The following is a 70,491-nucleotide window of genomic DNA, read 5'->3' as shown; positions in this document are numbered from 1 at the left end:
AAGGGAGGGAAGGGAAGGAAGAAGAAGGGAAGGGAAGAAAAGAAAAGGAAAGAGAAGGAAAGGAAGAAGGGAAGGGAAGGAAGAAGAAGGGAAGGGAAGGGAAGGAAAGGAAAGGAAAGGAAAGGAAAGGAAAGGAAAGGAAAGGAAAGGAAAGGAAAGGAAGCAAATGGACGAGGAGTGTTGGATATATAAATTCTGTGAATAGATAAGTAACAGGGAAAGGAGAAAGAGAATATAGGGTGGGACCTCTACTCCACCTTGTAGGGTGCCTGAATAAACGGAGGAGACGTCTGCGGGTTCGGAGGTCTCGTTCATCACAAGCACAACGTCCTTAGCGAAGACCCTCGTGTCCTTCCAGAGATGCAGCCTAAAGATCCTGAAATAGGGTTTATTACCACACACCATTCAACAGTTGCTTTTCTGATTCATGCTCAATCTGGACCAGGCCACGAACCTTTGAAATGCATGGAATTCCAACCACAAGGATCGCCGGGCTCCTCGGCTCACTTCCCGATGCGCCTTCTCCAAAGCCCCTCGGTCGTAGGAAAGTTTCTCCTGGGATTTGACAAACGCTCGCATGGGGCTGGCTTCACTTGCTTTGGCAGGGAGAGAAGCAGAAGGTTGGAAGGGACCTACCTACTTTCCCTCCCTCTTCTTTTTCCTTCCTTCCTTTCCTCCCTCCCTCTAGGTTCCTTCCTTCCTTTAGTTCCCTTCCTTCCTTCCTTCCTTCCGTTCCCTTCCTTCCTTCCTCTAGTTTCCTTCCTTCCTTTCCTTCCTTCCTCCAGTTTGTTTGTTTCCCTCCCTCCTTCCCTCCCTCCCTCCTTCCTTCCTCTAGTTCCCTTCCTTACCTTCCTTCTAGTTTCTGTCCTTCTTTCCTTCCTTCCTTCCTTCCTTCCTCTAATTCCCTTCCTTTCTTCCCTTCCTTCCTCTAGTTTGTTTGTTTCCCTCCTTCCTTCCTTCCCTCCCTCCTTCCTTCCTCTAGTTCCCTTCCTTACCTTCCTTCTAGTTTCCTTCCTTCCTTCTAGTTTCTGTCCTTCTTTCCTTCCTTCTTTCCTTCCTTCCTTCCTCTAATTCTTCCTTTCTTCCCTTCCTTCCTCTGTTTGTTTCCCTCCTTCCTTCCTTCCTTCCCTCCCTCCCTCCTTTCTTCCTCTAGTTCCCTTCCTTACCTTCCTTCTAGTTTCCTTCCTTCTTTCCTTCCTTCCTTCCTTCCTTCCTTCCTCCCGTTCCCTTCCTTCCTTGCTTCCTCTAGTTTCCTTCCTTCCTTCTTTCCCTTCCTTCTTTCCTCTAGTTTCCTTCCTTCCTTCTAGTTCCCTTCCTTCCTTCCTCTAGTTCTCTTCCTTTCTTCCCTTCCTTCCTCAAGTTTCCTTCCTTCCTTCCTTCCTCTAGTTCCCTTCCTTCCCTGCCTTCTAGTTTCCTTCCTTCCTTCCTTCTTCTAGTTCCTTTCCTTCCTCCCTCTAATTTCCTTCCTCCTCTAGTTCCTTTCTTTCCTCCCTCTAATTTCCTTCCTCCTCTAGTTCCTTTCTTTCCTCCCTCCCTCTCTCCCTCCCCTTTCTCTCTTCCTCCTTCCCTTCCTTTCCCTTTTCCGTCCTTTCCTTCTTTCCTCCCTCCAATTTATAGAGTCACCCACTTTGCATACTTCATATACAGCCGTTCATCCATTTCATATGAAGCCCCTTTGATCTCATGACTAAGGCACGAGGGCTAGAAAGTGGGAGACTGTGAGTTCTAGTCCCACTCAGCCACGAAAGCCAAATGGATGATTTTAGTCAGAATGTGTAAGAATTAATCATACACTCAGCAATGCAGGAAGAATGAAAATGAGGATCTCCTCCTGGAAGGTAGTTTTGAAATTCCTCATTTTGACCTTGAAAATCCTGCAACACGCTCCGCTCCGTTTTACAGCCCCTGACCTTCCAAGATCTTAATCTAAACTTTAAAAGAAATCCTTAGAAACAAATAATTTTTTGTCAACAAGAACAAAAAGGCCTCAGGCAGCTCCTTAGCACGAATCAGCCTGTGACTTGGTCTCGGGCACCAAATATGGAGAGCAAATTTTGCAGAGATTCAAGGAAGGTTTCTCCTTGCCAAATATATATATTTGGATAAATTGGAGGGAGGAAAGAAGGAAAGGACGGAAAAGGGAAAGGAAGGGAAGGAGGGAGAGAGAAAGGGGAGGGAGAGAGGGAGGGAGGAAAGAAAGAAAGGAACTAGAGGAGGAAAGAAATATATATATGAAAATTCCTACCTGTGCACGTCGTTTGGGAAAGAAGAAGATTCCAGAAAGGTAAATTTAAGTACCAGAAAGAAACCATGGACTCCAAAGTTCTTTGTTCCTTCCTTGCAAATGAGATTTGACGGAATCAGAGCTGCGTTGCTAAAGGCGAAATAAACCAGAATGCAGGCAGGATCTTGCTCAGGCTTGTTTGACCCCTGAATCGTTGGAAGCCGATGAGCCAAGTTGCAGTCAATCCCTGCCCATCTAGGAAATGATATTGCGATCTCCCTAAAAAATGCATTTTTCACAAAACCTAAACAATTTGTTTCAGGATGCAGACAGAGGAAGACTCAGGGAGATGTCAAAACATTCTGTGGGACAATAAAACTACCCTATAAATCAAGAGTGTCCAATCATGGCATCCTTAAGACCTCTGGACTTCAATTCCCAGAATTCCCCAGCCAGCGAACAGGTCTTAAAGTTGCTAAGGTTGGACACCCCAGGTATAAATCATTGCCTATTATCAAAGATTTGCAACACATGAAAGTTTGTTGACTTAAAATTTATGCACCAATAATCTGTTTTTCTATTATTATTTTTTCCCCATGCCCCTTGAGCTAGATAAAGCCTGTTTATTGACAATTATTTAAGTCTACATTAGTGGCCAAAATTGTGGAGACCTTTTGGGAAAAGTGTATTTTCTAAAACTAGCTAATAACACCACTTTTTTTTGGAGTAGTAGTACATATAAAATTATATATGAATGGAAAGATAATTTAATCAAGAATGTAATGCAATCGCTTTTATGAAGGATTTGCTATTAGAATAGCAGTTACCGTATAAAGAAGAAAAGTGAAACACATAAAAAAACAAGATAGACAAAAATGATCACCATAAAGAAAACGTGATATACAAAAATGATCCCCATGTCAGTTAGTACTTAGTTGGGTAACCTTTAGCATGAATGACGGCCTTACAACGTCTTCCCATGGAGTGAACCAAGTCTTTGAGTTCTGCAGCTGTTAGCATGCAAAACCAAGATTGAATGATTGCTTCTATTAACTGGGGTTTATTGCTGGGTCGCTTCTGACTAACAAGTTTCTTTAGTTGGCTCCATAGATTTTCAATTGGGTTAAGAAGGTCTTGGCTATTCCCAGGACATTCCAGCAGTGGAATAGGATTTTATTGAAACTCCAATATATATATATTATATATATATTATATAACTCCATATATAGCAGATTTTAGCTGAGGTTTTAAAGGACCTTGCAGAGTGCTCTGTAAGGATTTTTAGAAGATTTTAAGCTGGGATTTTAATCAGGATTTTAAATATTTTAACCAACTTATTTACAATGACGCGGGAAAGCACCAGAGATTTTAATTTTTTGTGTATATATATATCTATCTATCTTTGGTTATTCGGGTTTTCTCCCGCGTAAAATTGGAGGTTTCTTGGCAACGTTTTGATGAAGTCTCGTTGCCAAGAAACCTCCAATTTTATGCGGGAGAAAACCTATATATATATATACACATACATACATATATATACACATATACATATACATACACACACACACACACACACACACACACACACACACACACACACATATATATATGGTGTTATTAGCCATCAAACCTCAAAAATTCCACAATTTTGGCCACTACTGTATTTACTCATCCTTCCATCCACCTTGCTGAGTTTGAGAGACTCTGTTCTATGCCATTAAATTAAAGGACCATGTTAGTATTATATGTACAGTATTTTTTAATTATTTTGTGCAGAATGTTCTGAATCCTCCTTGGTCCACACAAACGTCCCTGGAGTTCAGATTTGGCCGGCCAGCCCTCTCTTATTGCTAAGTCGTCCTTGCTTAGTGGAGCACCTGGTGGTGCCCTTTCCTTAGTAATGCTGGATAGAACCCTCGATGAGGGTTCCAGACTGGGGAAAAGTTTTCCACTTTCAGATATGGGTATTCCTCAATGTCTTCCTTACTAAGATAGATAAGGAGAAAATCTGGCTGTCCATCTTAATGCAGAATCCCATTGCTGTTGGTTTACAAGTATAATCCGAATTGGGACCAGTTACAGGTAGTCCTCGATTTACAACCATCTGTTTAGTGACCGCTCGAAGAGACAATGGCCCTGGAAGAAAATGATTTATGACCGTTTATCACACTTATGATCGTTGTAGCATCCCCACAGTCACGGGATCAAAATTCTGACCCTTGGCAACATGTTCGTATTTATGACGGTTTGCAGTGTCCCAGGGTCATGTGTTCCCCTTTTGCGACCTCCCGACGAGCAAAGTCAATGGGGAAGCCGGATTGCCTTAACAACCATATAACTCACTTAACAACTGCAACAGTTACTTGACAAGAAAGGTCATAAAACAGGGCAAAACTCGCTTAATAACTTTCGCCTCAATTGTGATCGTAAATCGAGGATTACCCATATTGTACCTTGGATTGGGTGAGAGAGATTGTCCTTGGGTGACAACACTCGTTCAGTGACTGTGATGACAGTGCTGACGAAAGGGGACTTAAAAACGGTCCTCAAAGTTGCGGCCGTCAGTGTCCCCATGATCAAGGAATTGAAATTCGGGCATGTCATAGTATATTCATGAACTGGAATAGGGCATAGCAACAGGTCAGCCAATGAGGGCTGTTTGGAAACTGAAACATAGTATTTGTTTGTATGGGGCCATAAGAGACAGTTTGAAGTCTGGACTAGCTGAAATATATATAAGAGTTGGTTTGGCCTCTAATGTACAATATATTAGCCTCTGTATCAGAGGTGGGTTTCAGCAGGTTCTGACCAGTTCTGGAGAACCCGTAGCGGAAATTTTGAGTAGTTCGGAGAACCGGTAGTAAAAATTCTGAACGGCCCTGCCCCCATCTATTCTCTGCCTAAATCCCAGCTGATTGGGAGGAAATGGGGATTTTGCAGTAACCTTCCCCTGGAGTAGGGAGGGAATGGAGATTTTACAGTATCCTTCCCCTGCCACGCCCACCAAGCCACGCCCACAGAACCGGTAGTAAAAAAAATTGAAACCCACCACTGCTCTGTATCTCTCTACTCTGTAATGACTTGCTTCTGTGAGTATTGCTTCTGCGTTCCTGATATTGTATGCTGAATTCTTCTGTTTGGTATTGTATATAAAGAAGTTTCTTACGTAATTTGAATCCTGGTGAAGTTCATTTAATTGTGTCTGATCATGTGTGCTGCAACAAACTCTTGACAGGGCATTTGGCAATTGGCTCAAAATTACAATGGTTGTAGCGTCCTGTAGTTGTGTGATCGTCCTCTAGTTATGCGATCGTCCTGTAATTATGTGATCCTGCAGTTTTGCAACCTGCCCCTCTGTCTTCCTGCAAGCAGTCAATGGGGAAGACAGCAGGAAATCGAGTGTTCTTCCCACTGGTTCTTCACCCACCTGCCCATCAGGCAGGGGTGAAATGCTTCCGGTTCGAACCGGATTGCCTGATCTGGTAGTGATGGAGGCAGGTGGTTCGGAGAACCGGTAGCAAAAATCCCTGCCCCCCACCCCATTGCCCAGCTGAGCCACGCAATCATCAGAGGCTTTTTTTTTTATTTTTAAAAGCATTTTTTCTATAACCTCTTTGGCCGAAAACAGGGTTTGACTGGTGCAAGTGGGGCCGTGCATGCATGCAGACGTGGGGCACACCGGCTGGCCACTCATGCTGCCTAGTGGCGATTAGGCCGCAGCCCGGTAGTGGGCCGTGGCCCACAGGTTGGGGGCCCCTGCATTAGAAGACCAGTTTTAAGTCCCCTGCACTCAATGCTGTCATTAACAGTACTGATCATAACGCAAGGACTAACTGTGGGTCACTCAATCACCATTGCCCTCTCCTAGGTTATGTCTAAGGAGCCTTCATCCAGGGGTGGGATTCAAAAATTTTAGCAACTGGTTCTTTGCCTGATTGCTGGGTGGGCATGGCCTTCTCGGCCTCCTGCACCACAGTGGGAGGCCTGTTTTTTGCCCTCCCCAGGCTCTTGAGGCTTTTCCTGAACCTCCGGGAGGGTGAAAAATGCCTCCCCTGGGCTCCGGAGGCCCTCTGGAGGCCAGAAATGGGCCCGTTTCCAGATTTCCAGAACTTCTGGGAGGCCTGTTTCCCCCCCTCCCAGAGCCTCCACGCGGGCGCTGCACTTACCTGGCATCCAAAATGGGCCGCATGGAGACTCCTGGAAGGGGAGGAATGGGGTGGGCCATCCAGTCTTTGCAGCTACATAAAATTAGCATCCGGTTCGCTCAAATCAGTCCGAACCGGCTGAATCCCACCCCTGCCTTCATCCTTTCAGAAAGCAAGGGGAGGCAGAGCATTTTGGGTATATAATGGTAAGGGAGGGTGGACTAAATTGGTAGCTCAATGGCAGTAAGTAATTTCAGTTAGTGCAGGGTTTTTCTCATGTCCCGTTGTCCTCCATCCAGCAGGCATAGCCTTAAAATCAAGTATTTTCCAACTTTTGGAGTGCTTTTTTAGATCGGTTTTTGGACTGCTTTCAAACCACGGCATAGGTAGTCCTCACTCAACGACCGCAATTGGGATCGGCACCTCCGTTGATGAGTGGTCATTAAGTGACTGTCCCGGACATCAAATAGAAAACACGGCAGGTTGTTAACCACAACTTCACATAAGGGCGAATTGTATTTTATTGCCAATTTTATTGCCAATTTCTCTGATACTGTGACGCTGCCACGGTCATTAAGTCTGAGGACTGGATTATAAAGCTATCTTTTCCAACAGTGTAGTCATCACTAAACAGGGCAGTTATTAACTGAGGACTACGGGTATTACGATCTTGTAAATTGTCCGCTTCTTCATTTCAAATTGTATTTATTTATTTCCCGATTCCAGCAAGCAGCTTCGGCCCAGCCCCTTCGAATCTATAGATTCGCTCTAAATCCCATATATGCTTCTGTGGTGAAACCGAAAAGTACATTGTGGATAACATTATGGATAGGACATTCTAGAAAATAAAAGATGTTTTTGGAAAAATATTGCGATTGTAAAACCACGTTGCCGAAGTTGGAAAAACTAATACCGTGAATAAAATAAAAACGAATGCACACAGACCCTAAGAATGACAAGGGAGTTGAAAACAGTGGGTCCTCCATCCTCAACTTACGACCACAATTGAGCCCAAAATTTCTGCTGCTAAGTGAAACGGTTCTCAAGTGGATTTTGCCCCATTTTACGACCTTTCCTGCCCCAGTTGTTTAAGTGAACCATTGCATTTTATGACTTTCTTGCCGCAGTTGAGTGAATCACTGCAGTTGTTAAGTGAGTCACACGGTTGTTAAGTGAATCTGGCTCCCCCCATTGACTTTGCTTGTGAGAAGGTTGTAAGAGGGGATCATGTGATCCCCGAGTCACTGCAATCATCATAAATATGAGTCAGTGGCCAAGCGTCTGAATTTTGGTCACAGTCATAAGTGTGAAAAATAGTCCCTTTTTTTCAGTGTCGTCGTAATTTCGGTCACTAAACAAACTGTTATAAGTTTGAGGACTACCTGTTGCCCTTTCCAACTGTCCATGTTCTCCTTTGCCTGCTCAGATATATTCGGTACCCGTTAAGTGCAGTGTTTCTCAACCTTGGCAACTTGAAGATGAGTGGACTTCAACTCCCAGAATTCCCCAGCCAGCATAGCTGGCTGGGGAATTCTGGGAGTTGAAGTCCACTCATCTTCAAGTTGCCAAGGTTGAGAAACACTGCGTTAGTGGCTCCAATCTCTCACAACATGACAAATTTAAGCCGATACTGTTGTGGCAGACTGCCAGTCTTGGGGTAGGAGATGAACTGGGCCCTGTTGGGCCACACCATGCCGTATGAACATAGATGCAGGTAGTCCTCGACTTATGACATCAATCGGTAGCTGAAGTTTTGTTCCCAAGCAAGGCAGTTGTTAAGTGAGTCACGTCCAATTTTACCTTTTTTGTCAGTCATTGAGTGAATTTACTGCAGTTGTTAAGTGAATCATGCCATCGTTAAGTGAATCCAATATATTCCCCCCCACCCAGTGACTTTGCTGATCGGAAGCTGACTGGGAAGGTCGCAAATGGCGATCACGTGACCCCGGGATGCTGCAGCTCTCATAAACACACACCGGTTACAAGGTAGTCCTTGACTTATGACAATTGAGCCCAACATCTCTGTTGTTAAGCCAAACTTTTGGGAAGTGAATTTTGGCCCATGATACGACCTTTCTTGCCGCGGTTGTTAAGTGAACCACTGCAGTTGATTTAAGTCAGCAACTCAGTTGTTTAAGTGGATCTGGCTTTCCCATTGACTTTGTCAGGTCACCGAAGGTGATCACACAGCAACGGTCGTAAGTACGAACCAGTTGCCAAACATTTGAAATTTTGAATCGCATGATCATGGGGATACTGCAACGGTCATAGAGTGTGAAAATCAGTCCTAAGTCACTTTTTCCGGTGCTGTTGTAACTTTGAACGGTCACTAAACGAACTGTTGTTAAGTCGAGGACTACCTGTAATTTTGAACCTTTGCTAAAGGATGATTATAAGTTGTGGATTACCTGTATGCCTTAAGGACTACCTGACTCCTTAAAAGCCAAATTTATTATCTGTGTGACCAAGGCAATACAGGTAGTCCTCAACTTACGACCACAATCCAGCCCAAAATTTCTGCTGTTGAATGAGACATTTAAGTGAGTTTTGCCCCATTTTACGACCTTTCTGGCCACGGTTGTTAAGTGCAATCACTGCAATGGATAAATTAGTAACCTGATTATTGAGTGAAGCTGACTTCCCCACTGATTTTCCTTGTGAGGTCACAAAGGGGGAATCATGTGACCCCGGGACACAGCAACGGTCGTAAGTATGAACCAGTTGCCAAGCGTCTGAATTTTGATCACATGATCATGGGGGTGCTACAAAGGTCGTTTGTGTTAAAAAACGGTCGTAAAAGTCACATTTTTCAGGGCTGCTGTAACTTTGAACAGTCACTGTTGTAAGTCGAGGACTACCTGTACCAACTTGCACACCAACTCCATGGCTGCAATCTTGACTGGGACTTCAAGTGCTGTAGCCTCAGTCTGAAAGAAAGCCAGCTCTCCTAAACATTAGAGAACTGACTTGCTTAAGGCAAGAAAAACCAAAGCCAACTACATAGCTGCAGGCTAGGTGGAACCTCCTTGGGCGTCCTCCTGGATTCACGGCTGTCTTTAGAAGAGCACTTGACGGCCGTGACCGGGAGGATTTTTCATCAGGTTCGCCTGATTCGCCAGTTGCGTCCCTTTCTGGATCGGGATTCGTTATGCACGGTCACTCATGCCCTTGTCACCTCCCGTCTGGACTATTGTAACGCTCTCTACATGGGGCTCCCCTTGAGGAGCACCCGGAGGCTCCAACTGGCGCAGAGTGCGGCCGCGCGGGTGGTAAAGGGAGCGACATGGCGTTCCCATGTAACACCCCTCCTGCGCGAGCTGCACTGGCTCCCGGTGGTCTTCCGGGTGCGCTTCAAGGTTTTGGTCACCACCTTTAGAGCGCTCCATGGCTTAGGACCTGGTTATTTACGGGACCGCCTACTACCACCAGTAGCCTCCCACCGGCCGGTACACTCTCATAGAGAGGGGCTCCTTCGGGTGCCGTCAGCCAAACAATGCCGACTGGCGGCCCCCAGGGGGAGAGCCTTCTCTGTGGGGGCACCTACTATCTGGAACGAGCTCCCCCCGGAGATACGGAGGATCCCAGATCTGCGCACCTTCCGCCGCGCCTTAAAGACCTTACTATTTCACCAGGCCGGCCTGGCCTAATTTTCCCCCTCTTTTATAAAAGATTTTTAAAATTTTAAATATCTTTTAGTATTTATATATTCAATTTTAAATTGGTTTTAAAAGTTTGGGGTTTTAAATTTGTCGGGGCCAAAATTATTTAATTTGATTTTATTCTATTTTTTAAATTTTGTATTGTATGTGTTTTTATTGTTTGGCTGTGCACCGCCCTGAGTCCTTCGGGAGTAGGGCGGTATAGAAATCTAATAAAATGAAAAAAACAACAAAAAAACCCTGGTTTAATGTCAGTAACTATGAGAGGGTTCTTGGGAGTCCTGGTGGACAATCCCTTAACTATGAGCCAGCTATGTGCAGCAGCTGCCAAAAAAGCCAACACAATCCTTAGGCTGCAGAAACAAAGAGGGATAGAATCAAGATCATGTGAAGTATTAGTACCACTTTATAAGGCCTTAAGAAGGCCATACTTGGAATACAGCATCCAGTTTTGGTCACCACGATGTAAAAAAGATGTGGAGACTCTAGAACCGTGATGGCGAACCTATGGCACGCGTGCCACAGGTGGCACACGGAGCCATATCGGTGGGCACGCGAGCTCAGTTCCGGCGTGCATGCACACGCTAGCCAGCTGATTTTCAGGCCTTCTGGGCCCACTGGAAGTAGGAAAATGGGCCGTTTCCGGCCTCCGGAGGGCCTCCAGGGGGGTGGGGAAGGCTATTTTCGCCCTCCACAGGCTCCTAGAAAGGCTCTGGAGCCTGGGGAGAGCAAAAAATGGGCCCACCGTGCCATCGTGGGCACGCACGCGCCAAAAGCGGGGGGAGTGCAGGGGGGTCACACACATATGCGTGTGTGGGGGGTGGGACGCATAGAATTATGGGTGTGGGCACACACATGCGCAACCCCCCTGCACTCCCCCCGCTTTTGGCACATGATGGCAAAAAAGTTAGCCATCGCTGCTCTAGAAAGAGTGCAGAGAAGAGCAACGAAGATGATTAGAGGACTGGAGGATAAAACATACGAAGAACGGTTGCAGGAACTGGGTATGTCTAGTCTGATGAAAAGAAGGACCAGGGGAGACATGATAGCAGCATGTTCCAATATCTGAGGGGCTGCCCCAAAGAAGAGGGAGTCAAGCTATTCTCCAAAGCCCCTGAGGGCAGGACAAGAAGCAATGGGTGGAAACTAATCAAGGAGAGAAGCAACCTGGAATTAAGGAGAAATTAACTTCCTAAGAGTGAGAAGAATTAACCAGTGGAACAGCTTGCCACCAGAAGTTGCGGGTGCTCCCAACGGTGAGATTTTAAAGAAGAGACTGGACAGTCAGTTGTCTGAAATGGTACTATAGATCTCCTACTTGAGCGGGGGGTGGGGAGTGGGGTTGGACTAGAAGACCTCCAAGGTCCCTTCCAACTCTATGTTCTATATTCTAATTCTGTTATATTCTTACATCCCAAAGGGGGAAAAAAAACCTGAACCAATTGTGATTCAATGAAATACAGGTAGTCTTTGACTTACAAGTTTGTTTAGTGACTGTTTGAAGTTACACTGAAAAAAAGTTAACAACTGTTTCCCACATTTATGACTGTTGTGGCACCCCCATCATCACGTGATCAAAATTCGGATGCTCGGCAACTGACTCATATTTATGACGGTTGCAGTGTCCCGGGCTCATATGATTCCCTTTTTGCGACCTTCTGACAAAGTCAAAGAGGAAGTCAGATTCACTTAACAACCGTGTTACTAATTTAACAACTGCAGCGATTCAGTTAACAACCCTGGCAAGAAAGGTTCTAAAATGGGGGACAAACTCGCTGAACAAATGTCTCACTGAAAAAAATTCACTCACTGAGCTTGGGCTCAAGGGTGGTCGCAAGTTGAGGACTGCCTGCAACGAATTTCCTGTTCAAAGTGCCAAAGATACCAACTGGGAAAAAAGTGCTCAGCGCCATGTCAGCGATGGCAAAATTATTTATTTATTTATTTATTTGTTTGTTTGTTTGTTTGTTCCTATTTCTATACCGCCCTTCTCCAAATAGGACTCAGGGCGGTGAACAGCCAAAGTAAAAAACAGAACATACAAAATTTAAAAGCAGTTTAAAATAATTAAATATTTTGGCCGTAAATTAAAACAACCCAATTTAAAATCAATTTAAAATTTAACTCAAGCCAGCCCAGCTAGGTGAAATAAATGAGTTTTCAGGGCCCGACGAAAAGTCCGGAGGTCTGGTATCGTGCGTATCTCTAGGGGGAGGTCGTTCCAGAGGGCGGGTGCCACCACAGAGAAGGCTCTCCCCCTGGGGGTCGCCAGCCGACATTGTCTGGCGGATGGCACCCTGAGGAGGCCCACTCTGTGCGAGCGTACTGGCCGGTGGGAGGCTATTGGTGGAAGAAGGCGGTCCCGTAAGTACCCCGGCCCTAAGCCATGGAGCGCTTTAAAGGTGGTCACCAACACCTTGAAGCGCACCCGGAAGACCACCGGGAGCCAGTGCAGCTCGCGCAGGAGAGGTGTCACATGGGAGTGCCTCGTCGCCCCCATAATCCCCCGCGCGGCCGCGTTCTGGACCAGCTGGAGCCTCTGGGTGCACCCCAGGGGGAGCCCCATGTAGAGAGCGTTGCAGTAGTCCAGGCGGGAAGTGACGAGTGCCTGAGTGACATTATGGCATGCATGTCAAAGATGACACACCCAGAATAACAAAATAACAGCGCTGGAGGAACCTTCGAGGTCTTCTAGTCCAACCCCTTGCTCAAGTAAGAAACTATATTGTTTCAGACAAATGGTTGTCTGTTTTGAACAGTGCGCCAGCATCACTGACTGCAAACGAACTATTCTTGAAAGCACACTTGGGCCTTGCACGATTTTCAGAGGCTGTGGATGGCCGCAAGCATGGGGGGTGCTCTCATATAGCCTCCAAAATCAAACCAAGAGTGGTTTTGGGGGCCACAGAAGAGCATTTTCTAAAGCTACAGGACAAAGAAAGGCCTCTTGTGACCTCTTGTGCATAGGCCAAGGGGGGCCTCTCAATAGAAAGAGGACACAACTTAAAGGTAAATGTCCATGGAGATTAAGTCATCCAGGTTGTGGTGCTTTTTTTTCAAGAGGCACGTTGGACGTTGAAAACATTTCTCTTCTCATCCAAGAAGCTTCTTCAGTTCTGACCGGATGGTGGGGGAATGGAAGGATTTATATTCCTTGCAGACAGTTGGTCATTTGCGTCCTTTGAGAGTCATTGAGGCCACTTGGAGGTTTCTCTGTGTCCTCAGGGTCACCCGAGTGGTGCAAATGGGTGTGGAACTGTTTGAAAGGACTGTGTTGTAGATCGCAAGGTACCACGAAGGAAATTGAGAGGAAATAAGATCCTTGGTAGTACAGGGGTTTAAGGCACCCTGTTATTAAGCTGGTTATTAAGACCAGCTGCCTGCAATTACTGCAGGGTTCGAATCTCTCCAAGGCTCAAGGTTGACTCAGCCTTCCATCCTTTCTAAGGTAGGTGAAATGAGGACCCAGTTTGTGGGGGCAATAAGCTGACTTTGTATAAATATACAAAAGGATGAAGGCTATTGCTTAATGCATTGTAAGCCACCCTGAGTCTTCGGAGAAGGGCGGCATATAAATCAAATTAAAAAAATAAAAATAAAAAATTGTATGGGATACCATGAAAGCGTACTTGAGAGGAGTAGCGATATCGTATATGGCGTTCAAAAATAAGGAAGAAAGGAAAGTTAGAGAGGCTTATAAGAGGAAGCTAGAAGAAGCGGATAGTAAACTACAACAAAACCCGGGAGACGAGGTGGCCAAACAAAAATGGATGATGGCAAGGCATCATAATCTCAATATTCTGGATCAGGAGGAGTTGGCGCAAAAAATCAAGAGAATAAAACACTACCACTTTGAGAACGGCAGTAAGTCTGGAAGGTGGCTGGCGTACAGATTAAAAAAAGAACAGGAAAAAAAAAATCAAATTCTTACATTAGAAGACTCCAATGGTGATATTTTGACAAAAGAAGAGGGTAAGTTAGAAAGAGCGAGAGAATTTTATGAAGCCTTATATAAAGAGGAAGCGATCGACCCAGACAAAACTGAACAATACCTGCTGAATCTAGTTCTGATGGGTTTGTTCTATTAAAGAGGCCATTATGTCAAAATTGAAGAGTCCTCTCTCTTAACGGCAGGGGAGGGATACGACATTATCTATCTCCGGTCTACAACACAGTCCTTTCAGCAGTTCCAACAAGGCTCCACACCCATTTCTACTATTCAGGTGACACAGACAAAAACTCCAAGCAGCCTCAACAACTCTCTAAAAGAGATCTTCAAACTTAGCAGCTTTTAAGACTTGTGGACTTCAACTCCCAGAATTCTCCAGGCAGCTATGCTTGGCTATGAATTCTGGGAGTTGAAGTCCACAAGTCTTAAAGCTGCCACGTTTTTTTTTAATTTTTTTTTTAAATTTGATTTATATGCCGCCCTTCTCCGAAGACTCAGGGCGGCTTACAATGCGTTAAGCAATAAGTTTGAATTTCTCTGGTCTAAAAGGATGCAAAGGACCAGCTGTCTGCAAGGAGTATAAATCCTTCCGTTCCCCACCGTCCAGTCAGAGCTGAAGAAGCTTCTTGGCTGAGAAGCGAAAGGGCTTCAAAGAAAACCCAAAAAGTCCAGTTGCCTCTTGAAAAAAAAAGCACCTTTGGGACACCTGAAGGTAAATGATGCACGGAAGATCCTGGGGGTTAGGAGCATTGGGCCACGGGGGGCAATTTGGGGAACAGGGCCCAGTGGTCTTTTTGCGTGGCAGTGGTGGGGCTAGGCTGTGATCTGGGCTCCTAATCCAGGCCCAACTCCTGTCACGTGCCACAGTTCAGAGTGGCCTAGATTGGAGAAGAGAGAGAGAATTTCTTTTGCAGGGTCCAATCTAGGTTGGTCATTTGAGACCAGAGATTTAGTCTTTTGGACTCATCAGTCAACAGGAGTGCCGATTTACCCCCCGTTTATGAAGTACAGGTAGTCCTCGACTTACAACAGTTTGTTTAGTGACTGGTCGAGGTCACAGCAGCACTGAAAATAGTAACTTATGACCGTTTTTTCACACTTCTGACCACTGCAGCATCCCTGTGGTGACATGATCAAAATTCAGATGATTGGTAACGGATTCATATTTACGACGGCTGCCGTGTCCCAGTCACGGGATCCCCTTTTGTGACCTCCTGACAAGCAAAGATAACGAGGAAGTCAGATTCACTTAACAGCCGTGTTACTAGCCTAACAACTTCAAGCAATTCACTTAACAACTGTGGCAAGGGAGGTTGTACAACGGGGCAAAATTCACTTAACAACTTTTCACTTAACCACAGGAATTTGGGGCTGAATGGTGGTCGTAACTGAAGGACTTCAGGTAATCCTTGACTTACAGCAGTTCGTTTAGTGACCGTTCGAGGTCGTTAACGCCACTGAAAAAAGTGACATCACATTTTTTCACCAACAACACTTAACAGCATCCCCACTGTTACATGAGATTAAAATTCAAATGCTTGCCAAGTGGTTCATATTTATGACGGTTGCAGTGTCCTGGGGTCATGCGATTTCCTTCTGCGACCTTCTGGCAAGCAAACTCCATGGGCAAGCCAGATTCACTTAAGGACCGTGATTTGTTCACTTAATGCAATGATTCACTTAACAACTCTGGCAAGGAAAGTCGTAAAATGGGGCAAAACTCGCTTAACGAATGTTTCACCTCACAACGTAAGATTTTGGGCTCAATTGTGGTCGTAACTCGAGGACTACCTGTTATCTGTACTTGGGAGGCGAGGGTTTGACAGCACAAGGAAACAACAGTCAAAGATTTAATAGCAAGCCACCAACACCCCATTTTTCCTCAGCTGAAATAGCTCCCTTCTGCAAGGGAAAACATTAGCGACTAGATCACTGGACAGGAGGCATGTCAAGAGCGCGTTTTTGTTTCAATCTGCAGAGCAAGAGACCTTTGCGTTCCTCAGCTATACTGGGAGGTTGTCAAAGCAATACAGAAATGCGAACTTCAAAGCTACCTGAGCGGTAACTTGCTCTTAACCGCCAGGGGTGTCCCATTTTGGTGACATTTAAGACTTGTGGACTTCAACTCCCAGAATTCTGGGAATTGAAGTCCACAGGTCTTGAAAGTGGCCACGGTCTGTACAAATCCCTTTCCTGGGAGTCTGTAGAGATTGTCAGTCATCCAGGTCATGCTTATCCATCCCAAAGGTGCTTTTTTTAGGAGGCAAGTGGACTTCCTTGTTTTTCGTTTGAAGATGTTTCGCTTCTCATCCAAGAAGCTTCTTCAGCTCTGGCAGGATAGTGGGGAAGGGAAGGATTTATATTCCTTGCAGACAGCTTTGTCATTTGCATCTTTTAAAGGGTCGTTGAGGCCACTTGTAGGTTTATCTGTGTCCTCAGGCCAGGGGTGAAATGTAAAATTTCACCCCTGCCCTGCCTGGTGGCTCAGCAGACTGATAGCATTGTGATTAACACCAGCTGTCTGCAATTACTGCAAGTTTGAATCTCACCAGGCTCAAGGTTGACTCAGCCTTCCATCCTTTCTAAGGTAGGTAAATTGAGGACCCAGTTTGTGGGGGCAATAAGCTGACTTTGTATAAATATACAAAAAAGTATGAAGGCTATTGCTTAACGCATTGTAAGCCGCCCTGAGTCTCCGGAGAAGGGCGGCATATAAATCAAATTTTTTTTAAAAAATTGTTACTGCCGGTTCTGTGGGTGTGGCTTGGTGATGGTGGTGGTTAATGTGACTGAGTGGCCGTGGCCAACTTTTTATTTTTTAACTTTTAAAACCATTTTTTCTACAACCTCTTCAGCCGAAGAGGTTGTAAAAAAAAAAAAAGCTTTTAAAAGCCTCTGACGATCCCAGCTGAGTTGCCTGATCGTCAGAGGCATTTTTTTTTACTTTTAAAAGCATTTTTTCTACAACCTCTTCAGAGAAAGAGGTTGTAAAAAAAAAATGCTTTTAAAAATAAATAACCTGATAATCGCACGGCTCAGCTGGGCATGGTGGTGGTGGTGCAGGGATTTTTGCTACTGGTTCTCCGAACCACCCGCCGCCATTGCTATCGGATCGGGTGATCCGGTCCAAACTGTGAGCATTTCATCCCTGCCTCAGGATCAGGAAAAAATTGCAGACTGCAGGAACCAGGAACATCACTCAGGTGACCTTGAGGACACATATAAACCTACAAGTGGCCTCAATGACTCTCTCAAAGAATGCAAATGACCAGTATAAATCCTTCCATCCTCCACCATCCAGTCAGAGCTGAAGAAGCTTCTGGGATGAGAAGCGAAACGTCTTCAAAGAAAAAACAAAGTCCAGTTGCCCTCTTGTGAAAAATCACCTTTGGGACTTTTCCCGGGTGGTGATTTAGGCAGGCCGCTTCCTGAAGAGCCCTCAGAAGCAGTATCCGGGTGATTGTAAATTGTACTTTTTTTTCCTTTATTTATAGAAAATGGAATGCCTCGTAAAAGAAACACGTTTTCTTTGAAAGGATGAGCGTGTGCGGCAGCACCTACAGAAACACGTTACAAAAAAAAAAAAAATATGAATGGCTTCACATACTGAGCTAGGAAGTGAAACAATGAAGGTTAACTTAAGAGTCACAGTCAGTGGTACACTGAGTCGTAGTGTCGAGTATCTTTGTCCCTCGTCTTGGTTGCCATTTGTACAGTTAAAAACAATAAAAACATTCAATAGTGACAGCTGAACCGGGGGTCGTTGGGTCGGTTTCCCCTCTCTTGTCCAGCAAAGCCCTCTCCCTGGGCAGTCTGTTCCTGCCGGCCACCTGGGATGAATCCTTGTCTGGAAAAGAGAGAGACAGAGAGAGAGAGAGAGAGACCACAATGAGAAGGGGAGGACCGCAGGCCAGGAGCCCTGTTCCCATCCCCAGCTGTGCTCCATGCTCCTTCCTCTTTTGCAAGGAATTATCCACTCTGGTTGCAGCCCTGAATTGTTCAGGCCAGGTGGACTTTGCTGCACCAGTTTCCTAACCTCGGCAACTTTTAACAACCAGGATGGGTGGACTTTTAATTCCCAGAAAGGATGTGTGAATTCCCAGAATTCGACAGCCGGAATTGTGTGTGGGCTTCAACTCCCAGAATTCCCCAGATGAGATGAGTGGATGTCAACGCCTAAAATTCTCCAGCTGGGATGTGTGTGACTTCAATTCCCTAGCTAGTATCCAACTTGGGGGAATTCTGGGAGTTGAACATCGTTCGGTCCCAAAGTTGAGAAACGTTGGCCTGGACAGTCCCTCCCTTCCCTCCAAGGAAAGGCAAGAAAAATAAATAAATAAAGTGATCCAGGACCCTAAGGTTGAATTGGAAGGAAAACATGGATCTAAAACGTAGAAAAGGGGCCCTTAGGGTGCTCTTAAAAGCGCAGCTAAATAATGCAACATTTAAAAAAAAAACCCAAACGGCGTGCTGGGAGAGGAAGGGCCGGTTTGGGAAGCAGAGGGGGAGACTGCTGTATAAAAAACCATTTAGGTTTGCTATTAGGTCAAATGCATAATGAGAAAAGGTTAACCTTACTCTGAATTCAGAAGGCTGAAGGCTTCTTACCCAGACATTCCACCTCGCGGCATTATGTGGCCACGCCGTTCTCTGCCCCCACCTAGAAAAGACGGGAGTAATTTACACTTGCAGGTCTGAATCGCTCTGAAACTATCTGTCATGTTTCCTCCACTCTAGATTCCTCCATTCTAGATTCGAACAGAAAGGAAAAGTAACTCTTGGAAGGAGAGCAATTCCGAATTTGTGGGGTCCTTGGTGCTCTCTGCCCTTGTAACGGGACTAGGGAGTGACATGATAGCAGTGTTCCGATATTTGAGGGGCTGCCACAAAGGAGAGGGGGTCAAATTATTCTCTAAAGCACCTGAAGGCCAGACAAGGAGCAATGGATAGAAAGTAATGAAGGGAAGAAGCAACCTTGAACTAAGGGGAAATTTCCTAATAGTGCTAATAACTTGCCTCCAGAAATTGTTGGTGCTTCATCACTGGAGGTTTTCAAGAAGACACTGGACAGCCATTTGTCCAGAATGGTATAGGTAGGGCAGTGATGGCTAACCTTTTTGACATTGCGTGTCAAAAGCGAGGAGAGCACTGGGGGCTCACATGCATGCGTGCCCACACCCAAAATTCTATGCGCCCCCCCTGCGCATGCGTGTGCACCCGCTTGTGCTCCCCCCACTTTTGGCACGCGATGGCCTGGTGCCTCCGCAGGCTCCAGAGCCTTCCAGCCTGTGCAGCTGGCACTGGAGTCAGATAATGAGGAGGCTGGAGAAGATGTGGTGCCAGAGGCGGGGATTCAGCCCGGGCCTTCAGAACCTCCAGAAGCTCCCATAAGTGAAGAGGAAGAAGAGGAGGAGCCTCTTCTCGATGCACGGGCATGCAGAGCTGCCAAAAGGCAGGAGTGGCTCCTCAGGAGGAGGTCTCCTCGAGAGTAAGGCTTGGGGCTAATTGGCCACTCCCTTAGCCTATTTAAGGAAGGACGCCGACTGAAGCAATTTGCAGGAAACAACTTCGTTCATATTCCTTTGTGTCTGGATCTTAGTGCTCTTATCAGTTTCCTGCAAATGGCTTCTGGGCTTTCTGCCAACCATAGTAAGATTAAGATTATTTATTCTTTGGATTCTGGCAGGCTGTTAAGAAAGTTAATTAACAGCCTTTGTTTTTTTTAAAAAAAATCCTGATTTTATTTTAGTAAACTAAGGTTTGTACAGACTGTGTGTGTGCTGCGTTCTTTGGGGTCCGTAGCTGGGGCAGAACAACCTATCAGACTTTGGGAACACAGCTTCTTCCTTCATAGGAACCCATCTAAATACCAACGACCTCCCATCGTCCCGTGCGCTCCCACAGAGAGGGCCTCCACAGGGTGCCATCAGCCAATCAATGCAGGCTGGTGACCCCCAGGGGGAGGGCCTTCTCTGTGGGGGCACCTACCCTCTGGAACCAGCTGCCCCCTGAGATAAGGAGAATCCAAGACCTTTAGTGCCTTCCGCCATGCCCTTAAAACCCACTTTTTCCAGCAAGCCGGGCTGGCTTAAGAAGAAATTTTTAAATGTTTTAATTGGTTTGTATTTTTAATTTTGGGCCAAATTTATATATATTTTAATTGTTTTTAATATTTGTATTTCATGTTTTTTAATTCTGGCTGTACACCGCCCTGAGTCCTCAGGGAGAAGGGCGGTATATAAATTTAAAAATAAAATAAATAAATAAATAGCAATCCCAAAAGCTGTTTGACCTGCAGCACCGACTGATCTCTCCTTCTGCCCAAATGGAAGAGCCCTAACATCAACTACAGAAGGAGCAGACATAGGGATCTTGCTGTGCCCCCACAACAGGCTTGGCTGCCCTGGGACTGGACAGCTGAAAGGGCAGAATATCTGGACATTAGCCAGGGGACACTAAGCCCTATTCAAACAAGGACACACACACACACACACACACACACACACACACAAAAGAAAAAAAAAGTGGGGGGAAAGATTGGTCAGCTCAACGTTCAAGAAATGACTCTCCATTTCTTCAAATCATCCTTCGTCACTCCATTTGTTCATCACTCCATTCGTTTCAAAAACAGTAAGCCTGAAGGAAAGTCCTTAAAAAAAATTTGTGGAAATTGTAGGAGACCATACAGGCCGTCCTTGACTTATAACCGTTCATTTTGTAATGAAGTTACAACAGTCACTGCAAAATGATGATGGTTGCAGTGCCGTGTGTGTGTGTGTGTGTGTGTGTGTGTCACATGATCCCCCTTTGTGACCTTCCAATGAGCAGAGTCAGTGGGGAAGCCAGATTCACTTCACAACCGGGTTGGTAACTTAAAAACGGCAGTGATTCGCTGAACAGCTGTGGCAAGAAAAGTCATAACAGGAGGCAAAACTCACTCAACAACTGTCTTGCTCATTAATGGAAATTTTGGGCTCAATTGTGGCTATAAATCAAGGACTACCTGTAATCTGAAGAATGGAGAAAGCTTAGAGCAGGGGTCTAAACCAGAGCAGACCCCTGGCTTAGAGGATAAATAAATAAGTAGACATATAAATATTTTTCTCTTTTCTGCACAGAATAGGATCCTAGAAGGTTCAACCTTGTCCTATGTCCTATCCCCAAAGCCCCAAAGGAAAACCACAGCTGTGAAGGGAACAAAATGAATTACCTCGCCATCGCTCATGTTCACGTCCTGGTGGGCCCCCATCATCGTTGCTTGGCCAGGAGCGATCAGGGTGGCCTTCAAATTTTCTAATGTGATCCCCCCAGTCACGTCCATCTCTGAAAGGTAAAGGAGTTGGTCACGGATCCAGTGGTAAACTGGTTTCTAAAACACGTTAAGATAATCCTGAAAGCTCTCAAGTTTAGGAGGCTGTAAAAACTACCCACAGAAGAGAGAGCTTATATGGCAAATGTTTAAAAATACCGTATTTTTCGGAGTATAAGACGCACCGGGGTATCAGCCGATGTTACCGTATCAAAACATTTATTTGGATGAGCCAAACTCCCCCCCCCCATTGTTAGGACTGCTGAACGCTAAAGAAGCAGCTGTCTTCTCTACAACATTCTCACTGAATTTACAAATGCAAAAAAAATGTTGCTTTTCAGAAGGCTGTCCAGAAAAGTTCAGTTGAAATTTCCTGCTGAAGTTCCCATGATGGTCCATGATGAGGGAGGCCAGCCCTGACTCCCCTGCCTTCTGGTTAAGACCTGGTTCTGTCAACTGGCTTGAAAGGAAGTGTGTGTGTGTGTGTGTGTGTGTGTGTGTGTGTGTAAAAGTGTCGTGCTACCCCTGGAGTGGTTGGGGAGTTGAAGGCGCTTCACTCAGCCTTTTAACTGTTCTTTTTAACCCTGTTTTAATCTGGTTTTGAACTTTGTTTTGAATTATGGCCTTTACGACACTTTACTGTTTTATTTGTAAACTCCCCAGAATCAAGGAAATATGATGGGTGATGGAGAAATTTCATTAATACATAACAAACCAGCTATAGGAAGTGTCGCTTAATAGAATAGAACAGAATTCTTTATTGGCCGAGTGTGATTGGACACACAAGGAATTTGTCTTGGTGCAAAAACTCTTGGTGTACATAAAAGAAAAGATACGTTCATCAAGAATCATAAGGTACAACACTTAATGATAGTCACAGGGTACAAATAAGCAATCAAATCATACTAGGAAACAGTCAATATAAATTATAAGGATACAAGCAACAAAATTATAGTTAATGTCCACTTGCTTAGCAACTGTTTGAAGTTTCAACGGACCCTTGAAGAGCTACCGTATTTCTTCAAAAATATGACCAGGTCTTATTTTCTTTTGACCACCGAAAAAAAGGCTAGGCCTTCTTTTCGAAGGGTGTCTTAATTTCCACCCCACACGCCTCACTTGGCCACCGGTCCGCTTCTTTCGCATCCGAAAAGAGCGAGCGTCGTGACCCATGTGCCTCGTGCAATCTTGCCTACCTGTAACGGTCACTCCAGCTACCGGTAGCAGTCCACCCAAAAAAGCCTGCTGTCATCCACTCCGGCAAGCCTGGCCGTGCATGCGCTTAAATAGGGCCAACTTTGTGGGGTAGGGTTTAATTTTAACGCATGCGCACAAAACAGTGCTGGGCCTTCTTTTTGCGGGCGGGTCGTGTTTTAGGAGAAACACGATTATTTATGACCCGTTTTGGAATTTCAAAGGCTGCATTCAATTCTATGGTCACGTGACTGCATTTTAGGGATTTGGCAAGGCTCACCTTTATTCCCCCGGCTGCAGCATTCTTCAGTCACATGACAGGGACTTACAATGTTTTCTGCCAGTTTCTAGTCTTTTCCAGCAAGAAATGCCCACAGGGAATACACTGATTCACTTAATCACTCCCAACGGTAGTTATGCCTGGTCCTGGGGAGATTGGGCCATCCTAGTGCCCCTTGTGGTCATGTGAACCTACCTGGGTGCTTGGCAACCTGTTTGCACTTAAACCTGTTTGCCAAGTGCACCCCACGATCATCGTCTGCTAACTTTCCTGATGGATTCCACAGAAAGTCAATGGGGAAGTCAGCAGGGAAGGTTGTAGATCACTGGGGTAAGTCTCCTTCACTCTCAACCCCCCAGGGCCCTGAGCACTCACATCACCCTGGAGGGGGCCACCCTATTCTCCGAAGGCAGGACAAGAGGGAACGAGCCTTGGTAGTACAGTGGTCTAAAGCACCCTGTTATTAAGACCAGCTGCCTGCAATTACTGCAAGTTCGAATCTCCCCAGGCTCAAGGTTGACTCAGCCTTCCATCCTTTCTAAGGTAGGTAAATTGAGGATCCAGTTTGTGGGGGCAATAAGCTAACTTTGTATAAATATACAAAAGTATGAAGGCTATTGCTTAACGCACTGTAAGCCGCCCTGAGTCTCCGGAGAAGGGTGGCATATAAATCAAATAATAAAAAAAAATTAACCAGTGGAACCGCTTGCTCTAGAAGTTGTAGGTAATTCAGCACTGGAGGTTTTCAAGAAGAGATTGGACAGCCATTTGTCTGAAATAGCCTAGGGCAGTGGTGGCAAACCATTTATTTACCAAGTGCCGAAGAACGCGCTTCGCGCGCTGGCGTGCCATCCGCGGTAACGGATGTGCTTCCTGCGCAATCTCACCATCTGCGCATGCGTGCAGCTTTTGGGTGCGCAATGCACGTCCGCAAACGCTCTCTGCGCATGCGTGCACCCGTCATAGCGCGTATGCGCAGGAGAGCTCCGGAGACCAGCTGGGTCCCCTGAATTGCGCACCGGAGGCTTGAACACCAGCACATGCAGTTTCAGATGAGCTTGGCGACGGCTCTGCGTGCCACTTCCGGCACGCGTGCCATAGGTTTGCCAACATGGGTCTAGGGTTTCCTGCCTGTGGAGAAGGTTGGACTAGAACACCTCTAAGGTTCCTTCCAATTCTATTATTCTGTTAAACTCTCTCCCACCTTCCTCAACCCCTGCGGGCACCTCTTTTGTCCTCCACCAACCCACATGGCACATTTTGTATATCTTCAACAACCCCTCCCCCCCTTCCCCAAAAGCAGCCACTTACCTATCTGAAGGCCTGGGACTTGCAACTTCCTCTCAGCTTCCTCACTGGCTGTGGGAAACTGGCAGGAAGTTGCCTAACCTAACAACCGAGGGCTTCTGTTAGGATGTGGTTTGAGCCTAACAAGTTGTCCAGGCAATATATGTGTACTGTCACTTTAATCTGTAAATGTATTATGTGGCTTTAAAGTTTTCTTGCTGATTTATTGTAATGCTGAGTCATGCTGTAATTAGGTAATGACTGGTTGTGAGAGTATTTAAGCAAGGTATTGCAACGTGTTCAGTTGCTGCTATGATATGCTGCCATTGTGTATGGAGCTGATGTGATATGCTGCCATAGTGAGGAGTTGCTAACATTCTGCTAATCATCGGTTGGATGGATCTGCTACCATCGTGGTTTGTGAACCAGAGTGAGTTTGTTATTCTAACCAACTACTGTCTGTTTGGTAAGAAGATATCTGTAACTACTGGACTGATTTAACTGGCAAAGACTTGGAATTTGTTTAAAGACTATGAGACCGTTATTTCTACTATAAAAGTAAGCTTTTGATAAACCAGTTTGCATAACTCTTATTCATTGCTCTCAGCAACGTTTCCTTGTGCATACACTCTGCTGGTTGGTAACACAACAACAATATCCTTAACAGGTTCAATTAACAAAGGGACTGCAGGGATTGCCTTTGCTAAATGATACAGTTGTACCTTATGACCAGATCGCTTAACAAAGGAAATTCTGGTCTCGATTGCTGTTGTATGTCAAGGATTCCTTGCACCTATATTCTGCTTGTAACTTAATGTTGTGATCTGCCAGCAGCCTGCGGAGCTACCAGCAGAGTCGGACAGTGAGGAGGCTGGGGAGGAACATGGGCCAGTCCTGGAGTCTGGGGAAGGCTCGGACGAGGGCTCTGCATCAGAGGCAGAGATGGGGCCAGGGCCATCTGGGAGTGATGCATGGACTCCGGAGCCTCCAGAGGCTGACAGCAGAGAGGCAGAGGAACAGCAGGAGCCTGTTCCTAGTGCACGCATGCGCAGAGCTGCCAGAAGGCAAGAGCAGCTAAAGCAAAAGGGACGACTCGGGAGTAAGGCCAGGAGATGATTGGGCCCTCCCATAAGGCTTAAAAGAGAAACAAAGGCACATGGGGCCTTTTGCAGGAAAGCAACATTGCTAACTCTGTTTCCAGTCGGCATCTCTTGTCTGTTTCTGAACTCCGTGGGGCTTTGCCAAGTAAGGCCTTTGGCAGGGTGTCAAAGAAGATAAAGGTTGGTGATTATCCTGAAGGACTTCTTCCAAAGGACTTGTTTTGCAACTAATTAGGACTCAGCTGGGAATGAACGTAATTCTTAGCTGTTACAATAGAATAGGTTTTTTTGGGACTAATTGTATCTTGTAATGACTCAGTAACCCTAGGTCACAATATTTAACTGGTTTCTGGACTCCACCATTTGAATGCAATCACCCGCAAGCCACTCACCGGGACTGTGGAGGTATTCTCCGCCCCTCGTTCATGCGCCTGTCCGACCCATAGCCGCCCCAGCCGTCTCTGGAGTGGCGATCTGGATCCCTGTGGCGTTCCTCTGCATAGTGCTGAAAGAAGGAAAGGAGACAAGAACAGCAATGATCCAACAGGTATATGGAGGTGTCAGAATATTCATGACTGGGAAGACATAGTAACAAGGTCAGCCAATGAACAGGCATGGCAACAGAACAACCAATGGGAGCTGAATTGGAAACTGAAACTGGAAGGAGCCTGGGCATGGCTCTGCAGCTTTAAGCTCTGTGCTCTGAGTCTAGCAAACAAATCTGGCCTTGTCTGCCCCTCTGAACTGAACTGAACTAATCTCTCCCCTCTACCACGTTGGAAGAACCACTCTAGGTATTGTACATTTATTCATGTGTTATTATGTATATAAAGAAGTTAATGAATCCTGCTGAATCAAGTTATCTCTGTGTGCTTTCTGGATTTGATTTTTGCAACAAACTCTGACAGGAGGAATACCAAGTGGGGTGCAGCCAAAGATTTTTGAAGCCACGTAGCAAGTTCCTTACTACAAGGAGAAGATAAAAGGCAGGGAAGCGGCACAAAGGCTGTGTAGCAGGTATTTCAACAAGCTTTTTTTTTTTTTGCCTGGTGGCAAAAAAGGTGGCCTAAAGGAAACACGAGAAGCTTACAAGCCACTGAACTAAGAACATAGCCTGAAGCATTGGGACTTTTAAAAAGGTTTTAGAGCTTTCAAAAGCTGCAAAGCACTGCTTTCTCGAAAGTGCTCCAGAGTGTTAAGAAATTCTAGAACCAGATATTTATGTTGGTTCAGAAAATTTTGAAAAATGTGTATAAGATTGAAACTTGAAGCTTTTTTTTTTTTATTAAAGGAATGACAGATTACACAGAATCATAGGATTCTGGAAAAGACCTCAGAGGTCTTCTAGAACAATCCCCTGTTCAAGGCAGGAGATGTTATACCATCCCAAAATAACAGTATAACAGAGTTGGAAGGGACCTTGGAAGTTTTCCAGACCAACCCCTTCCCCAGTCAGGCAGAAAACCCTATACAATTTCAGACAAATGATTGTCCAATCTCTTCTTAAAAATCTCCATTCCCCACCATCCAGTCAGAGCTGAAGAAGCTTCCTGGATGAGAAGTGAAATGCCTTCAAAGACAAATAAGAAAGTCCAGTTGCCTCTCGAAAAAGCGCCTTTGGGACAACCATGATCTGGATGGCTGAGAATCTCCTTAGACATTGAGCTATGCACTTTGAGATGATGAACACCCTTCAAATGGTGTGGGAGTATGAACGGATTTCCAGAAAAACTGCAGACCAGAGGAGCCATTTGCACTTCAGTTTGAGAGGCAGACAACACAGACTCATCCCCAACAGCCTGCTCCTGTGTTTAATAATGAAGAGACACAGGGCAGAAAACATCCTGCAGAAAGCACAGCTCCACAACACAGTCCTTTCAGCAGTTCCACAGCCATTTGCACTACTCTGGTGACCCTGAGGACACAGATAAACCTCCCAAGTGGCCTCAAAGACTCCCTAAAAGAAGGCACTGCCTGTAAAGAATATAGATCCTTCCATTCCCCACCATCCAATCAGAGCTGAAGAAGCTTCTTGGATGAGAAGTGAAACGTCTTCAAGGAAAAACAAAGTAAGTCCAGTTGCCTCTTGAAAAAAAGCACATTTGGGACAACCAGGACCTGGATGGCTGAGAATCTCCATAGAGCTCCCTCTATGGGAGGTAGCTCCTGAAGGTAAGTCATTCCACTGATTGATTGTTCTCAGTGTCAAGCTTTCATCCTATCAAATGCACAATGAATGTGACTCACCTGCCTCTCTCGGTCTCCCATCATCCCCCGTGACCCTTCTCTCCTGGGAAAAAAATACAGCCATGTCAAATTTTTGACCTGGATTGATCCCCAATAAATTGGCATTAGCAATGGAAATTGTGGTCCCATTTCTGGTTTTAAGTTGAGGACTCTCTATATTTCAAATATTCAGGAGCAGAGTTAGGGTTGGGGTGAGAAATATTTTTTTCCAAAAATTATGCTGAACAGGAATCCCTCGTGGAGAAAAAAAAGATATTGTCTGAACTTCGCCTGAACAGTACTCTGCTTCTAAACATTTGAAATACAAAGAGTTGGAATATTATATTAAATTATATATTCTGTGCTGAGAATATTATATATTAATATCCACACGGTCTGCTAGGCCCTTTAATCAGAACCCTTTTCTCTCTCCAAGTCCTTAGCAACTGAGGAAAGAATTTCTTCTTCTAGATAAAGGGATCTCCAAATTCAGCAACTTTTAAGACTTGTGGACTTTAACTCCCAGAATTCCTCAGCCAGTCACATTGAAGGGAATGATACCAAACAGAATGTCCACAATAAAAGGGTTAATACACTGCACCTCCTCAGGGAGAGGGGGAATAGATCCCTGCAGTTAATTTAACAACTTCTGTCTTTAAAAAATCATGTTCATTATAACACGTTAGGGTGTGAATTGTCACTTTCTTAAGTGGCAGGCAAGCAAGCAGATTTATGGGGAAAGAAAGAAGATTAAGAGACCAGCAGCTGGACAGAGGAATGGCTCAGGGATGGAGGAAAGGAGAAAGCTAATGTGGTTGAACCCTCAAATCTTTTTTGTGATAAACTTAAACCAGGTGTGTCCAACCTGCAGCCCACTGGAAAGCCAGTAATGAACCTCACAAGATAATAAAAAATATAGAAAAATAAAGGAAGTTTGTTATTGATATACATTAACTACCACATTTTTCGGACTATAAGACGCACTGGAGTATAAGACGCACCTTAGTTTTTGGGGAAGAAAATAAGAAAAAAAGTGATTGGGGGTGGATCAGCCTCCTGGAATACCCCCAATCAGTTGTTCCCAGAGGTGAACTTTAGCAACAGGTTCGTTGTTTGTGAGCTCTGCGCCTTGCTTTTTTCCCAGCCTCTCAAATTGAGGTTTCAGAGGCTTTTTTCAGCCTCTGAAACCTCCTTTTCAGAGACTGGGCGGGGCTACATTCGGTGTATAAAACGCACCCAAATTTTCACCCTCTTTTAGGGGGGGAAAAGGTGCATCTTATACTCTGAAAAATACGGTAGTTTATATATTTTATATGGCCCCAGATAAGTCCTTTTCACTCAGTGTGGCTCAGGTAAGCCCAAAGATTGGACAACCATGAACTCAAAACTGTTGTCGTTTTGATAATGAAACCAAATGGAAAGAGATTACAGGTAGTCCTCGACTTACAACAGTTCATTTAGTGACCGTTCAAAGTTACAATGGCACTGAAAAAAGTTGACTTAGGACCGTTTTTCAGTTACAACCTTTATGATATCCCCATGATCATGTGATCAAAATTCAGATGCTTGGCAACTGACTCATATTTATGACGGTTGTAGTGTCCCCGGGGTCATGCAATCCCCTTTTACGACTTTCTGACAAGTGAGGTTAATGGGGAAGTCAGATTCACTTGACAACCGTGTCACTCACTTATCAACAGCTGTGGCTGGAAAGGTCGTAAAATGGGGCAAAACTCACTTAACAAATGTCTTACTTAACAAAGGAAATTTTGAATTGTTGTAAGTTGTGGTTGTAAGTTGAGGACTACCTATATATAATGCTTTCTCCCTATCTATCAAAAGCAGAACAGGTAAAAAAGGTGACAATATTTATATAAGATTAAATTTCAATTTGTGAACTCCTAACTTAGGGTCAAGTGGGTTGACATTTACCTCAATTTAAACTGTAATTGAGTTTGGAATGAAACAGGTCACATGATTGTAACTTGTTTTTATGACCTTTGTTGTCACGGTTGTTAAGTGAATGTGGTGAAGGTCATGAAGCGAATCTGTTTTATCCAATGAGCATTTTTTTTTTACTGGAAACACTGAAAAACAGCAAAAATCCCCCTTGAAATTTACAGTCACATGACTGGGAATGCTGCAAACAGCCGCAATGACCAGTCAGTCGCCAAGTGGCCTAAATGAGATCACAGGACCATGGGGTGCGTGGTCTATGTGGTTGTGAGAACTTTTGAAATTGGCATGATGTACCTTTTGCGAGGGTCAATAGTAACCTGGAATGGTCTTAAAGTGAGGACTACCCGTGATCCACTCTTCTGCAGGTACACTTGAGGTTGAACAAAAAACTCCCCCCAACAGGAAAACAAAACGTTTCGGTCGCTGGCTTACCTATCTAGAGGATGGCCCTGGTACCGTCCGCGTTCCCTGTGATCAAAGTCATGGAACCGATCCTGGCGGCCGAAATCGGAGCGGTGACGATCGTCCATTGGCATCCGCTTGGCTTCTGGCCAGTAGGGATCATCCCTCCTGCAAGCAATATGGAGGTCAAGAGACCAGCCTAAAATTTTTTTTCCCCTGATCTCCTCTAAGTTGCTGCTGGATGCAATATAAGGGGGTGAAACCTGATTCACAATAAAGGAGAATGTTTGTAACTCAAGGTTGAAATGAGGGGGTCCTTGGTGCTCTCTAAGCTTGGTTAGTTTTTTGGCAGATGTTTCATTACCCGAACTAGGTAACATCATCAGTGTAAGAAGGGAGTGGAGTTTGTGGAGAGGAGGAGAAAAGGACTGTGGGGTCCTTGGTGCCCTCTGAGCTTCCTTGTTTCCTTGCAGACATTTCATGACCTAATAAGGTAACATCGTTGGTGCTAGAACGGAGTGAGGTTTGCAGAGTGGAGGGGGAGGAGGATTGTGTGGTCCTTGGTGCTCTCTGAGCTTGCTTGTTTTGTTGCAGATGTTTCATGACCCAATTAGGGGACTTCATTAGTGCCAGAAAAAGAGCAAACCCCATATTCCCTTCTAGCACTGATGATGTTACCTGTTGTGGCTCTGTTACCGGAGCCTGTGTCATCGTCAGGAGAGGACTCCGAGAGTGAAGGGGAGGAGTTGGCAAGGCCTCCCTTTCCAGGACCCTCCTCTCTGGCAATGCCTTCGGGGTCCGCTGAAGGGCAAGAGATAGGGCCGGGGCCAAGCACGTCCACGCAGCCACAGATGGACAGTGATGAGGGTAATGAGTCTTGGCTGGACCCACGCCAGCGTCGCAGAGATAAGCGCGCACAACAGAAGAAGAGGCTTGCCCAAGATTAGGCTGAGTCACTGGACCACATCCCACAGGATATAAAAGGGAGCGTGGTGGCCAGTCAAACCTTGTGACGTACAAAGCTGAAAGCTTCCACACCATTCTGCATTGCCGGACTTTTGCTTTAAGACTGGATTATCTCTGGACTTGATTGTAATTATTGAGCTGCTTTCCTTTGATGTATCAGAAGTGGGGAGAAGTTATCTCTCCTCTTTGTAAGTAATAAACTCTTGGCAGGCAGCCACTAGGTTGTTGCCAAGTTCCGTTATCATAAGGAAAAGGATTTTGCTGGCTGGTTTGGTCTTTAACTCTTGAACGTCTGTTGGTGTGTGTGCGTGGGGTTGGGGACAGAACATTACCTAGTTGGGTCATGAAAGGTCTACAAGAAAACAACCAAGTTTGGAGAGCACCAAGGACACCACGGTCCTCCTCCTCTCTACAAACTTCATCCCCTTCTTGCATTGATATTACCTAGTTGGGGGATGAAACGTCTGCAAGAAAACAACCAAGCTCAGAGGGTACCAAGGACCCCTCGCCTGACCCACAGTTGCAAATGCGACTTTTCACCTGCCATCCATGTCATACGGCCTCCGCAGGGCCACGCGCCTCTCCTTGTCGTAGCGCAGCTGCTCATGCTGCCGTCGCAGTTCCTCTCTCTCCCGCTGGATCCGTTCCTGCTCTCGTCTCCGCTCGTGCTCAATGTACATCCGCTCTCTCTCCAGCCGCTCCCGCTCCATCTGCTCCCGCTCCAGGCGCGCCCGTTCAAACTCCAGCTTCTCGCGGGTGATCTCCAACCTCTTCCGCTCCTCCTGCTCCCAGATGGCTTGCAAACGCAAGCGCTGTCTTTCTCGACGATCACCGCTGCTGTGAGGCAGAAAAGACGGTTGGCTCTGGACGGCAGGCTGTTTCTGCCTTTCGGCTCCTACTGTCACCTTTCCCCATTGAAGGAGCCTTATGGCGCAGCAGACTAAAGCACTGTTATTAACATCAAGCTGTCTGCAATTACGGTAAGTTCAAAGCTCACCAGGCTCAAGGTTGACTCAGCCTTCCATCCTTTCTAAGGTAGGTAAAATGAGGACCCAGATTGTGGGGGGCAATAAGCTGACTTTGTATAAATATACAAAAGTATGAAGGCTATTGCTTAACACATTGTAAGCCGCCCTGAGTCTCCAGAGAAGGGCGGCATATAAATAAATAAATAAAAAAGGAATGAGCAAGTGAGCAAGCCCAGCCTCCCATTTGGCCAGTTTCCTGACGCTGAACTGGCTGGGGAGAAAGAAATGTCACTTCCACTCTCACAAAGATAGTTACACAAAGCCAGTTTGGTATAGTAGTGAAGGTACTAGATTAGAAATCAGGAGGAAGTAAGCTCTGTTCCCACCTTAGGCGTGAAAGCCGGCTGGGTGATGTTGAGGCAATCACTAGGTGGTGAGTTCTAGTTCCACCTTAGACAGCAAAACTGGCTGGTTTCATGTTGGGCCAATCATCAGGAGACTGGGAGTTCTGGTCCCACCTTAGGCATGAAAGCTGACTGGGTGACTTTGGGCCAATCACCAGGAGACTGGGAGTTCTGGTCCCGCCTTAGGCATGAAACCTAACTGGGTGACTTTGGGCCAATCACCAGAAGATGGTGAGTTTTAGTCTGCTTTAGGCATTGTTGGCTGAGTGACTTTGGCTAGTCACCCTTCTCTGCCCAACCCACTTCACAGGATGGTTGTTTTTATTTATTTATTTATTTGTTTAAATTTCTATACCGCCCTTCTCCAATATAGGACTCAGGGCGGTGAACAGCCAAAATAAAAATAAGACATACATACAAAACATACAAAATCTAAAAACTGATTAAAATAATTAAATCTTTTGGCCGTAATTAAAACAATTCCAATTTAAAATCAGTTTAAAATTTGACTCAAGCCAGCCCAGCCAGTTGTGGAGAAGATAAGAGAAAGAAGGAGTATTATGTATGTTCACCGCCTTGAATTGCCTATAAGTAAAATCTAAAAATAAACAGCGCAACGGCAAGGAGTCCCAAGTTCTGTACCTCCTTGATCAGTTATTCTTATTACAATTGTTTATATTAACCTTTTGCTTAAGTACAACAATACAAAAGGTAGGTCTTTTAATATTAGTATTACTATTAATATTAATTAATTAATATTAATACCAAAAGATCAGTCTTCTCTAAATTGAGGTTCTCCCAACGTACTGGCCTACAGATAGTCTTCGACTTATGACTGCAATTGAGCCTGCAATTCTGGTCCCAAGTCAATATGGTTAGGCGAGTCACCCACATGACTGCAAGCCCCGTTTTATAACTTGTGTGCAAGTGAACGTGGTGGTTGCAAAGCGAACACTGCGGTTAAGTGTACCAATTTGCCATGGAATGTTTTTGGCAGAAACTGGAAGCAAGTTTTGGCAAAAAAAAAAAAAAAAGTCACAAATCATGACCATCGAGCGTTGCACGTGACTGTAAATGCAGGTGAGTTGCAGAGCACTCAAAATGAGGTCATGTGACCGTGAGGAGGGAACTGTGGGCCTTTGGAACCTCAGACATGGTTCATAAGTTACTTTTGGGAATCCGTCATAACTTTGAATAGCCATCAAGCGACCAGTTGTAAGGATTACCTGTACAATGGTCATTCCCTATCAGCACAATGGCTAGATACGATAGGAACCAAAGGTGCTTTTTCAAAAGGCAACTGACTTTCTTTGTTTTTCTCTGAAGACGTTTCACTTCTCATCCAAGAAGCTTCTTCAGTTCTGACTGAATGGTGGGGAATGAAAGGATTTATATTCCTTGCGGTCCTTAAATCCCTCCGTTCCCTGCCATTCAGTGAGACCGGAAGAAGCTTCTTGGATGAGAAGCAAAAAGTTTTCAAGGAAAAAAAACAAAGAAAGTCCAGTTGTCTCTTGAAAAAAGCACCTTTGGGACAACCATGACCTGGATGACTGAGAATCTCCCCAGACATTTATGATAGGGAGTCTGTTTTACCCAAAATAAAGAAGGCTGTAAATATGACACAGGTTAAAAAAAAAACAAAAAAAGGCAAAGAAAGTGAACACAACCACAGATTGAGCCCCTTCCTTTAGCCTGCAGGTCTCACCGGTGCTGATCTTCATTCGGTCGCTTGTCTCTGGTTTTGTTGAACGGCACGGAGCCCTGTCGCTCTCGGCTCTTTTCTCTGCTCTCTGACTTGCGATCCTGACTTTTCTCGCTCTGTATTTCAAGACACAGCACAAAGTTGCAACTTGTCTAACTCATTAAAGGAAGGGTCATGTTTGAAAAGGAAAAGGAAGGAAGATCAAGCCAAGGGCCATTTCAGTCTTGGCTCTAGAGGTGGCCCTGCCTCTCTGTGACACATTGTTTCTTGTCTGGCCTTCTGCTACTTTGGAGAATAGGTTGTCTCCCTCTTCTTTGTGGCAGCCCCTCAAATGTTGGAAGACTGCTATCATATCATCCCTGGTCCTTCTTTTCATACCCAATTCCTGCAACCATTCTTCGTATGTTTTCTTTGAGAATCAGGATTATACAATAAATATATATAATATAATATATATATATTATAAATGTTTGTGTGTGGGTATATATACACACACAAAGGGATGCAGTATGCTCCCTCCCACATGCTGGGGTAAACCAGGTGTCTCGATAGAAAAACACTTAATCTTTCCCCTGGCTCAAACTGATGAAGGTAGGTCCTTGGTTATTCGGGTCTTCTCCCACGTAAAATTGGAAGTGTCTTGGCGACGTTTCGACGAAGTCTCATTCGTCATCTTCAGGCTGGTGTTCTCGGCTTCGTGCTTCCAGGAGCAAAGCACGAAGCACGAAGCCGAGAACACCAGCCTGAAGATGACGAATGAGACTTCGTCGAAACGTCGCCAAGACACTTCCAATTTTACGTGGGAGAAGACCCGAATAACCAAGGACCTATATATATATATATATATATATATATATATATATATATATATATATATATATATATATATATATATATATATATATATATATACACACACACACACACACACACACACACACACACATATATATATATATATACATACATACATACATACATACATACATACATACATACATACATACATATATATATATATATATATATATATATATATATATATATATATATATTATTAAATCTTTTTGTTTGCTGGGCATAAAGATTTTGAGTCCACATTAAGACTTACCGGTAATAATCAAAATCAACTTCAATAAAGAATCTTAAAGGTTTCACATTGATTTTCCCATTTGCAATACGCAGGGTGAAAGGATGTTTACTTCTTAGTATCAAGTTTCCAAAAGACAAAGATGGAAAGACACACTTAATTCCCCACAATAGATGGCAAAAGTGATGGGGTTGGCCGAGATGGCAAAATCGACCATTTGAATGAAAGAGAAAAGAATTTGTATGTTTTTTTGTTTCCATTTGGAAACCACTGATGGATTTTGTACTCGAATCGGAAAAAAACCTTGAAACTCTAATTTTAGCTTCTTATGATTTAGAATGTTGTTGTTATAGGCTTGAAGTATTTAGAAAGGAAAAGTAAAAGGCTGAGGCTGTAATTGTTTTGTTTTTTTAATTCCACTGTACTTTAAAAAGCTCCTTTTTTTCGTTCTTTCTTATCTCCTTTTCCATCTTTCTCTCCTTTTAACTTTTGTATTTTACATTACAGTAACCTTTAATGAAACTTTTTGGAATGAGAAAAAAAGTTTCCAGGAGTCAAAGTAGATAGTCGGATTTCAATTATCCAATGATTTTTATTTCATTGGTTAAGGTTTTTATAAGAGGCCAATGAGCGCCTCTAAAATGAAGATTAAGGGGAAAAAAGTCTTGATGTTTCAGTAATTCTGTATAGCAAATGAAGGTGAAATCCAGCGATATAAAACTTCTCAAGGATAAAACAGTAAAACTGTCCTATTTCCTTCCCTTGCTTTAAGAAAATCCAGGAAATAGCAATTGTGACAAGGAAAGCTAACGATTCACTTACTCTTTCTTTTGATCGCGATGTGGTCTTCACCCTAATAACTGGTTCACCCTTGGACTTGTCCATTATCACGGTTCTTTCTGTCCCTTTGCTCCCTACGCAAAAGCAAAGAGATTGGATGCCAGCAATGAATGGCTGAGGGCAGCGTTTCTTGTTAACTTTTAGATGGGTGGACTTCAACTCCCAGAATTCCCCAGCCAGCCCAGAACTTTAACTTGCCAAGGTTGAAAAACACTGACTTAGGGGTCTTCCCCCCACCCGCACCATTAATAAATTACCTGATTTGGAAGTCTTAGATTTTTCGGCAGATCCAGATTTCTGCTCTTCTTTCCCCTTTTCGTCTTTTTCATCTGCTTTGTTGCTATCTTCTTTTGAATCAGCTTTTTCATTCTTTTTCGCACTGGAAGCCCTGAAAAAGCAGTTAAGTTCACAATGTTTAGAGCGGACCTGGGTATTTTAATTAATTAATATATATTCTGCCTTTATTATTTTGTTTATAAATAACTCAAAAGCAGCTAACACACCTAATACTCTTCCCTCCTCCTATTTTCCTCACAACTACTCCGTGAGGTGGGTTGGGCCGACTATGACTGCCACACTATCCCTGCAGTCACGATTGGAATTTGGGCGCTTGGCAACCGGCTCACACTGACAACTGTGGCAGCATCCTGTGGTCACATGAGCAAAATCTGCATCCTTCCCAGCTGCCTTCTGACAAGCAAAATCAATGGGGGAAACCAGGGTGCACTTATCAATTTAGGGTAAAAATAATCATAAAATTGATTTTGGTCACACGACTTGTTTAATGACCCCCCATTGCTTAGTAACTGAAATTCTGGTTCCAATGGTGATTCTAAGTTGAGAACTACTTACAAAGAAGATAACCTAGACCAGTGTTTCTCAATCTTGGCAAGTTGAAGACCTGTGGATTTCTACTTCCACAACTCCTCAGCCAGCCATGTTGGCTGGGGAATTCTGGGAGTTGGAAGTCCACATGTCTTTAAATTGCCACAGTTTAGAAACACTGACCTAGAGACATATAAGGTCCACTCCCAAGCCAATGAGGGGCAAGATATATTTTGTATCAATGGTAGACAATATTTGAAAGTAGCTCAGGCAGACACCTCCGTAATTCACAGCAGTATAAGGGGGAGAATAAACAGCAGTATGAAATAACAGAATAACAGAGTTGAAAGGGACCTAGGTGGTCTTCCTGCTCAAGCAGGAAACCCTATAATACCATTTCAGAAAAATGGTTGTCTAATCTCTTCTTAAGAACCTCCAGTGATGAAGCTCCCACAACTTCCGAAGGCAACTTCTGTTCCATGAGTTGATTTTATTTATATTTAAATATTTATATACCGCCCTTCTCCCGAAGGACTCAGGGCGGTGTTGTTCTCACTGTCAGAAAATTTCTCCTTATTTCCAGGTTGCTTCTCTCCTTGTTCAGTTTCCATCCATTATTCCTTGTCTGGCCTTCAGGTGCTTTGGAAAATAGCTTGACTCCCTCTTCTTTGTGGCAGCCCCTGAGATATTGGAAGACTGCTACCATGTCTCCCATGGTCCTTTTCTTCACTAGAGTAGCCATGCCCAGTTCCAGCAACCGTTCATCGTATGTTTTAGTCTCCAGTCCTCTAATCATCCTGGTTGCTCTTCTCTGCACTCTTTCCAGAATCTCAACATCTTCTTTATAGTGTGGTGACCAAAACTGGATGCAGCATTCCAAGTGTGGACTTACCAAGTTCACTGACTCTTATCTGATGCCAATTTGCCTTGAATATTAGATCATCAGATTCTTGTGAATAGATAGCATGAAATAGACTCTCAATGCTTTTGAACTCTAAGCTGGTGCCTGATTTCCTGAGCCTGACAGTGATTTCTGAGGAGAGTGGGGGAGAGGAGTAAACTGCCCACATTACTACGAGCACATCTAATAAACGGAAAAGCAAAGCAGGCTGCAGAACTTACCTATCCCCAGAGGACGTTTCAGTCTTCCCCTCACCGTCCTTTTTATCCAGAAGCTTCCTCGTTGGAGGTTCATTCTTTGCCTGAAATTATATTGGATCATCAGAAAAAAATGAAGCAATGGCTTATTTTCCCACCAGTCTGAGGGCTCAAGGAAGGAGGGAGGCCCCACTTACTCTTTCCACTGAGATTATTTTGCCGTGCAGCTCTGTCTTGTGGCAATGGGCAATGCATTTGGTAGTTTCTTCAGCTGTGGACATTGTCACAAAACCGTAACAGCGAGCCCCTGGGCTACGAGCGTTGGTCACCACTTTGGCACCAACCACCTAGATAAGAGAAACCACACACGGTCTCGGGATCTGATGGCTGAAGATCCATCGCCTTCTAAGATCAAGCACCAGACCAGTGATGGCGAACCTATGATGTACGTGTCACAGGGGACATGCCATGCCATTTTCTGGTGACAGGCAAGGTCTCCTGACTCTCTGGAATTGTGCGAGAAGGCCTTGCTCTCGCGCAGCCTCTGAAAACTGAACAAGCGTTGTCACGTTATTTTCCGAAGGCACCCTTGCACGACTTCTGAGTCGATCTGGAAAGTCCAGAGAGGTCCGGAGGGGCCTCTTTTGCATTGGGTGAGGGTGAAGCGTATGATATGCCAGCAGAGCAAAGGTGAACATTTTCCGAATTTTTGACACACTGAATTCAAAAGATTTACAGTCACTGAACTAACCCTACCAGCTGGAAGGAACAGAGACAATAATTTCACTTTGTCAGTCAGCCCCTCCCCACAATTTTCTTCCCCACTGCCAATCTGTGGAGCCAAAACATTGCGGACCGCTGCTGTAAAGCATTATGGGGCAGTATATAAGACCAAATGCTGTTTATATGGCTATAATAGAGGACATGAACTGGTGTTACACCAAAGCCCTTGTGTTAGAAGTAACTTGAAACCAAACTGATCATCTTTGGACTTAAGGAATAAATAAAAACAGCCTTACTTTCCCATATTTGCTAAAGAGGTTCTTCAGGTCAGTTGCTCGGGTACTAGAAGCAAGGCCGCTGACCCAGAAGTTCCGACCGGTGCTAGTGCTACTGTGACCTAGTTGGAAACAGAAAAAGAAAGCATGTGACAAGGTGCAAGGTGGGCAGTCCAGCCAGTCTCACTGCTGCCCACCCTTTGAAAGGGATGAAAAATATCTTTTTTATGTTCCACTAAAAACTCTGTTCTCAACCCAAGGGGATTGGCTTGCCCCACCCATGCTAGCAGAAGGGGCATGCTGTTGATCAAAAAACCCCAGCCGGCAGGATCCAGAAGGGCCTTTTCTGCCATGGCTCCCACCTTCTGGAACATCATGTCCCTCGAGGTGAGATTCGTCCCCACCTTCTTCGCTTTCCAGAAGAGCCTTTAGACCTGGCTCTGGCCCGTCTCACTCTGGATGTGGTTTAGAGAAGACTCCTACCTCTACCCCATTGTCTGTTGTTTCCTTCCTTAGCTGTTTTTTTTTTATTTTAGTGTTAATATCTATCATTTTGTTTTCTATTGTGGTTTTTATCTTATAAGTCACTAGATGGTAAAATGGACAGCATATACATTTAATATATAAGAGCCGTGCTGACACAGTAGGTTGAATGCAGTATTGCAGGTTAACTCTGTATTTCCACTGTTAGGAGTTCGATCCAGACCAGCTCAAGGTGGACTCAGCCTTCCATCCTTCCAAGGTCGGTAAAATGAGGACCCAGATTGTTGGGGGCAACATGCTGATTCTGTAAAACCACTTAAGAGAGGGCTGTAAAGCACTGTAAAGCAGTATATAAGTCTAAGTGCTACTGCTAATAAATGCCTGAAAATATGGAAAGTCATACTTGAGGCCCAGTATCATAATTTCAACTGCAGCCAGCATCTGCTGACGAATGCTGTCGAAGGAGATATTGCAAAAGATGTCTGAAATTACTGCCTTTGGCATGCCAGCATTCATCAGTCTTTGCCATCTGTAGCACAGTATCCACCATCACAAAATGTCATCATGCTAATCGATAAACAATGCTTATTATTTTTTAACTAACAAAAATCCTGTAGGATTTCATCTCAATAATTAGCATCAGCTGAGGTCATGAGTAAACCCATCCAACATTTAAATGTCCTCTCCCCAGTAATGGTTATGTGTTAGGTGGACAAGATATAAGTTTTTATACAAAGTAACGCAAATACCTTTTTCCTCTTTTGAAGGTTGTTTGGGGTCTTTGGATTCCTCAGAACTAAGAACAAAAAAGAGAAAGGAAAACTCAGTCAAGAGTTTGCAAGATATTTTAAAAATTCATTAGAATCGAAATACCTACCCGATTTAAACATGAATCAATGAATTAAAAAAGCAGTCTTATAGTACTCACAGTTTAATCTTAGAAACAAATTTTAAAATAAAGATTAAAAAAAAAAAAGGTTCCAAAACAATGTTTAATGCACAAGAAAGGGAAAAAGCAAAACCTAAAAGATTTTTTTTTAAGGTAGCAAGGAATTATAGTGGGCTTGCGGGCCAAATTGAAGAAACACCCTAACCTAACTTCTTACAGACCAGCTATCTATCTACATAGATTGTATATAGGTATATATAAAAAAGGAAAAAGGCAGCATTTGGTCTAGAATGGAGAAATGTAAGGTACCAGCCCGTATTACCCATGGATTAATAAAACTGTTAAGCACTAGCAGGATTAATTAACTCATTACTTACACAACTGAAAAAGAGGGGAAGGTTAACATTCTGAGGAACTGGAAAAAAATAAACAGATGCAACAATATTTTTAAAAAATTCCCTCTCTGATTCAAAGAGGATGAGGGGGTATAATGTTCCACTGACTGACAGGAATCGTTATTTTCACCTTTATTACTGCCTCGAAGTACTAAAAGTACATAGCTGCAGTCCTTCATTTCAGTAGTATTCGTATTTAGCGTAATTTACCTGTTTTAAGTACAGACAGTCCTCGACTTATCTCAACTGAGCCCAAAATTTATGTTGTTAAACTGAGACTCACTTTTTAAAGTGAGTTTTGCTCCATTTTATGAGTTTCTTGCCACAGTTGTTAAGTGAATCACTACAGTGCTTAAGTTAGGGACCCGGTTGTTAAGTGAATCTCGCTTCCCCATTGACTTTGCTTGCCGGAAGGTCGCAAAAGGGGATCACGTAGCATGCTGCAACCGTCATAAATAGGAGTCAGTTGCCAAGCGGCAGAAATTTTGATCATGTGACCATGGGGATGCGGCAACTGTCGTGTGAATAACGGTCGTAAATCACTTTTTTCAGTGCCGATGTAACTTTGAACAGTCACTAATTGAATTGTTGTAAGTCAAGGACTACCTGTCCTGTAATATAACCAGAAATTGTACCATGTTGTCCTTATGATGTTCTGAATTGGGTCCAGGTGAAACATTTTTTAAAAAGATTTTATTACACTCTAAGGTGTGTATGCGTGCAGGTGTACCTCTGTAACAATCCCTCCTTTCCTATGTAGGCAAATCTATTCTAGAATTGTCCTGGCATTCCACCCTGTGGATCAGATGTATCCAGTCTTGATCGTGGACATGAAAAAAAAAATGCCACCGAGAAAAGTAGCAATGAAAAGCTCTTAAATTATTGCATCTATCTAGTCTTCCTCTGTTGTGGAAAGCGTTAACCTCTCCATCCATACAGTTTTCTAGATAGCGGCTTACCTGTTAAATTATATCAAGGCTCACAGGATTATAAATCTGGGTATCGTACTGGCTGGTACCTTACTCTGGCTCTTTGGATGGATGCTATACTGGCATAGCGGATCAGGGATTGGCATTTTCCTTTTGTTGCTAAAACGGAGAGAAACAAACCTCGTGTTCTGATCACCACCCTCTGGGGCAGAGGACTCTCTAGTGGCAGAGGGCTCCTCCTCAACATTAGCCTTCACTTCCATCTTCTCGGCCTCTGGACTAACCACTTGAGGACCTGTGTCCGATTCCGCGGTTTCCTCACTACTGGCTTCCAGAGTTTGGGCTTCTTTGCTACTCTCACCACCTCCACCTCCACCTCCACCTCCACTCCTGCTCTCTACTGCTAAAGAGTCCGAGTCCGGTTTGTCTTCCTCAACTGTCTGTTCGCTCGGCTCCCCTTTCTCTACCACTAAGAGCTTTCCTTCGTCCTCTTGGTTCTTGGCCTCAGCCGGGCCTGATTGGCTGTCTGTATCTACAAGGTCTTCGTCCGACTGGGTGCCGGCAGCCAGCGCGTCTTCCTCTTCTTCCTTTTTGCCCAGGGACGGTTCATTTGCTTCCTGCGCCTGCTCCGATTCAGATGCATCTTCTTTAAGGAATTCAGATTTACAAGTGTCACCCAAAATGTCGAGCATTTTCTCATTTTCTATAGATTTAACAGGAATAGAATGGCACAAGGTTTAATCACCGGGGAAACATAGCAAAGACATATGCGGAACGGGCATGGCTGCCAGTCTAACAGTATGGTTATAGCTACACAGAAACTGGAAAAACGCTTTCGGTATTACCACATTCAAATGCCTAAAGCTAAGACATAATTTTAAAAAGATCATACGCTATGAAGGAAAAAACAAAACAAAACCAACCCTGATCTTATCAGTTTAACAAAAAAAAAAACCTTCTGGCTCAATTCTTGAGAGATCTTCAAGAGGTTCTTTCTTCCAGAATTCCAAGAGGCTTAAACAGAATGCATCAAGAACACACATTTCCATTTCAAACTCTGAATTTCTTTCTTTCGTTTTGGTTTAAAGCATGGTGGTCCAACAGGAAAACTGGAAGGTCTTCTGATGATGCATGAACATGTAACTCCAAGAAAGTAAATAGCATTTTTTATGGAATTTCCACGTAGAACCTCTCTTCTTGCTTCTTCTGTTTAGCTTGCAACTCACAACGTTTCCCTATGGCAACTTTTAAGCTAGCCTTTCTGCGCTACTGATCACACATATCACATACTACAATCTGCTCTATAGGATTTGCTTTTATATTCGACATTAACTTTCTTCTAGTGTATCTGTGAAGCTAGAGAGGACTTTAAAAAAAATTTTTTTCCCCAGGTCTAGGAAAAAAAGCACTTTAGTGGCAGGCATGAATTCACAGAGTTGGAATCACGATTGCATTTCAGATATTTACACACTAGAGAATTACGTGGGTAATTAATTAATCAATTAATACAACTAAGAAAGTGCAAGAACTGGCCCCTTACCTCCGCTGCACTTTTAAAAAAAATAGAAGAAATTAACAGAAAAATACCTGGTTCTGAATGATGCTCTTCCAAATCCTGCAGCAAAAACAGGAAAGGAAAAATATTAAATTGGGGGGGGGGAGAGAGAGAGAGAGAGAGGAAATAATTGATTCTACGTTCATATTGTGATTTCAAGGTCTATCTAGAAAAAAGCCTGAGATTAAATTATTGTATTCTGCTCCTCACGCCTGATTCCTTTACGGCAAATCCCATCCTGAACAAGGTTATTTTGTGAAATTGCTAAGTACTTTTGTTAAGCACCTAGGATTTAAAAATAGTTGTTAAATGTTCAAAACATGTAGTAACAGGATTCTATAGATACTTTTTTTAATCCACATATACTGGAAAATATTCAGAGATACTAAAAGCACAATTACAAGGGAGGAAGGAGGCAGAAAGACAACAGAACAAGCCAACAAGAGCTGAAAACAACAAAAAGCCAATGTCATGCAGCTGAGAGGCGTGCTTATATGAGTCTAATAAAGGAGAAAACGGATCACCAAAAAAGAGTCTGTGATCCAGAAGTACCAATGTTTGTCAAGAAGACTATCATTCACAATAAACTGGGAACACCGTAATAGAATAACAGAGTTGGAAGGGACCTTGGAGGTCTTCTAGTCCAACCCTAGCAAAGGGAAAAATACCTAACAAAAACAAAACTGGAATCAAATGATTCAAAATTATTTGTTTGATGTGTTCAAGCCTACTCAGAGGCTGCCAGCCACTTGTTGGGAATGTTTAATTAATGAATATAAGGTTGGATCTATGATCTAATGGCTTCTTTCAAATCCTAGATTCCTAAAAAAAAAAAAAAAAAAAAAAAAAAAAAAGCCACATCCATGAGATATTTTTCACCTTGCACTCAGTTATGAATATTTACAAAACCCTAAACCAGTGTTTCTCAAGTGTGGCAACTTGAAGATGGATAAACTTCAACTCTCACAGTTGAATTCCACAGCCAGCGTTTCTGGGAGTTGAAGTCCACCGATCTTAAAGCTGCCAAGGTTGAGAAACACTGTTCTAAGCCATTTAGGACTCTTAAAAATAGGCTAAGTTCCTGCTGTTATTTTTAAAAGGAATAGTTAGGTCACAGTATGTCAATACTGTAATATATCTAAGGAAGCTAAATCTCAAGGGCTGAAACCAGCATCTTGTTCAATTCCCAGAACATCACCTGTTTACAGGCATTTCTTTTCCAAACACAAAGTTTCTCAGCCACAGGCTATCAAGCTTCTTGAAGAGCAAAGGATTTTTAAATCCATTTCTGCCTATGCAAACAGCAACACAGAACCTGCAGGACGCTCTTTCTTCTGATATTTATACCTCATCTTTTTGTGAAAAAAGGGTAGTATAATCAAAATCAAAGTAGTCATAGAAAAAAAGATGATGTCTCTAAAAGACAAAACTCAGTCCAAAAATTTAAGAAGTCAACAAACCCCCCACCCCACAAAAATAGCGCAAGTTTATTGAAAGTGAAATTCTGCAAATGTCTGCCATAAGAAAGCTCTTTTAGCTATCTAGCCCAACAAAACAGTTATGGAATTGGGAAGGATTTTATAAAGGGAGTAATTGTCTCCTCAGCCCTCAGAATTCGAATTTCATGGTATTAAAATTTATTCCCATAAGCAGTAGGGTTGGGCTGGATAAAAATGGGTTGAAATCTGAACTGTGTGAAGGAACGTTGGCATACCTGTCTGATTTGACCCTGTAAAAATAGAAATACAGCAGCATGACTCCTAAAAAAATGTGGGCAAGGAAAGCAAAACCACACCATAACTGATAACTGTGAGGGATTATTGTGTTCCATTGATTAGAGATAGCCAACACAACTGCTCTTTCTTCTAGGAGAGAGAGAGGGCTAAAGAATTTGGGCTTGGCTTGGGAGACAAGGCTAGAAGGCAAATTAACTCGGTCGCCAAAAAAATAAATAAAAAATTGCTGGTTGAATGGTTACAGCACATTTCCCAAGCCCATGAGAGGAAAGCCAGCAGGTTACCTTCACTTCAGCCAAGTCAGGTGAAGCAGCCTCTAACTGGTCATCAAGTTCGTCACCATTCTCCTGACAGGATAAATAATGAACACAGATGCGCCTTTCAAAAGCTGATCATCTTTTTGTAGAGGCAAAATCCATCAGAAGAATATGAATGTTTGTGCCCCACTACTATAAACATTTACTGCAAACAGCAACTCACTGAAGAAGTAACAAATTTTAATGACACACGTATCTAGTACCAAGTGTCGCTTCCCAGGGACACTCAGCCTGTGTAATGTCAGAGGAGTCCTGTGAACATTCCAACTGCTGAAGGGAAGGCATCAGAAATGGCATAGGACTGAGGAGTGAAAGTGGGGGTATGCAGCTAATCTTTGCATTTATTTATATTATATCCTGCAGAAAAACAATGCCCATGTTAAAATACGGGGGACTGAATTTCATTCATTCATTCAAAGTCAGTCACAGGTAGTCCTCGACTTACAACAGTTTGTTTAGTGACCATTCAGTTACAACGGCATTAGGAACAAAAAAATTACTTATATTTTTTCACACTTAGGACGTTTTGCAGAATCCCCATGATCATTTGGATGCTTGGCAACTGACACATATTTATGACCGTTGCAGTATCCGGGATCATGTGATCGCTTTTTGCAACCTTTTGACAAGCAAAGTCAATGGGAAAGCCAGATTCACTTAACAACCGCGTTGCTAACTTATCAACTGCGGTGATTCGCTCAACAACGGTGAGGCCGTAAAAAGGTGAAAACTCACTTAACAAATGTCTTACTGAATAACAGAAATTTTGGACTCAACTGTGATTGTAAGTTGAAGACTACCTGTAGTTAGTTATAAAACTTATTGGCCCCCATCTTACCACATAGGGACTCTGGGCGGCTTACAATCATAAAAGATAAACATCTATCTATATATAGTCAGATATGTCAATACAAGCCAAATGCTATGATCCAATTAAAGATGGGGAAGGGCGGGGGCAGGATGGGGCGGGGAGGAGGTGGGATCAGTTGTCAAATCGATCCACCACCTCCACTGTGATGCTTCTCCATTGGAGCCCCAAGCTAATTGGCAGAGCCAGGTTTTTATATTGGTTTTGAGAGAGTCAGCCTTAATCTTTGCAGGCACATCTCTGGCATGATATAAATAATCAAATATGCCCCCCGATGATCTACCTCACTTTCCATCAGCTGCTCTGGAAGTTCTTTCATTTCCATATCAATGTTGTCTTTATCAGGATCCAGAATGCTTTCAGAGCGGTAGTCATCTGCACAGTCCACAGCGCTGCTGTTATCTATTTCGGCTTCATCCAGCACGCTGATGTCCATCATGTCGATATCCTGCAAGTTGTCTGAGCTTGCTTCAACATCCTTCTATAGTTGAGGTGAAATGAAAAGAAAAAGGGAAACCAATTCTTACTGTGACTTGAAAGAAACTTTTAAAAGAAACAATGCATTTTTCTTCCCCCCCCCCCCCATACCTGTCCATCTCTGGAATTTTCTTCTAATCCATTGTCCTCGCCCCCTTCTTCTTCTGATTTACGCCCTAAAAGAATAAAGTTTTAATATACTGCTAGAAAGTTTAACAACAAAATCAAGAGTCCTCAGAAACAGAATACTAAAGTCTAAGCCAGTGATAACAGACGGGTAAAATGGTTGCCAATTTCATTAAGGAAAAAAAAACAAAGCAGAATTTTTAAATACTCCAAGCCTGAGATTTTTATATCACACATCAATGTATCATACAAATGAAACTCTTATTGCCAGAGAATGTCAATTTTATTATGTAGCCCAAGTGCAAATAAATGCCTCTAGTTTGGCAAAATATACCGAGGTCCAGAATCCTGAAGAGTAAAACTGTGCTGCAAAATATAGATTCTGAACACCACTAGTTTGAAGCAGAAAACATGCATTAAGAATTAAAATTTAAGAGAAAAATTTTATATAATGTTTTATAGATGGCATTTGGATCCCAAAAAGTTAGCTTGTATGTACCCAAACCTACAACCCAAATGTTGGAGATGTGATGTTTTCATGTTTGGTGGACTTGTAAAAAAGTTAAAGCATTTTGGATAAAAATATGGTGGATTATTCAAAATATTTTTTAAAAAAGGATAAAGTTTACTCCACAGTTGTTTTTGTTAGATATAATAACAGATTGTACGGCTATAGAGACTAATTTGATTCTGAACTTAGTAACTGCAGCAAGACTCTTGGTGGCGCAGTACTGGAAGAAGAAAGATTTACCTACTATTCAAGAATGGACATTAAAAGTAGTAAATTTAGCAGAAATGGCAAAAATTTCAACATATCTAAAGGACCATTCAAATGAGAAATATATGTTAGAATGGAGAAGATGGATTGATTATATTCAAGGCAAACATCGGACTAAAAAATTTCAAATAGCTTATGAATGATCAAAGAGATTTTATAAAGTACTTAAATTTAGTTTAGTAAAAGGGGAGCCAAAAGTTCAAGAGGGGGATAGGGGGCTATAGATAATTAGCTTGTTAGCTTATGATTGTTAAATGTTATACTCTGTATTTTGCTCTGGGAAGTGGGGGGGGGGGAGGGAGGGGAAGGGGAGGGTTGGAAGGGGAGGAGGGAGTGGGAAGGGGAAATGTCTGTAAAACTTTTAAAAACTTTTCAATTAAAAAAAAATATTTTTAATGCGATTACTTTTAAAAAAAGTATGCAAACTGGAAGTTGGCTGACCACTGTTTCCTAACTCAGAATTCTTGCACAATTGTCATCACTGACTTTAAAAGAAAAAAACAAAACAAAGGATGCTACAGATTAGCTATGCTAACAGCAAATTCTGGTGATGAATATTAAAATAACTAGACCCAAGATGGAGCTGCTAAGAAAGTGATCTGCAAGCTCTCATTAACCCAGAGATTGAAGAACCATAAAAAGCGAACTTCTAAAAATATCAAAGGACGTCACAATTTCCCCAATTACTCAGAAGATTAAATATGTCCAGGAACCATGCATTAAAATGTCAAGTAAGAGAAAGAAAATGATTTTGTTAGTGGCAAGAATATATGACAAAGCCATGTAGTGTGCAGATTCCACTTTTTATTTTATTTATCTAGCATCAAGCTGCATATTTGTTTTTTAAATGACCACCTACAGGTTTGCAATCTGAACATGTACAGTATATGTGCACATGTAATTCAATTTTAATGAAAAACTGTTTGTACCTTTCAAAGATCTTTTTGGGGTCTTCTTGCTAGTGTTGTCTGAGGCCAGGGGAACCTCATCAGGATTTCCCCCTTCTTCTTCAATGGCCTGTCAGGAGGAAACACTGTGAGGTTTTATAGCAAGAGAAACTGGTTTCTGAATTGCCCAGAAAAAAAAAGGCAGCCTTCTCTGCTCTACGTCCCCAATTTCCTCTGTTCACAGTGGATACCCGAACCTATCTCAGTTTTACTTCTCTTCTCTCATAGCCTGATTTATTATTTTCCTATTCCATATTTGCCTCTGTTAATTTTTCATTCTTATCCCTGCTGACATTATCTAAATCTTCTCTTCCTCTAAACTACGGTACTTCAATTATTTCTGCCAGGCCACCTTTTCTTATTGTAATACTCCCACCTCTGCTTAAGATATATGCTTTCCATTTGCCTTTTTGTCTTCCCCTAATTTTTCCCTCATATTGCCATAAGTGCTTTACAAGCCATTTTAGAAAAGCAGTATATATTTTCCAAACAAGCAAATAACTTTATTGTAAAATCTAATACAGTAGTTCTCAACCTTTTATTCACCATGGACTCCCTTTAAATACCTTGGACCCAAGACCTAACTCAAGATTTAAATTATAACATTTCATCAAGCCTTGGCTGTGATTACATCACAGCTCCCCAGACCACAGGTTGAGAACCCCTGGACTAATAATTTCTCCCTTTCTATGTCTCAACTCACCCAATTTCCCCTACCCATTTCTCTTATTGTTCATCAAACCCTCATCCTTGCTTATTGTTGCTAGAATCTCATTATTCCTTTTTCTGGACTTCAATTCCAGCCATCATTTCCCACATAAATTATTTCTAGTCCTATCTTTCTTATTTCCCTCACCTAGCAGTCCCTCCTCCTCTGCAGAATGCTCTGGCTTTCCTTCTCCCTTTCCACTTCCAAAGTCACATTTTCCATTTATATCTTCACTGTCAATAATTTGTCTCCTTTATCTCATAACCTTATTCTGCTGAATCTGACCAAACACCCAACAACAAGTGATTACATATTTGTTCCACAGGGATGTATTAAAAGGAGGGATAAATAGCTACTGAAAGCAACAGGATCAGAATATATTTAAACTACAGCAAAACAAATATCAAATAGAGCATACATTTTTATTCATTCCATTCTCTTTAGGATCCATTCTTTAACTATTGTTACTTATTGCTGTTGCTAATTTCAATGGAGCCAGTTGAATCAATCACCATTCTTGGTTCCCAGTGTTTCCTTTTAGCCTAAGATTTAGAGATAACGTACTCTGAAATTAATATTCAGTGATGACAGAATGCCTCTGATTCTGGAGGCTAGTGAACAGTAATTTCTGAAACCTTCATATAAATAATATAGCCTTATGAAGAGCAATGAATTCAGGAAGCCTATGTCTTAGCTTACTAGACTTTTAGTTGTTCCTGTTAGCCTTTTCTTCCATGAATGTCACAGTACCAGAATGCAAGTTCATCCACCGAAATTAAATGATGCAAAATTAAAGGCACAGAGAAAGACCCAAATTCACGGAAATTAAGGCTATTACAGTGGAGAGCATAACCACTTCCAAATGCCAGTTGCTGAAAATAAGAGCTAGAAAGTGCTAAACATTTGTATCCTACTGGTACTCTTCCCAGAGACTTTACAAAAAACAGGATGCCAGATAACAAGAGCCTTTTGCTTGATCCAGCTGATCTCTCCTTAGGGAGATTTATCATGATTACAAAATTGGTCTCCTATATGCACTGCCAATCCTACCATACATCATTAACTGCTAGGTACAAGAGAAGGCTATGTCCCAAAGGTCTTTTTCAAGAGGCAACTGGACTTTCCAGTTTTTTCTTTGAAAACGTTTCATTTAACTTCTTCAGCTGACTAGATGGAGGGGAATAGACTCAGGTGACTACTCAGATAACTTCCAGGTGGCCTCAACAACTCAAAGAATGCAAATGACCAGCTGTCTGGAATGAGTATAAATCCTTCCATTCCCCACTATCCAGTCAGAGGTGAAGCAGCTTTTTTGGATGAGAAATGAAATGTCTTCAAAGAAAAAATCCAAAAGTTCAGTTGCCTCTTGAAAAAAAGCGCCTTCAGGACAACCATGACCTGGATGACTGAGAAAATCCACAGACATTAAGAGAAGGCTATGATGCACAGGGTTTTCCAACAGAATAAAGGGTGCTGAACCAAAAGGACTTGTGTTAGTTACATTCCCACTGAGTTCTCCCTACCCATCTTGACTTCCCTTCAAATCACTTCCCTCTTTTGATTTCAACACCCCATCCAGATCCAGTGATTTTGGATTAGATGCTAACCATCATTCCCAGTGGAAAAGGCTGAGGGATGGGGATGCAGCCCCTCTTTAGAAGATAAGGCTAGCTCAAACCTTGTCCTCCTGTGGATTCAATTCTCAACGTCCTTTAAACCTGGCTGACAGATGATGCAATCTGTCATCTCTGGAAGACCAGCAAGTTGGGGCAAGGCTGCCTTGAATGCTGCCCTCCAGAGAGAATGAGCTCAACCTCAGAAAAGTGGCTAATAATGGAAGTTGTACCAAAGATACCTTTGGGACAACCATGACCTGGATGACTGCTATCTCCATAGAAAATGGGAGTTGTGGAGGGCCACCAATTGCTGTGAGGCTGCCTGAGTCCCCTTCCCTCCGGTGAGACGGGGCTTCAGTTCCCATCCTCCTCCTAACTGGTACATGGGAACTGTAATCTGTCATGTCTGGAAAGCTACTTTAAATCCTTCTTTCTAGTGCTTGTCTCCCCCCCTCTCCCCCCCCCAAGGCTGGCTGATGGGAGTTGTATTCTATGGAAAGCTGCCTTAAATCCTGCCCCCTAGAGACATAGCACTTCAATCCCCATCATCCCCAAGGCCAGCTGATGTGAGTTGTAATCCCTGGAAGGCTGCCTTAAATTATGCTGCCCAGAGGTAACACTTCAACCCGCCCCCCATCATCCCCAAGGTTGGCTGATGGGACCTGTAATCTGTGGAATGCTGCCTTAAATCCTTCCTCCCTCCACTCAGCATTTCAACCCCCATCATCCCCAAGGCTGGCTGATGGGAGTTGTAATCCCTTGAAGGCTGCCTCCAACAGAGACAGCACTTCAATCCCCATCATCCCCAAATCTGACTGATGAGAGTTGTAATCCCTGGAAGGCTGCCTCCACAGCACTTCAACCCCCATCATCCCCAAGGCTGCTTGATGGGAGTTGTAATCCCTGGAAGGCTGCCTCCACAGACAGCACTTCAACCCCCATCATCCCCAAGGCTGGTTGATGGGAGTTGTAATCCCTGGAAGGCTGCCTCCACAGACAGCACTTCAACCCCCATCATCCCCAAATCTGGTTGATGGGAGTTGTAATCCCTGGAAGGCTGCCTCCACAGACAGCACTTCAACCCCCATCATCCCCAAGGCTGGTTGATGGGAGTTGTAATCCCTGGAAGGCTGCCTCCACAGACAGCACTTCAACCCCCATCATCCCCAAATCTGGTTGATGGGAGTTGTAATCCCTGGAAGGCTGCCTCCACATCACTTCAACTCCCATCATCCCCAAGGCTGCTTGATGGGAATTGTAATCCCTGGAAGGCTGCCTCCACAGAGACAGCACTTCAACCCCCATCATCCCCAAGGCTGGCTGATGGGAGTTGTAATCCCTGGAAGGCTGCCTCTAGCGAACCCCCACTTCACGACGCTGCCGGGATGGGCCTTGTAGTCCTCGGCCCCGAGCTTCCCCCGCTCCTTTCCCGCGCGGCGGCCGAGAAGCTCACGCTTTGCAGCCGCTCGAGGAGGACGCTCTTGTTGCCGCCCGTGTCCAGGTTGCGGCGCTTCAGCTCGGCCCGGAGGTCGATCACCCGCAGGTCGCTCAGGCGCCGCCGAGGGGTCGAGGACGCGGCGGGGGTCGTCCCGGAGCCGCCCGCTGAAGGAGCCGCCAGCCCCGCCGCTGTTGTTGCCGCCGCCACCGCCGCCTCGTCTTCACCAACGGGCCCGGCCGGCCCTTGCGCTTCCTCCGCCATCCGCGAGAGCTTCCAGGCGCCGCTTTTCCTCACATGAAGCGACCGAAACAAATCGCGGGGCAAAAATCACGGCGCCGGAGCAAAAAAAAAAACCAAAACTATACGGCTTCCCTTGTTTTTTTGTTTTTTTTCCCCCCCTCGCCGCAGCCGGCCCCCCCCCTCTACGGCCCGGTTCTTTCTCCCCCTCAGACAAAATGGCGGGAAGGCCTAACACCGAGAGACAAGCACGGCCTCGGGAGAGGGGCGCTCAAGCTGCGCCTGCGCGGAAGGGAGGGAGGGGGAGGAAGAGATGACTGAAGAGGAAGAGGAACAGCCTGCGCACGCGCGGCAGGCCGAAACTCGCTGGCCTCGCGGAGTCGGGAAGAGTGCGCGCACAGGAGCGAGGGAGGGAGGGAGCGCGCGGAACTCGGCGCGCACGCGCGAGCGAGAACCCAGCGACCCTTCCACCCCGCTTTAACTATAGAGCTAAGCGAGTTAAGAGCAGAGTTTCCCCATCCTGGCTGGGGAATTCTGGGAGTTGAAGTCCACGTGCTTTAAAGTTGCCAAGTTTCAAGAAACATTGAATTCAAGGGACTCACTGAACCTCCACGTTTCTTGCGGTGGGGATTTTTCATTTAGTGACCGCTCAGTTACAACGGCACTGAAAAAAGTGACTTATGACTATTTTTCACACTTAGGCTGTTGCAACATTCCCCCCCCATGGTCATGTGATTTACATTTGGATACTTGGTGACTGATTCATATTTATGACGGTTGCAGACAGTGTCCTGGGGTCGTGTGATCCCTTTTGCGACTTTCTGATGAGCAAAGTCTTTGGGGACGCCAGATTTACTTAACAACTGCAGTCAGAAAGGTTGCAAAATGAGGCAAAAGTCACTTAACTGTCTCACCTCCCAGTTTATTTATTTATTTATTTATTTATTATATTTCTATACCGCCTTTCTCCCGTAGGACTCAAGGCGGTGTACAGTCAAGAAAAATATAGACACACAAACATCATAAAATTGCTAATTAAAATTATTACTTAGTTTGGTCAATTAAATAAAACCCAGAATTAGATAACATTTAAAAAATCATTCACATGTTTGTATGTTTAGCCCTGCCTGTTGGAACATCAGGGTCTTGAGGGCATGGTGGAAAGCACGGAGATCAGGGATATTCCGTATCTTCGGGGGCAGTTCATTCCAAAGGGTTGGAGCCCCCACAGAGAAGACCCTCCCTCTGGGAGTCGCCAGTCGACATAATTTGACTGACACTACCCTGAGTAGTCCCTCCCTGTGAGAACGAACTGGTCGGTGGGAGGCTATTGGTGGCAAAAGACGGTCTCGTAGGTACCCAGGTCCTAAGCCATGGAGCGCTTTAAAGGTGATAACTAACACCTAACTAAGTTGAAATAATGAGCTCAATTGTGGTCATAAGTCAAGGATTACCTGAACTTTGGAGTGCTAGGATTTCGAATTTCCTAAGGCTTTTTCTAGTTTATTTGTTTAAATATCTATGGAGATTCTCAGTCATCCAGGTCATGGTTGTCCCATGTCAAATTTTTTTTACTACTGGTTCTGTGGGCGTGGCTTGGTGGGCGTGGACAGGGAAGGATACTGGAAAATCTCCATTCCCTACCCACCCACCCACCCACCCACCTATCATTCAGCCATGGTGGCACAGTGCTTAGAACACAGTATTGCAGGGTGACTCTGCCCACTGCCTGGAATTCAATCCTGACCAGCTCAAGGTTGAGTCAGCCTTGAGGTCGGTAAAATGAGGACCCAGATTGTTGGGGAAAATATGCTGACTCTGTAAACTGCTTAGAGAAAGGGCCGTAAAGCACTCTGAACGGGTAGACTGCTTCAAGTGCTATTGCTATAGTGCTAAATGCTATCTGAGGTCTCCCACAGGTACAAGGTGAGAAAAATCACTTTATATTATTAATAATGAGAGAGCTCAAACATATCGGGTTTGGAATGTGTTGATCAATTGGCCAGCTTCATTTGAGTCATCAAACATCGATAGAGCATGCTCAGCAACTATTCATATACCATGTAAACGTTCAGAGCATCCCACAATATTCTTAGCATGATCTGTTAATGCCTAATTGCATATTCAGGAAGTGTGTTTCCCACATAATGATTTTTCAGGTTATTAAAGTTAAACTTTTAGGGCATTTCTCATGTCTGGCTGTTTTGAAGTGGTTCTTATCAGAAATCAGATTCTTGCTTTGTTGCTTCAAATAAACTAGAAACATTAATCAAAGCTGCTCCTTGTTACTGAAAAGTTACAGGTAGTCCTCGATTTATGACTACAATGGAGCCAACATTTCCATTGCTAAACAAGTCAGGTAAGTGAATTTTGCCCCATTTTATGACCTGTCTTGTCACAGTTATGTGAATCACTGCAGTTGTTAAGTTAGTAACCGGTTGTTAAATGAATCTGGTTTCCCTATTGACTTTGCTTGTCAAAAGGGGATTCCATTGTCCTGGGACACTGCAACTGTCGTAAATACATGCCAGTTGCCAAGTGTCCAAATTTTGACCATGTGACCACAGGGATACTATAATGGTCGTGTGAAAAACAGTCATAAGTCACTGTTGTAGCTTTGAACGGTCACTAAATGAATGTTGTAAGTCAAGGACTACCTGCATTCAGACAGACCCCCTTCTCCTGCCCCCATCAGTTTTAATTGCAAGGGGAAAAAAAGTCTTAAATGGCAACATATTAGTGTGGAAAAAAGCAAGATTTTATACCTGGGCAGGAAAAACTGAAGGTACAAGGCAAAACCTGGCTCAAAAACAGTAACTGTGAGAGGGACTGTTGGAAGAAATATTCTTCTGGGTTCAGTTCCAAGTGGGGGAAAAGACACTGGATTCATGGAAGTTGCTTGGAAAGAAGGCTTATTGATGAACAGGATCACATGGCTTGAGTTCCTGAGCAGAAAAAGGGCAGAGATGCTGAGAGTGCCTGGGTTTTATGCCCTCTGTTAGGCTTTGAATTTGAGCTTGTATTCTGATTGGTTATCAGACTCCCATGGTCAACTTTGTAAGCTGTCTGTGTCCCAGGCTTGGTTGAGCCTTGCTGGGTGATGATGTAATGAAAAGGTTTTGGGCAATTCCTATTAAGGCTCTGCTATTGACAAAGGTGGGGGGGTGAAGTGAGTTTCTGCCTCCCTTTAGGGGAAATATTCTGCCCTTTTAATATTTCCTAAAATATCTCATTTTTTAAAAATTTGATTTATATGCCGCCCTTCTCCGGAGACTCAGTGGGGCTTACAATGCGCTAAGCAATAGCCTTCATCCTTTTGTATATTTATACAAAGTCAGCTTATTGCCCCCACAACTGGGTCCTCAATTTACCTACCTTAGAAAGGATGGAAGGCTGAGTCAACCTTGAGCCTGGTGAGATTTGAACCTGCAGTAATTGCAGGCAGCTGGTCTTAATAACAGGGTGCTTTAGACCACTGTACTACCAAGGCTCTAATTTTCCTAGGAGAGGGGTGGATGCTAACTTCCTACAGGACCTTGGATTCCTAGTGGACGATCATTTAAATTTTAAACGTGAGTCAGCAGCGTGTGGCAGCAACCAAAAAAGCTAATACAATCCTTGGCTGCATAAGCAGAGACATAGAATCAAAATCAAAATTATTAATACCGCTTTATAAAGCCTTCGTAAGGCCACACCTGGAATACTATATCCAGTTTTGGTCACATTACAAAAAAAGATGTTGAAAGTTTGGAAAAAGTGCAAAAAATAGCAAACTATGATTTAAGGGCCTGGAGACTAATGTTGGGTTAGGCCAGAAGAACGGTTGCAGGATTTTGAATCTGGCTAGTCTAGAGAAAAGAAGGCTATCTGCGCATTTTTAAAATTCTATTTTTAGTCAGCACCATTCCCTATTCAGGCAACGACATGGGAGAGAAAAAAAAAAACGCGCGCACGCGCACATAGACGCGTTCTCGGCTCCCTATATTTAGTCGCCTCCAAGGCGGGCCAAGCTAATGCTCAAGGCGCATGCGCTCCCAGTCTCTCTCTCGTTTCTCCGCTTTTTCTTCCGCCGTTCCCCCCCACGTCTCGCGCGCGCTCGCCCGCTCGCGCGCCCCCGCCCGCCTCTTTTCCCCCCAATTAGGGCCGTGTTAAAAGCAGAACGCACATGCGCAGCGATCCTTCACCAGGCCAGTCCTGCGCGTGCGCAGAAAGAGCAAGCTCGCCCGCCATTTTATGCGTGCCGGGAGCGCTCGCGCGCCCCTCATAGACGTTACCGTTTACAGAAATTTGTTTTTTTTTTAAAAAAAAATTTTTTTCGGGGGGTGGGGCTTCATTCGGTATTTCTTTTTTTTTTTTTTGAGAGCCAAAATTTTGCGCGAGAAGCCTGTCTTCCCTTATGGCGGCGGAGAATCAGGCCGGGCTCGCCGCAGAAGCGACGGTTTCCCTCAGCGGTGGCGACTCGGAAAGCTTCGGAGGCGGGATGACCCGGAGGCGCCTGAGCGACCTGAGGGTGATCGATCTGAGGGCCGAGCTGAAGCAGCGCAACCTGGACACGGGAGGCAACAAGAGCGTCCTTCTCGAGCGGCTCCGAAAGGTAAGAAGAGCGCGGAGCCTTCTCGGGTAGGGTTGGCGGGGCCGAAGGGGTTAAATCCCCTGCGCATGCGCCGCAGCGCAACTTTCGCCTCCGGGATTTGGCGAAACGTAGACTCTATAAAAACTGAAGAGTCGCCCTCGGAATCGCGCATTGAGGGATTCCTGCGAAATTCGTGGCTGCTGCTTGAATCCTCATCAGTTCCTGAGAATTGCCTGGTAACTGTAACTATTTTCAGGGGAATTATGCCAACAATGTATGGTGGTGTAACTGAAATATTTATCTTTTAGCAAATGGAATGGAAGCCCAGTTCAAGGTACGTTTTCAAAACGATTAATAACCCCAATGTATGATGGCTTGCCTTCAGCATTTGTGGGTGCTCCATCACTAAAGGTTTTTAAGAAGCCATTTACGGGATCTGAGATGATATATAGGGTCTCCTGCTTGAGGGAGGGAGGTTGGACTAGAAGACCTCCAAGGTCCCTTCCAACTCTATTATTCTGACAGCTAAGGGAGCTACATAAGTCTCCCAACCTATTATGGTTTCTGGAGAGGGAAAGATTCAAATCCAGCTGGATATCAGGGAGAGGCAGTCTGTGTAATCTTCTTAACAAAGAGTACAGGACAGGAGGCCTTTGATATTGCCGCCGCCTGTGTCTCTCTGTGTGTTTTTTCTGGTTTTCCTTTCTAATTGGCAGCTTTGGGCTTTCCTGGTGGTCTCCCATCCAAGCACTAAGAAGGTTGATCCTACTTAGCTTTTGGTGGGGAGACTCAGCTAATGTCTGCTCCCTGCTTCAATTAAAGTGGCTGTATACAGCTAACATTCTGTAACAAAAGTAAGGAAATCATATTATGGCAGGTGTGTTCAACCTTGGCAGCTGTAAGACTTGTGGACTTCAACTCCCAGAATTCCCCAGCCAACGTTGGCTAGGGAATTCTGGGAGTTGAAGTCCACAAGTCTTAAAAAGTTGCCAAGGTTGGACACACCTATATTAATGGTTAATGGGTGATATGATTCTGGCTGCTGGTTGAATTATAACAATTCTATTTCTTGCATTTGGCTACATTATGTTTTGATTCTCCTCGACTACCTCTTTTCAATTGCAGTCGCAGCAAAAACAAAAAAAGTGACCCTTGAACAGTGGCCTGTTAGCTTTTCTAGTTTGTGGTAGCTGAAACCTAGTAGCAACTGTGGGAGATAAGCAGTGTAACATTTGAAATATCACCTGGTGCTTACATTTTTCTTCCTATCCTTTTTATTTGAAGATTTGTAACTTGACAGATTCCGATAATGAACAACATAGTAATAATCTTAAAACCATGGTAGGTCAGGGAAAAAATTCTCAAAAGAAATCCTTTTCAGGATTCTTTCCATTCTCTTGTTTCACATCTGAATATTGATCTTGTAGATAAGAATCAGCAGGGAAAAAAATGCCATAATAAATCAGTCTTTAAAACAGGCATGTCCAACCTGCAGTTCATGGGTCGCATGTGGCAAGTAATGTGACCCCACAAGATATTTATAAAAAAATAGAAAAAAAAATAAAGATAAGCATCCTAAGACAATTCCTCCTCACTCAGTGCGGCCCAAGCAAGACAAAAGGTTGGACATCCATGCTTTAAAATAGTGGTCCTCAACTCCTGGACTGTGAACTGGTCCTGATCTGTGGCCTGTTGGGAACTGGGCTGCATAAGCGGTGGGCAAATGTGAAGCTTCTTTTGCACTGGCACTGGAGCTAGGATGTGCACATGAAACCATCATCACACCCTCCCCACCGCTGCCAGTCCGAACCCAGAAAGGGTGGAAATTTTGGGCTCAATTGAGGTTGTAAGTTGAGGACCACCTGTATATATTGAAGAGGTCTAAGGTATCTCTCATTAGGAAAAGGTTTATAGCTAAGAATATAGTTATTAGGAAAGAGAACAAAGATGATTAGGGGACTGGAGGCTAAAACATAGGGTGAACGGTTGCAGGAACCTGGGTATGTCTAGTTTAATGAAAAGAAGGACTAGAGGTGACATGATAGCAGCCTTCCAATATCTCAGAGGCTACCCCAAAGAAGAGGGAGTCAAGCTATTCTCCAAAGCACCTGAGGGCAGGACAAGAAGCAATGGGTGGAAACTAATCATGGAGAGAAGCAACTTAGAACTAAGGAGAAACTTCCTGATAGTGAGAACAATTAATCAGTGGGAACAACCTGCCTCCAGAAGTTGTAAATGCTCCAACACTGAAGGCTTTAAAGAAGATGTTGGATAATCATTTGTCTGAAGTAGTGTAGGGTTTCCTGCTTCAGCTGGGAGTTGGACTAGAAGACCTCCAAGGTCCCTTCCAGCTCTGTTTATTCTATTCTATTCTATTCTATTCTATTCTATTCTATTCTATTCTATTCTATTCTATTCTATTCTATTCTATTCTATTCTATTCTATTCAGAGAATTTAAAATGTCACCATTGTCGTGTGTGGAGGGTTTATATGTTGAATATTGTGTGGTTTTGGTTGCTGTGCTTGAAAAATTATATAATAACTGGAGAACATGTGACCAGAATAGCCAGAAAAATTACGGGCTCAGGCTTTTCCATCTATAATAAAAGATTTAGAATACTTTAGCTTGGTTGGGTAGAAGAAAGGAAATGATTGAGGTGTTTAAAATCATGCAAAAGATTGGGAAAATATTTAACCTAGACTCATTTGTACAATTTATCTGTGGAGTTTATTATTGTGGATTATGATGATAGCTACTCACAAGAATATAGCTTGAAAAGTGGATTGGATACATTTCTGGAAGAGAGGACAGTACAGGTAGTCCTCGACTTATGAAAAACAAATGAGCCCAATATTTCTGTTTCTAAGTGAGACATTTGTTGTCAGTTTTGTCCCATTTTACGACTTCTCTTGCCACAGTTGTTAAGTGAATCACTGCAGTTGATAAGTTGGTAACATAATTGTTGAGTGAATCTGGCTTCTGCACTGATTTTGGAAAAGGGAATCACATGACCTTGGGAATGTCAAGGTTCCAAGTAACAGACCCAACACAATCAAAACTCTGAGGCCTAGGAGTTCCTCAAAGTACAGATTTATTAGGCATGTCATATTGGCACATCTGGTGAAAACCCAATTCTAAAGGTCCTATCCAAATTAAAAGTCAAAAGTTCTCCCAGGAGAAAGAATTTTATTTTGGGTACAAGTCCCCAGCTATCTATATTCCCCCCCTTCCTGTTCCCACAGCTCCAAGCAGTGTAGCTGTGGCAGCCCTGAAGATGCTCGAGAAATGGCTTCAGGATTGACAGGGACACAGCAACGGTCATAAGTATGAGCCAGATGCCAAGCATCTGCATTTTGATCACATCCTAGGGATGCTGCAAAAGTCGTATGTGAAAAATGGTCATAAGTCCCTTCGTAACTTTGAGCGGTCACTAAATGAACTGTTGTAAGCTGAGGACTACCTATATATCAGGGTATTCGTCTTCAAGGTTCAGTATTACCTCTGGGCTGAGAATGTGTCTCTATGCCAGTTGCAGAGCATTGAAAGGGAACTAGGGAAATGTCTCTATCTGCTGCTTGCCTGCAGGCATCAGGCTCTCTAGCCTGAGGAAGTACCAGCTGGACTGATGCAGCCAAACGGTTCTTGTCATGCTTGGTGCTAGAGATGTAGGCTTGTTTGCCTCCCTAGGTAGAAGGGAGAGCTGCCTCTAGGAAGCAAATAAATAGAAATACAGGCAGCCCTCGACTTAAACAACAGTTCTTTTAGTGACTGTATAGTTACAAAGGTACTGAAAAAAGTGACTTATGACCACCGTTGCAGCATCCCTATGGTCACGTGATTTACATTCGGATGCTTGACAGCTGACTCACATTAATGACGGTTGCAGTCTCCCAGGGTCATGGGATCACCCTTTTGCGACCTTCCGACAAGCAAAGTCAATGGGGAAGCCAGATTCGCTTAGGAACCGTGTAACTCACTTAACAGGTTCAGTGATTACCTTAAGAAAGGTGGCAAGAAAGGTCATAAAGTGGGACAAAACTCACTTAATGTCTCACTTACCAACATAAATTTTGGCCTTAACTGTAGGTCATAAGTTGAGGACTATCTGTAGTCTGAGCCATGTTGGGTTAGGCCAGAAGTCTATCTTAGTCCCAACTTTCTCTTTTGCAAATCAACAACAGCTGTGCATGTCTGTCAGCCGATTGTGGAGGCAGAAAATGTCATGCAGGCTTTTCTCTATGAATTTATAGAGGCCACACTTTAGGTGCCATTCCCTGTTTTCCTTCTGTCCATATGACATGAGATAAAATTCCCACAACACTTGTCTTATGCCCTAGGTCAGGGGTGTCAAACTCAAGGCCCAGGGGCCAAATCTGGCCCATGGGGCTACCCTGCAAACAGCAAAGGACTGGCCCGCAGTGCCTCTGCTAACGAAAACGGAGCTCAGGAGGGCTGTGTGCGGCCCTTCCGAGCTCCGTTTTTGCTGGCAGAGGGTTGCAGGAGGCCATTGCAGCTGAAAACAGAGCTCGGGAGCCTGTTTTTGCTGGCAGAGCGCTCGGGCCACCACAGGTGCCCCCAACACGAGTGACGTCAAGCTGGCCACGCCCACCCTGGCCCCCCAAGATCGAACACATCCCTGAGGTAGCCCTCAATGAAATCAACTTTGACAACCTAGGGCCTACGTAGTAAGGTTGTATTACTATTATCCTACTCATCTTTCCTATTACCTTTAGCATCTTATGACTATCACTTTGTTCTTTGTATCTTATGTCTTACACTGATTGCTTTTATTTTGTATCTTATGACTATCACTGAATGTTGTATCTTATAGTTTATGATGATTGTATTTTATGATTATGATAATGATTTGTCTCTTTTACTTGTATGTACATTTATGCACTGGAGTGAAATTCCTTGTGTGTCCAATCACACTTGGCCAATAAAGGGTTCTATTCTATTCTAAGTCAATGGCCATCATGAATGGAAACCCTGTGGTATTTTTGCCAAATTCAATACTGTCTGTTTACCATGCTGACTTTGTCTCTTTCTAACAGGCTATTGAGGAAGAAGGAGGACACCCTGATGAGATTCCAGTGGTGTCTGAAATAATCCCCAAGAAAGTGCCAAAAAGAAGCAGTAAAGGTATGCAAGGAAATAGATAAAGGTGAAGGGTTAAATTGGTTAATAGACATCAAAGGTATGTAGAGTGCGCTGTTCCTAAGGAGGAAAAATACAGGGTGTATCCTGCAAGTAAGAAAAACCCAAGGCAAACAGAGGTATACATAGGAGACCTGAAGGGTATAATAAAGGGTTAACTCTTGAATGGTTCACTGCAAGTGAGGTTAGAGTAGATAGTGTTAGGAATGAACCCCATAATTACCAAGAGATATTGTCCAAGGTCATTGCCTAAGATACAACGAGATAAATGGAGGAAGCCAAAGTTAAAGAGAATGACAGGCAGGCAGATAAACCAAACTGAGGAAACTGAAGAGAGAAAGTAACAGTATCGAGCCAAGAGATGGTAAACAGGATGTAATAGAGATTAATGAGACAGAGTGTACAGAGTCATGGGTCGTTCCAGCAGTTATAGTAGTAAATGTACTCGTAGCGTGTGTAGCAATGAGAGTAGGAACTGAAGCTGGAGGCAAGTCCATAATGGAAACAGAGCATCCTGAATATGGTAAAGCATTCAGCTGTTCACCTTGAAATGGGAGGAGTGTCAGGGTAATGATTTAAAGATGACCAGCCCTTTAAGACTGAGGATGAGTCATCAGGGTTATTGCCCTTTAAGAAGCTGCCTATATAAGGGAGGCCATTTGAGGACATCTCTCTCTCCTTGTGTATCACACTCCTTGTCGCGTGTATATGCATTGTAATCCTCTGTGTAGAGTTGAAGAAAACTGATTGATTGCCTGGCTTTGCTTAGCGTGTGTGTGTGTGTATGTATGTATGTATGTATGTATGTATGTATGTATGTCTTGTATATGAACCACAGTTTGAAAGACCTCTGTGTACTGTATTTTGCTCCTGGGTTGTAGTCACGCTGTAAACACTCTGACATGTTGTAACTTTGAACGGTAACTAAATGAACTGTTGTAAGTTGAGGACTACTTGTAGATAGATACAGTAGATAGATGGATGGATGGTAGGTAGGTAGATAGATAAAGTATGTAGGTAGGTAGGTAGGTAGATGATAGATAGATAGATAGATAGATAGATAGATAGATAGATAGATAGATAGATAGATATGGGAGTGGTGCGATGGCCTAGAGGTGGAGCTCTCGCCTCACAATCAGGAGGATGTGAGTTTGATCCTAGGTAGAGGGCAGATACTTCTCTCGGCACAGGAAGGGCATCTGGCCAGTAATCACTCAGTTCTATTCCGTTGTCCAGACTGCACCCCACAAGGGATTATGGGATCATTAAAAAGAGATGATGAGATAGATAGATAGATAGATAGAATGAATTGTGTGTGTGTGTGTTTGCTCAAGGATTCTGTTCTTTTTAGGGCGGAGGCTTGAGGAAGAAGAAGTAGAGGACAACGGCCTTGAAGACGAATCCGGAGATGGACAGGTACTGCGAACAAACGTAGGCTACCAGATGCCCCGTAAGACTTCTACGTCGGAACCCCAGCAACTATTATATATGTGGCTTTTTTTTTTCTTTTTGCAGGAGGATATTGATGCAAGTTTGGATAACTTGCAGGATATTGACATGATGGATATTAGTGTGTTAGATGAAGCAGTCATAGATAACAGCAGTGGTGTAGACTGCCGAGAGGATAGCAGTGCTGATAGTAGACTTGACTCCCTCTTTGACAGTAAGGAGAGTGCTGATGCAGAAAGGCGAGGACTTCCAGAGCAGCTGACAGGAGGTGCTCTGGCTAACATGGAGGCAGCCCTATCCTTAACAGACATGCCAGAAGAATCCAGAGAAATACCAGTAGCCATGGTATGCACCTTCTTTGGGAGCAGATTTATTCGCCATCCTTTTAAACGTTTCATTTTTTATTTTTCCGTTTTCTTCCTCCCCTCCCCTTGAAAGGACGTAAATGACCCAGGATTGAAAAAATAAGCTCCCTTCTTATCCCCTCCACCTTTACGTGTCTGTGTGTGTGTGTATGAATCCATAGCCATGGCATTCTTGTTTGCCCCTTCTAGTTTTTCAGTGCATGCTTTGTTTAGAAGCCCCAGAAAGTTTTATTAATGAAATGCTGCGTGCATGCGTGTCCCCTCCCCTGTGTGTGTTTCCATTCACTCATTTTCATGTGTGTAGAAGAAGGTGGATAGGGATGCTTAGCTCACTGCCGCGACTCGTGAGTCAGTGGAAGGGAAATCTTGGTCTTGCAACCATATTAGTTGTGTTTTCAAAAACTAATAAATGTTTTGGTTTGGAATGGTGGTGGCAAAATAATACGTGAGTGAAAGTTCAGTTACTAAACGTGCTTTTTTTGCAAATGATTTGTGAACAGATTCTAAAGTACCGGGAGTCCTTGACTTGCAACAGTTCGTTTAGTGACCGTTCAAAGTTACAACGGCACTGAAAAAAGTGACTTGTGACCATTTTTCACAGTTACAAACTTTGCAACATCCCCATGATTGTATGATAAAAGTTCAGACACTTGGCAACATACTTATGACCGTTGCAACGTCCCGTGGTCATATGATCACCTTTTGCGACCTTCTGGCCAGCAAAGTCAATGGGGAAGCGAGATTCACTTAGCAACAGAGGTTATTAACTTTATCAACTGTAGTGATTCACTTAACAACTATGGCAAGAAAGGTCGTAAAATGGAACAAAACTCATTTAACAAATGTCTCACTTAACAACAAATTTTGGGCTCAGTTGTGATTGTAAGTCAAGGACTATCTGTATGTTTGTTTTACAGGTAGTCCTCGATTTACCACCATACTTGAGAGCAGAATTTCCATTGCTAAGCCCAGCCGGTTGTTAAGTGACTGGCGCCCAATTTTACGACCCTTTTGCCTTGGTTGTTAAATGAATCATGCCGTCATTAGGCAAATTTGGCCTCCCCCACTGACTTTATTTTTTGGAAGATGGCTGTGAAGGTCACAAATGGTGATCCCATGATCCCACCATCAAAAATGCATGCCGGTTGCCAAGTATTCGAATTTTAATCATGTGGGGATGTTGTGCTCATTACATGTGAGAATCAGTTGTAAATCACGGTTTTCGGTATCGTAACTTTGGTTTGCTAAACGAATGGTTGTAAATTGAGGACTACCTGCAATTGGGATGTTCAATTCTGTGACTGTAGCCTTTTAACTAGATTGAAATTGTGGGGCAGGGAAGGATCAAGAGCCAGCCTGAACTGTTGAATGCAAATTTGTGTCATGGGTAGGGTGGAATGGATTTTAAATTCCTCTTTGCAAACCTCCATCCCTGCCAATGAAAAGAATTATTTAGGTTTGACTTAGGTGTGAATCTAGCCAATAGTTTTATTCAGTGCACAAAAAGGATGAAGCAAATCACGCTTTAGCATAACCTCCAACTTTTATTTTGATGAAAAACCCACTTGGGCTGACTTCTGAAGCCCTGAATTTTAAACTTGCCTTCTGGACAATTCGGGAATTGGAAGCTTTATGAGGACTGTTGGGCATTCTGGATAATTTATGAGAATGTTCTTTTTCCCCCCCCCTAGTGTTCTTTTGATCCTGTGATAGAAGCACAGGACTCAATTGTGACAAAGCAGGGTGTCTCACGAAGACCTGAGTCCCGTCTCAGTTGAAACAGGACTTTTCCTGCTTTCAAGCTTAGCCTTCTCCCTTTTCTAAAAGCCACAGCCATCCCCAGGCTTAAAGCAAAAAAAAATAAATAAATCCAAAGCCTCAAATCTTCCCTGGTTCTCCCCTATCTTAGTTTCCTCAGTTCAGTGTTTGTCAACCGTGGTAGCTTTAGGACGTGGGGACTTCAACTCCTAGAATTCCCCAGCCAGCCATGCTTTGGGAGTTGAAGTCCGCACATGCTAAAGCAGTGATGTCTAACCTTTTTGCCATTGTGTGCCAAATTGCAAGGGGGGGGGGAGTCGCACGCATGTGCTCACACCCATAATTCAATGCCCCCCCGCCCCAGTGCTCCAGTAGTCCGGTAGCCCATTTTTCGCCCTCCCCAGGCTCCAGAGGCTTTCTTGGAGCCTGGGGAGGGCGAAAATGGCTTCTCCCCCCACCCCCAGAGGCCCTCCAGAAGCCGAAACGGCCCGTTTTCCGACTTCCAGTGGGACCGAAAGGCCTGAAAATCAGCTGGCCGGCACATGCATGTGCGCTGGAGCTGAGCTAGGGAAATGCTTGCGTGCCCATAGGTTCACCATCACGGTCCTAAAGTCTCCAATGTTGAGAAATACTGCCTTAGTCAGAAAGCTTGAAAATGCACCAAAATGAACGACTGTTAAGAGAAACTGGCTGTCCTGGGCTAACAGATAATGCCCCGATTCTCCTTTCTTCCTTCAGCTCCTTATACAGGCAGTCCTCGACTTACAACCACAATTGAGCCCCCAATGTATGTTGCTAAGGGAGACATTTGCTAAGTGAGTTTTGCCCCAATTTGGCGACCTTTCTCGCCACAGTTGGGAAGCGAATCGCCGCAGGGGTTGAGTCAGTCACGTGGTTAAGTGAATCTGGCTTCCCCTTTGACTTCGCCAGTCAGAAGGTCTCAAAAGGGGATCACATGACCCCGGGACGCTGCCACGGGTCATAAATACGAGTCAGTTGCTAAGCGTCTTTTGAGTTTTGATCATGTGACCTTGGGGGAAATGCTGCCACGCAATGGTCCCAAGGCCCTTTTTTAAGCACCGCTGTAACTGAACAGTTACCAAGTGAACGGTTTTAAGTCGAGGCGTACCTGCATGCAATCTTGTCCTCTGGGCAGATGTAAGAAAATAGGGGCCCACTTCATGGAGAAGACTTCCACGGATGGCTGGGCCATCGAACACGCTGGGCGGGAACAAGTCCCTGAGGCCCTGTTGTTGCAAGTTAATAAATCTCTCTTAACGTTGGATACGAAGGGCTGCAATTAGGTGCGTTCTTTTCCAACTCGGCTCTCCCGCCTTCCCGCTCCAGGTTAGCAAGCAGAAGGCAAGCAGCAATTTGCTTAAGATATTTTCACAATCAAGGGGCGTTACGTAGGGCTGGACTGCGCTTCAGAGCTGAAGCCACCAACAGATTTCGGAGTTGATGGACATTCTCCCAAGGATGCTTTTTTTCAAGAGGCAACTGGACTTTCTTGTTTTTTTTCTTTGAAGACGTTTCACTTCTCATCCAAGAAGCTTTTTCAGCTCTGACTGGATGGTGGGGAATGGAAGGATTTGTATTCCTTGCAGACAGCTGGACACTTGCATCCTTTTAGAGAGTCGTTGAGGCCACTTGGAGGTTTAATCTATGTCCTCAGGGTCACCTGAGTGGTGCAAATGGGTGTGGAGCCTCCTTGGAACTGCTGAAAGGACTGTGTTGTAGACTGGAGATAGATGATGTCGTATCCCTCCCCCTCCGTTGAGAGAGGGCTGTTCAATTTTGACATAGATGGCTCCTTTGACTCCTCTTTCAAACCAGCTGTCCTCTCTGTCTGAAATGTGGACTTAGTTGTTTTCAAAATAATGGACTTTAATCTTTTAAATGCAGACGGACTGCTGGATCTAGGCCTGATGGGTTTTTTCTCCTCTGTTGTGCCATTTATGGAGACATTTAGTGAGATTCTCAGTCATCCAGATCATGGTTGTCTCCAAGGTGCTTTTTCACGCAGAGCTGAAGAAGCTTCTTGAATGAGAAGCAAAAGAAAAACCAGAAAGTCCAGTTGCCTCTTGGGGGGGGTGGGGAAGCACCTTTGAGACAGATTTTGGCATGTGGGTGGCTGGGTGCGCCACACCTCTTGGTGAATCGGTAAGAAGGTCGCCTGAGGTTAGGCTACTGGATGAACTCGGGAAAAGATGCCGCTTCTGCAAGAGGAAGCTTGACTGCCTGTGCTGTTTCGGCTTTAGGATCCAAAATCCAGGACAGGCAGTCCTCGACTTAACGACCACAATGGAGCCCCAATTTTCTCTTGTTAAGCGAGACGTTGGTTCAATGGATTTTTGCCCCATTGTACACCTTGCCACATTCGTTAAGCGAATCACGGCAGCCGTGAAGTTAAGTAACACCGTCGTTAAGTGAACGTGGCTTCCCCTCTTGGCTTTGCTTGTCAGAAGGTTGCAGATGCTGAACACATGACCCCCAAGGCACTGCAACCGTCGTAAGTGAGAACCTGTCTGCCAAGGGTTGGAATTTCGATCACGTGGTTGCCGCAAAGGTCGTAACTATGAAAAATGGCCATAAGTCACCTTTTTCCAGTGCTGGTTGTAACTTTGAATGGTCATTAAATTAACTGTTTTAAGTCGAGGACTTCCTGTATATACACAGGGATGTGTATCCCTGTTGGTGGTGTTTGGCTTATCGTTTCTAGATCAGGCCAAACCAACAGATATCTCCATGCGTGTTTCTGATGTGTTTCGCGACTCAAGTCTCTGAGCTGTTGGCATGCTTTTGAGCGTTTGGCGTGTTGCCTTGTTGCTTTTGGCTTGTATAAACGGCAATCCAACCTGTATAAAAATGATAGAGATCCTGTTTCCAGCCTCACGTTCACTAAGGATGGTGGATTCTGTAAGTTCCAGCAATCGTGATTGGCCTGGCCTAGGATCTCTGATTCCCAGACAGTTTGAAACCTGGTAGGAATGCAAAAGGAAAACGACAGCATCAACCATTGAAGCATCCCCATCAAAAGACAGTTCTCATTTTGTCCCATCATGTTTTATTTCTTTTCCGCTCCATTTATTTTATATATTTATTATTTGAGAAAGTGAGCAGATTTGTGTGGTGGCTACCAAATCATGTTTGTGGGGGGGGATAATGGATCGAGGAGAGAGCGACCGATTTCTGGGCCTGACATTAGTGAAAGAATGTCGAGCTTTTCGGGAAATGTGATGATTTTTTTTTTTTTAAATCTCTTTCAGGAAGAGACTGAAGAGGCTAGTAACACCATAGATCTATCATCTGCTGATTTTGCAAGCCTGAAGGTATTTGAACTTTAGAAAGAAGTTAATAATATAAGCAAAGAGGTTTGACGCTGTTTTTCAGTTCTCTGTTCTTCCTACAGGGAAAAAAATTCTGTACTGTTGCAAAACTGCTTTTTTTTTTTTTTTTTGGTTAGAACAAGAAAGTGTTATGTTCTAAGCCAGGTTATGTTCACACTGTGGTTTATGCAAGCTTCCATCAGATTTAGCTGCTTTGTCCTCCATTCCTGGCACGAATGTGGCTATAGGAATATTTGGGAGTTTGCAACAATGCTATGAGTTTGGAATTTTTTCCTTGGAGAAAAATTTAGATTTTTTTACTTCTACATCAGAACTGGAGTTCTGTTGCAATTGGGTATTGAAGAAACGTTGGAAATTTCCTGCCTAAATAAGAATTGTGAGTATGTATTTAAATTGTATTTGGGCACCTGTACAGGCAGTCCTCGACTTAGAACCACAATTGAGCCCAAAATTCCTGTTGTTAAGTGAGCGTTGCCCCATTTTACAATCTCTCTTGCCACCGTTGTTAAGTGAATTACCACAGCTTATAAATTAGTAACCCGGTTGTTAAGTGTATCTGTCTTCCCCATTGACTTTGCTTGTCAGAAGGTCACAAAGCGTGATCACATGACCCCGGGACACTGCACCCGTCATAACTATGAGTTACCAAGCATCCGAATTTTGTTCACATGACCATGGGGATGTTGCAACGGTCGTAAGTGTGAAAAACGGTCCTAAGTCCCCTTTTTCGGTGCTGTTGTAACTTTGAACGGTCACTAAACGAACGGTTATAAATTGAGGACAACCTGTATTCAGAAATCTTCATAGCCTCCTTGACAGAAACATTTCCCGGTGCCCCAAACAATTCTTTTGACTTGCAAGTTATCAAAAAGCAACCTTGAAATTAAGTAGCCAATAGCAAAAAATGTTTGGGTTTCATTAAAGCAATACTCCACTTACGAGTGCAATTGGGATTTGGTTGCTATGCGATGTCATTCAGCGAGTGATCACGTGACCAGACCTGGTTTTACCACCATTTTTACCATGTTGTTAAGCGAATCATCTGGTTGTTAAGGGAATCGCTCAGTCATTAAGCAAACCTGGCTTCCCCAATCGACTTGGCTTTTCGGAAGCTGGCTGGGAAGGTCGCAGTCATGTGACTGAAAGGTGCAACAGCCATCATGATTGTGAGCTGGATGTCAAACATAGTACGATGGTCATAACTATAGGAGGATGACTTGCAAATACCATTTATTGACGTTGTCGTGTAGAACAGAGGCCCCTCCCCCCCCAACCTTTTGGCCACCAGGGACCGGTTTCCGTGGGGGGAGGTTTTTCCATGGACCGGAGGGGGCGTAGTTTCACGTGTTGCCTGCATCCCACGGATGGGGCTTTGCTTGTTTGCACAACCCGGTTTCTGGCATGCCACACCCCGGTGCCCGTCCACGGACCGGGGGTTGGGGGACCCCTGGTGTAGAAGGAAAATGGTGAGTCAGGCAGTGGTGGGTTCTCCCGGTTCAGTCCGGTTCGGCTGAGCCAGTAGCGGTGATGATATGACGTCACCGGTTCTTCCCCCCCCCCCCCCACGTTATTCTTACCTTTTATTTGGTCCCACCCCCAATCTATTGCTGCCTCCTGAGTCCCAGCTGATGACTAGAGGGAAAAAAACTGTTTAAACTCTTGCCGCGGGGCTTCAAAGGGCCGTCCTACAGCTGATCAGTGTTAAAAGCAAA

General features: G+C 44.0%; 3 protein-coding genes across 13 annotated transcripts in view; 1 reads left to right on the top strand and 2 right to left on the bottom strand.

Moving 5' to 3' along the window:
• Positions 1 to 2,604, bottom strand: part of LOC117668650 (disintegrin and metalloproteinase domain-containing protein 10-like) — a 23,402-nt gene extending 20,798 nt beyond the window's left edge. The window contains exons 1-3 of one of the 4 annotated variants that reach the window (XM_034422694.3): positions 2,246 to 2,604; positions 455 to 596; positions 258 to 376 (exon numbers count right to left, since the gene is read on the bottom strand). In XM_034422694.3, the coding sequence (XP_034278585.2) occupies positions 258 to 376; positions 455 to 596; positions 2,246 to 2,312 (328 nt within the window). In that variant the 5' untranslated portion in view covers positions 2,313 to 2,604. The remainder of the gene's footprint in view (positions 1 to 257; positions 377 to 454; positions 597 to 2,245) is intronic. The other 3 variants (XM_087872484.1, XM_087872379.1, XM_087872424.1) reach the window with 3 other exon arrangements.
• A 14,840-nt stretch (positions 2,605 to 17,444) lies between these two features.
• LOC132710472 (scaffold attachment factor B1-like) lies at positions 17,445 to 52,599 on the bottom strand. Of its 7 annotated transcripts, none has more exons than XM_087872258.1 (21): positions 51,904 to 52,599; positions 48,108 to 48,195; positions 46,386 to 46,450; positions 46,081 to 46,278; positions 44,897 to 44,959; positions 42,909 to 42,936; positions 41,502 to 42,024; positions 39,858 to 39,904; positions 38,647 to 38,747; positions 37,825 to 37,974; positions 37,652 to 37,731; positions 35,962 to 36,092; positions 35,687 to 35,778; positions 33,778 to 33,890; positions 31,241 to 31,537; positions 29,765 to 29,902; positions 27,395 to 27,437; positions 25,540 to 25,652; positions 21,188 to 21,300; positions 18,556 to 18,637; positions 17,445 to 17,824 (listed from the first exon to the last, which is right to left on the bottom strand). In XM_087872258.1, exons 1-20 carry the CDS (start codon positions 52,147 to 52,149, stop codon positions 18,582 to 18,584), a joined length of 2,685 nt encoding a protein of 894 aa, XP_087728384.1. In that variant the 5' UTR covers positions 52,150 to 52,599; the 3' UTR covers positions 17,445 to 17,824; positions 18,556 to 18,581. The 7 variants fall into 7 exon arrangements, with proteins under 7 accessions (XP_087728384.1, XP_087728219.1, XP_087728427.1 ...); XM_087872093.1 differs by having other exon boundaries at positions 18,586 to 18,637; XM_087872301.1 differs by having other exon boundaries at positions 31,241 to 31,534.
• A 3,682-nt stretch (positions 52,600 to 56,281) lies between these two features.
• Positions 56,282 to 70,491, top strand: part of LOC117660139 (scaffold attachment factor B1-like) — a 47,046-nt gene continuing 32,836 nt past the window's right edge. Inside the window, exons 1-5 of one of the 2 annotated variants that reach the window (XM_060686662.2) lie at positions 56,282 to 56,719; positions 61,755 to 61,842; positions 63,209 to 63,273; positions 63,373 to 63,651; positions 68,699 to 68,761. In XM_060686662.2, coding sequence (XP_060542645.2) covers positions 56,522 to 56,719; positions 61,755 to 61,842; positions 63,209 to 63,273; positions 63,373 to 63,651; positions 68,699 to 68,761 — 693 coding nt within the window. In that variant the 5' untranslated portion in view covers positions 56,282 to 56,521. The remainder of the gene's footprint in view (positions 56,720 to 61,754; positions 61,843 to 63,208; positions 63,274 to 63,372; positions 63,652 to 68,698; positions 68,762 to 70,491) is intronic. The other variant, XM_060686664.2, reaches the window with a different exon arrangement.

Source organism: Pantherophis guttatus, chromosome 1 (assembly GCF_059756535.1).
Source record: "Pantherophis guttatus breed Tessera chromosome 1, ASM5975653v1, whole genome shotgun sequence".
Taxonomy (NCBI): Eukaryota; Metazoa; Chordata; class Lepidosauria; order Squamata; family Colubridae; genus Pantherophis; species Pantherophis guttatus.
Note: the sequence above shows the minus strand (reverse complement) of the source record. Positions and strands in the feature narration are given on the sequence as shown.

Bases quoted from the DNA above. Each gene is read 5' to 3' on its own strand.
- LOC132710472 (XM_087872093.1), bottom strand. From the start codon at position 52,149: ATGGCGGAGGAAGCGCAAGGGCCGGCCGGGCCCGTTGGTGAAGACGAG. The intron at 42,937-44,896 runs GTAACCTGCTGG...TTTTTGCTGCAG, and splicing joins CTGACTTGGCTGAAGTGAAG to GATTTGGAAGAGCATCATTC. The intron at 31,538-33,777 runs GTGAGACCTGCA...TCTGCCTCACAG, and splicing joins CCGAATGAAGATCAGCACCG to CAGCGGTGATCGTCGAGAAA.